Genomic DNA, 72,089 nt, shown 5'->3' with positions numbered 1-72,089 from the left:
ATGAAAAACCTATAGACAGCATTCAGAAAAAATGTATTCATTATAGACAATTTTTACAAGAAAACACAATTAGAACAAAAAAGGCTGTTTTAGTGCTAAATTCTCCAAATGGTAATAGTGTTGCTAAACTACAGTGATTGAGGTTTAGCCATTTGGTTCAAGAACTGAGTGTTGAAAGAAAATAGTTAGTCTTGAACCTGGTAGTGTGGGACTTCAGGCTTCTGCACTTCCCCCTGCCCCTCACCCCAGCTTGGTGGTAGCTGTGAAGTATAAATGGATTTTTAAAGAATTATAGAAGCTAGAAATGGGAAATGGAATGAAATAATCACAGAATGCTGGTAACATCCAGCAGGTCTGTGGGAAAAGAGACAGTGAACATCTTGTGTCAGAATTGAGAAAGGGAGAAAAACAAGTTAAAGCTGCAGAGAAGCTGAGAAGTGTGTAGAAAGGACAAAGAGAATAACTGTGAGCTGGTGGTTGCGTACTGCTAAGTGGTGATTAGTGGGTTAATAACAGCAGTTGGTGTTAATATTGACAAAGGAGTGAGAGTATTGGGAAATGCAGGGCTATTGGGCATGCACTAAAGGAAAGGGCAAATTTGAAAGAGTATCACAGGTGAATGACTTGCAGTTGCAGTTCAAGCTACCTGAGATTGTAGAATTCAGTATTGATTTTGGAAGCCTGTAAACATCCTCAGACAAAAGATGAGGTACCATTCCTTAAGCTTGCTTAAGGCCTTTCTGTAACAGTACAGGAGGCTGCATTCAGGACTGCAAAGGAATAGGATAGAGAATTCAAATGTAGATAGGAAGCTCAGGGTCATTTTTGTGGACTGAATGTAACTATTCACTCAGGCTTTGGTTTCTCTGTTGTGGAGGAGAGCACATTATGAACACTAAATACAGAACACTAGATTGGAAGAAGTGCAAGTGAATCACCGCCCTACCTGGGGCTGTTTGGGTCAAAAAATCAAACTTGATGGAGGAGCTCTGGACCAACATACACAAAATGCTGAAGGAACTCAACAGGTCAGTCAGCATCTATGGAGGGAAATGGACAGTTAACATTTCGGGTCTTCATCAGGACAGGAAAGAAAGAGGGCTGAGGCCAGTATAAAAGGGTGTAAACTGGTGCGTGATAGGTGAATCCAGTTAAGGGGAGGGAAGGTAGGTAGGTAGGTGGGAAAGAGTTGGAGAGTTGCGGGAAGAGAATGATGTGAGAAGCTAAGAGGTGCAAGATGGAAGAGGCAAGGGGATGAAGAAGATGGAATATGATAGGAGATGACAGTGGATTATGGAGTAAAGAGAAGAAGATGGGGAACCAGAGGGATGAAGGTGTGGGCGATGGGCAGGTCATGTGGGGGGGTGGGAGGATGAAGATATAGGTTAAGGGCCAGAGGGATAAGGGAAAACAAAAGGGGAGGTGTGACAGCAGAATGGTGACCAGAAGTTAGAAAAAATTATGTTGATGTCTTCAGGTTGGAAATTACCAGGATGAAATATGAGGTGTTTTCCTAATCTGTGTGTAGCTTCAGTTTGATAGTAGAGGAGGCCTTTGACAAATATGTCATTGTGGGAATGGAAAGTGGAATTGGAATGGTTGGCCACCAGGAAAGCAGAGAGGGGAGGGGAAGATGTGCCTGGTGCTAGGATGATGTGGAGATGGTAGAAATTGCAAAGAATAGTATGTTAGATGAAGAGCTTGTCAACATCATCAACTTTGCAAACAACATCCACCCCGCCCTCAAATTCATTGGTCCATCTGCAACAGCTTGCTCCATTTTCTTTATCTCTCTGTCTCCCTCTCCAGTGTTTAATCTAAGCCTCCTCACACTTGTCAGAATATCCTGCAAGACTAAAGGAAAACTGAATATTAGTGTATTGTCAGAAGGTAGCAATCAGAGCTGAAGAACATAAGAAGTAGGTGTAAGTTTAGGCTTTGTCATTCAATGTGTTAATGGCTGACCTTGTCCTTGGCTGTACTCCAATTTCCTGCCCGTAAGCATTTATATTTTGTACATGTATTTAAGCATATTAGGTGAACTTTTCTGAGAAGAAGTCAGAATCAGGTTTAATATTACCAGCATATGTCATGAAATTTCAAGACTCAAGATTTAAAGTACAGTTATTATTGAAGTATGTATGTAGTACGTAGCTATGAAACGAAGAAAACCATGGAAGCCACTCAACACCCCCCATGCGCAAAAAAAAACAAATCGTGCAAACAGCAACAAGAACATCAAACCCCTTCCCCCCGCCCACGCACACACAAAAAACAAATTGTGGAAATGACAACAAGAATATCAAACCACGTACCTTAACCACTCGCACAAAAAAACAAATCATGCAAACGGCAACAAGAACATCAAAGCCCCACCCACGCACAAAAGAACAAATTGTGGAAATGGCAACAAGAATATCAAACCATGTACCTCAACCACTCACACAAAAGAACAAATCGCACAAACAGCAAGAAAGAAATTTGTTAAAATTCCTGCTAATCTCAGTATTAATTTGTTTACTGCTGTTCCTAAGATCCTGCCCCTTAATTCTAGACTTCCATAGTAGGGGAAAATACCAAGAGTATGATCTTCAAGAGGCATTTACTTTCTGCTCAAGGTGACTTCCTGGCATTCTTGACAATAATCAAATGAGGATATTGTGGTCAGCATCTGAACATCTGGTGACCCGCTCTCTCCTTACCTGAAAATTACTAACAGTCACAAGACTGCAAAACTCCAGAAGAACTTCCAGCTATAATGTGTTTTAATAGATGGTTCTTTTAAGAACTTGATCTTTTGCATAGTTTCATATTGGGTCAGTCCCATAGATACAAAGTATTGTTTTACTAGTAAGTGCTTACATTGCAGTCATTGAAAAACAATATATTGAAATCATAATCTCTACTGCAGAGAGTGTGATTGAGATCTCAGAGTATAAACAGGCATGTGTTATATGAACAACACACACAAAATGCTGGAGGAATTCAGCAGGCCAGGCAGCATCTATCAAAAAAAGAAAAAGTTCTCTTTCCCCTCCCCCCACCTTTTAAATCTATTCCTCAGCTTTTTTTCTTCAGTCCTACCGAAGGGTTTCGGACCAAAACATCAACTGTACTTTTTTCCATAGATGCTGTCTGGCCTGCTCAGTTCCTCCAGCATTTTGTGTGTATTGCTCGGATTTCCAGCATCTGCAGATTTTCTCTTGTTTGTGATTATATGAGCAATGCAGTATACCACAAATGAAGGACAAATAAAATTATAGCCCTGTATCTTTTAACCTGCATTATGACAATCGGATAGCATCAGCATTTTCATGACTGGCAAAGCAGCTGTCTTTTCCAGTTTGGGAGGCAGTTTTCTACCAGTGATGCTGTCAAATGTGAGCTGTCCCAACACTTTGAGGAAACAACAGCATAGACAAAGGAGAGTCAGTGTATGTTGTTTACTTGGATTTTTAGAAGGCCTTTGACAATGGGCCACACATGAAGCTACTAAACAAGGTAAGAGCTCATAGTATTACAGGAAAGCATTGATAGAAAATTGGCTGACTGACAAGAGGCAAAAAGTGGGAATATGGGGGGTGGTGTCTTTTCTGGTTGGCTGCCAGTGACTAGTGGTAGTGTTCCACAGGGGTCGGCATTGATACTGCTTCTTTTCAGATTATATGTCAATGATTTGGATGATGGAATTGATGGCTTTGTGGCCAAGTTTGCAGACAATACAAATGTAGGTGGAGGGGCAGGTGAACTTAAAGAAGTAGGGAGTCTGCAGAACATTGACAGATTGGGAGAATGGGCAGAGAAATGACAGATGGAATACACTGTCGAGAAGTATATAGTCATGTATTTTGGTAGAAGAAATAAAGGTGTAGATGGTCTTCTAAATGGGGGAGAAAATTCAAAAATTGGAAGTGCAAAGGACTTGAGAGTCCTGGTGCAAGGTTCCCTAAAGGTTAACTTGCAGATTGAGTCGGTAGTAAGGAAGTCAAATGCAATGTTAGGATTCATTTCCAGAGGGCTAGGATATAAAAACAAGGATATGATGCTGAAGATTTATAAGGCATTGGTCAGGCCACACTTGGAGTATTGTGAGCAGTTTTGTGCCCGTTAGCTAAGAAGGATGTGCTGGCATTGGACAAAATCCAAAAGAGGTTCACAAGAATGATCCTGGATATGAGGAGCATTTGATGGCTTTGGGCAGATAGTCCCTGGAATTTAGAGGGTTGGGAGGGGTGGGTGCTCATTGAAACTTACTGAATATTGAAAGGACTAGATAGAGTGGACTTTGAGGGGACGCTTCCAGTAGCGGTGGAGTCTAGAACAAGAGGGCACAGTATCAGAATAAAGGGCGTCCCTAAAGAATGGACTTGAGTTGGGATTTCTTTAGCCAGAGGATGGTGAATCTCTGGAATTGATTATCACAGATAAATGTGGCTAAGTCATTGGGTATATTTAGCAGAGGTTAATCGGTTATTAATTGGTGAGGAGTCAAAGATTACAGGGAGAAGGAGGAGAATGGGGTTGAGAGGGATAATAAAGATTTCATAATTGAATGGCAAAGCAGACTCAATGAACCAAATAGTGTAATTTGCTCCTGTGTCTTATTGTGTTAAACAGGACATAAATATACTATAGGGTACATCTTCTCTTATTATATAGCATGTTTTAAAATTGTTAGAAGTCACTGCAGGGTCTTTCCGTAGGATTTGCTGATAGAATTGTCAAATCCTGGATGTTTGGCCCTTTCACTTAAAATTATTTTCCAAACCTTAGACATTCACTAAACTCTCTTTCTTCTAGGAAAACTAATGGAGTGATGATGTATTGGGGTGGAGTGTACCTCTTCCTGTTCCTCATTGGAGGATCTTTTATCCTTGCAAACATAATGGTTGCTGCAGTAACTTCAAATCTGGAGCAAGCCATGTTGAAGGAAGAGGAGAAGAGATACACACTGATTGGTGCGTCCCATCTGACGACCAAGGTATGATGTGAGCAAAATAACAACTTAAGTAACTGTGAAGTAGAATATTCCTTACACCTCCTCCCTCAGTACCATTCAGCACCCCGAACAGCCCTTCCAAGTGAGGTGACACTTCACCTGTGAGTCTGTTGGGGTCATCTGTTGTATCTGGTACTCTCGCTGTGGCCTCCTGTATATCAGTGAGACCCGACATAGACTGAAAGACTGGTCACCGAGCATCTTTGCTCCATCCAACACTAAAAGCAGGATCTTCCTATGGCCGCCTATTTTAATTCTACTTCCCATTCCCATTCCGACATGTCAGTCTATGGCCTCCTCTACTGTCAGGATGTGGTCACACCCAAGATGGAGGCGCAACACCTTATATTCCATCTAAGTAGCCTCCAACCTGATGGCATGAACATCGATTTCTTGAGCTTCCAGCAATGGCCCACTCTCTCCTCCTCTCCTTCACTATTTCCCATTCTTGTTTCCCTCTCTCACCTATCTCCTTACCTGTCCCTCCCCTCCCTCTGGTGTTCCTCCCCTTTCCATGGTTTGCTGTCCTCTGCTATCAGATTCCCCCTTCATCAGCCCTTTATCTCTTTCACTGATCAACTTCCCAGCTCTTTACTTCACCCCTCCCCCTCCCAGTTTCATCTATCACCTGCCACTTTGAACTTCTTACTCCCCTCCATTCACCTTCTTTCTCTGGCTTCCCCGCTTCCTTTCCAGTCCTGAAGAAGGTTCTCGGCTTGACACGTCAACTGTTACTCTTTTCCACAGATGCTGCCTAACCTCCTGAGTTCCTCCAGCATTTTGTGTGTGTTGCTGTGGAATTCCAGCATCTGCAGATTTTCTCATGTTTGTGATCCTTTTAGAGTGCATCACTGGCCCATGTTTAGAGGATAGAAATCTTGTTCCATGAAATTTCTGTGTTAAATGAATCTATTTTAAAGGAACAAGTGAGTAAAAAATGCTCCCCTAATTTGGCACTAGGCTGACCAAATTGCTGATGTAAGCAATAGGTTGGCAAGTTTAGAAAGTGCAGAAATGTCTCATTTGCAGTGTACAAGATACTTCGAGACACTTATATATTTGGGAGCCAATAAGTGTTCTTTGCTTTGGTGATCTTAAGGGTTTATTGCAGACATTAAATATATTACAATTCCCCAATGGAATAAGCTGATTTGTTGATACATTGTATTGATAGATACAGATTTATACCACATAATAATAAGGAAGTATTACTTATGAATCCTCTCTTGACCTGGCTACTGGGAGGGAAGTTGGTCTTGACAAAGGCAATACACACAAAATGCTGGAGGAACTCCACAAGTCAGGCAGCATCTGTGGAAAAGAGTTACAGTTGCCATTTCAGGCCGAGAAAAGAAAGGAGGATTGCAGGTAATAGGTGAAACCGAGAGAGGGGAAGGGTTGAAGTAAAGAGCTGGGAGGTTGATTGGTGAAAGGAATAAAGGGCTGGAGAAGGGGGAATCTGATAGGAGAGGACAGAAGACCATGGAAGAAAGGGAAGGGGAAGGAGCACCAGAGGGAGGACATGGGCAGCTAAGGAGATCAGGTGAAAGAGGGAAACAGGAATGGGGAATGGTGAAGGAGAGAAGGGGAGGCATTATCAGAAGTTCAAGAAATTGATGCTCATGCCATCAGGGTGGAGGCTACTCAGACAGAAGATAGGCATTGCTCCTCTAACCTGAGCGTTATCTCATCCTGGCAGTAGAGGAGTCTATGAACTAACATATAGAAATGGGAAGTAGAATTAAACTGGGCGACCAGGAGATCCTGCTTGTGTCGGATGGAACGAATATGCTCGGCAAAGTGACTTACCAATCAATGTTGGGTCTCACCGATGTACAGGAGGCCACAGTAGGAGCATCAGATACAGTAGATGATCCCAACAGGAATCATTGCCTCACCTGGAAGGACTGTTTGGGGCCCTAAATGGTAATGAGGGAGGGGTGTAGGGGCAGGTGTGATGTGTTTTACTCTGGAAAAGATTGTATTGATTGTAATCCCAAAATTTTAGTTCTAGGTCTCCAGTTTGAAACTTTACAAGCATTATCTTGCTGATGAACACTTCCCAAACAAATAATTTTGGGGGCGGGGTGGTGAAATAAGTGCCAAAATAGAATTGAGGTAGGTGTATTTTATAAACAATCACAAGACCATAATTATCATATTAGTGTAAAATGCATCTGAAATCATGCTCCCCTGAATCTTTCTGGCATCCAGTTATGTGATCTTCTCAGGCATGTCCTTATAAAGATGACATATGTCTTTTTTTGCAACAGCTTTCTAAAACCACCATGATGTGATTTAAGCAGGTTTGTTTTTTGTGTGTTGGAAGAGAGGCTGTGATCATTAGCTTGGCTGCATTCAGAGTTGATTAACTGGTTCCAATGACCTAATTACTCTAAGTCTTCTGAAAGATCGGGTGTTAACTGCAAAACAGGAAACTGTAACACTGTCAGCAACATGCTGCCTCTGATTGGGAACCTGTTATAGAAACTGAAAACATTAGTTAGCAACAAACAGAAAGAAAAAAACTAACTATGAAGGTAAGCTAGCCCATAATATCAAAAAAGATATCAATAGCTTTTTCAGATATATAAAGAGTAAATGAGAAATGGGAGTAAATATTATTACTATTACTACTACGTCGACTCAGGCCTAGGGGGCCGGCATCGAGCACGATGACGGACTCTCCATTTCTCCCTCTCCCTCATCAGTGTGTTCAGTCCATCTACATTAGCCACGCCTCTCCATTTCTTCCTCTCCCTCATCAGTGTGTTCAGTCCATCTACATTAGCCACGCCTCTCCATTTCTTCCTCTCCCTCATCAGTGTGTTCAGTTCATCTACATTAGTCTTCTAGGAGCATGTCGACCATAGTCTTGGGAGGGCACCCAGGGTTCATCCTCCCATACTTGGGCTGCCATATAATGACTAGGCTGGCAGGTAGCTTGGAGTGGCGTAGACAGTGCCCCGCTACTTGCAGTCTTCTTGCTTCGATTTTAGTGGTGAGCATCGGTAGGTTGTCATAGAGTAAATATTGGCCACTGGAAAATGCCTTTGGATAGGTAGTAACAGAGGACAAAGAAAATAGCGGACTAACATAACAAGCATTTTGCATCAGTCTTCATGGTGGAAGACACAAGCAGTATGCTAGAAATTTGAGTGACAAAGGGCAGAAGTGAGTGTAGTTGCTATTACTAAGAAGAAGGGTCTGGGAAGCTGAAAGGTCCAAAGGTAGATAAGTCACCTGGACCAGATGATCTACAGCCCAGGGTTCTGAAGGAGGTGGCTGAGGAAATTGCTGAGACATCAGTAATGATCTTTCAAGAATCACTAGATTCTAAAATAGTTCCAGAGGACTGAAAAATTGCAAATGTCACTCCACTCTTTAAGAAGGGAGGAAGGCAGTAAAAAGGAAATTATAGACCAGTTAGCCTAACTTCAGTGGTTGGGAAGATGTTGGAGTCGTATAATAAATTGGGCCAAAGTTAACATGGTTTCCTTCAGGGGAAATCTTGCCTGACAAAACTATTGGAATTTTTTTGAGGAAATAACAGGTTGGATAGACGAAGGAACATCAGTGGATGTTCTGTACCTTGACAAGGTGCCACCCATTAGGCTGCTTAACAAGGTAATAGCCCTTGCTATTCCAGGATAGATTCTAGCATGGATAGACAATTGGCTGACTGGCAGCAGGCAGAGAGTGGGAATAAAAGGCGCCTTTCCTGGTTGGCTGCCATGTTCCGCAGGGGTCAGTATTGGGACTGTTTCTTTTCAAATTATATGTCATTGATTTGGATGATGGAGTTCATGGATTTGTGACCAGGTTTGCAGATGATATGAAGATAGGTGGAAGGGCGGGTAGTATTGAGGAAGCAGAATCGGAGATGCAAGGGAACTGGGGGCCCTTGTGCAGGATTCCCTAAAGGTTAATTTGTAGGTTGAGTCGGTGGTAAAGAAGGCAAATCCAATGTAAACATTCATTTCAAGAGAACTAGAATTTAAGAACAAGGATGTGATGCTGAGGCTTTATAAGACATTGGTCAGACCACATGGAGTATTGTGAGCAGTTTTAGGCTCCTTATCAAAGAAAGCTGTGCTGGCATTGAGCAGGGTCCAGAGGAGGTTTACAAGAATGATCCCAGGAATGAAAAGGTTAACAAATAAGGAGTATTTGATGTCTCTAGACCTGTATTCACTTGAATTTAGAAGAACAAAGGGGAATCTCACTGAAACCTATCGAATATTGAAAGGCCTAGATAGAGTGTATATGGAGAAAATGTTTCCTACAGTGGATAAGTCTAGGACCAGAGGGCACAGCCTCAGTATAGAGGGACATACATTTAGAACAGAGGTGAGGAGGAATATCTTTGGTCAGAGAGTAGGAAATCGGTAAAATTCATTGACATAGATGGCTTTGGAGGCCAAGTCATTGGGTATGTATAAAGCTGTTTGATTAGTCAGGGTGTTGAAGGTTTCAGGTAGAAGGCACGGGAATGGGGGAGAGGGTTAAAAAATCAGCCATAAAGGAATGGCAAAGCAGAATAGATGGACCAAATGGGAGCAGAATTAGGCCATATCTTATGGTCTTGAAGTTTTCTATTTTCTATTTCTCAGCTATCAAATGTGCTTGTATCATTTTCTTGACTACCAATTATATACAGACACTGAGGGAGAAATACTATGTATCTGTTGCTTAGTAAAGAGGTTCCCAGCTGATCTCAACTTGCTAGTGTATCTGGTGGAAGTAGTGATCAAGATACCGTTGATAGAGAGAATCAGGAAAGTGTTACTTTTATTGGTTTGTAGCAAGAACTTTTGAGTTTAATGAACCAATATTTTTTCTACTACTTTATTTGTCATTGATGATCTATATTAATGTGATATGAAGATATCTCTATTCTCCAATAATTAAAGTCTCGACTGGTGTCATTTCCAGTGAGTACGTTTCATTACAAGATCTTTAAGGGCCGACTCTGGTTCACAGGGAACAATGGGTCAGTAAAGGGAATATTTATTTGATGTATACAACAAGAAGTCTACCATCAGGGTTGAAGTAGCTCCCCACCAAAGCCACGTGTTCCTCAGAACACTCCAAACCACTGATCTGCTCCCTGCAAACCTCCACATCTTCCACACCATTCTGCTGCTTCCATGCCTTCACCACATATGCACTCTGCAGGACCACCCTCCTAGAGCATGTCTCCCTGATCTCACCTTTACCTTCCCCAACCCAAATATTATTTCTCTCCACTACACCTTACTATATCCAGGCTGATCTTCCACTCCAGCTCTTCGTAAGATTTTCTGATCATACTGGCGAGCCCCCTGTCATTAGAAGAAATCTATACTGCAGTGCTCCCAATGTTAATTACCCTAAATCTGTGGTCTCCAGTTACTGATCTGCCTTCTGCTATTATCCTGGTAATATCCAGCATACCTCCCTCTGGGGAAACAGCCATGCACCAGAACTCTCTGCTTTTTATCACTTACTATATTCACACCAAAACTGCCCCTTTCAACCTGCACGTTGGTAATATAGAATTATATAATTGTATATTGCCAATGGGCACCACAGTAGCTTAGCAGTTAGCATGACACTATTACCGCTCGGGGTGTCGGCGTTCAGATTTCAGTCCCAGCGTCCTCTCTAAAGAGTTTGTACATTCTCCCTGTGGAATGTGTGGGTTTTCTCCAGGTGCTCTTGTTTCCTTACACAGTCCAAATATGTACCAATTAGAAGTTTAATTAGTCATCGTAAAGTGTCCAGTGATTAAGTTAGGGTTAAATCAGGGGATACTATCTCTAGATAAATAATTATCGGCTGTTGTTATTGTCTATTACTGGTGCAGCAGTGAACGGTTCAGTTGTCAATGTTTAGTGTAAATTTTGTTTCTTAGTTTACTGTTTTATGTCTCTTGATCTATTCCTCTAATTAACCTTCCCCTTAATTCCTTTTTGTCAGTTAAAAGATGACACCATGACTAGCCCAGAGATGGACCTGGTACATATGAAAGATTGTATCAAGCAAATAATCCTAGCTCAAAAACAGCAACCGTTGAAATATAGCTCCCTGGAGAATCTCAGCATCTCCACTTACGAGGAATTTTGCCTGGTGCTGGAAGCCATCCAGAGGAACATTGAGGAATATAAGCAGATTCGTGCCGAACTCAATAGGTGGGGGTCATTGCTGATATTCCCTAATATGCAATAGGAGATATTGTCATTTTGATATTGTTACTCACATCCACACTGTGAATTTTGTCTTTCCTATACCTATTAGCACTCCCCATATCCAAATATGAGTTACTGTTACTCTAAACCATTTACAGTATCACCCCAACCCCTTTACAGAAACTGTTAGTTCTCACCACCATCACCTCTTCTTCTCAAACATTCCTTTAAGGTTGAGATAATTAACATCCACTCCAGTTGTAAGATTCTGATGCAGATAAAGAATCCTAGATGTGATCTGCAGACTCTGCCACAGGTGGGACAGGTTGTTGGTTGGGTCAACATGTGCTGTTCCAATGGTTGTGGCCTCTGCATGTCCACACCATAGCGATTTGGGATATTTTATGCCTGTCCAAATGTTCCCCTTCCAGCTTGAGCAGCCACAGGTAAGGGATTCCCATGAGCTAGCAGGAATAGTTGCACTCTTTCGACGAGACTTTAGAAACAGTCATGAAATTGGTTTTCTATCATCCTGGAAATGCTTTGCTGGTGGAACATGGAGTAGAGTGCTTGTTTAGGGCACATAGTTGCAGGTATTCAGGTAATGCTTCTTGCCTTCTGGAGCTGGTTTGATTATGATTAGAGCTAGATGCTGGATTGGGATCGTTTATGTGTAATAGTTTGCCATCGTGCCAGTGGTTTGAATGATTTTGCTGAGTACTTTGATGCTTTGAGGTGTCTGCTGTAGGTTGTCCATATCTCAGGAGCATAAAGGAGGGCAGGTTTCCCTACTGTTTTGGTTCTAGGAATAGTGGATTTGTGGTCTTGATAATTCCGCATTATTTTCCTCGCTTAACTGGCAAACTGGAGTTGGTGCAAAGTTCGCCACTAATGCTGGCCTTTACTAAGAGGTGACATCTGTGAATATGGTTATGGATCCACCATAGGTCCTGATTGTTGGGACTGCTTTTGTGTGATGGAGACAGATTGGTGGAGGATTTTTGTCTTTTGAACATCTAATATAAGGCCCTTATGCTTATGTTTCTACAGTAACTTGAATTTAATTTCAAAATTTGTAAAAATTGACTGCATTCAATGATTTATCCACTGAGGTTAAAGTGATCTTGGTTCTGGAATGTAGGTGAAGCAGGCTGAACAGGTTCCCCTCCATACGAGTCATATAGAGCAGAAATGGGCCTTTTGCCCCATCAGGTCCAACAACCACTTTTTTACACTAATCTTGTATTCATTCCATTTTTTATTATCCCCACAATCTCTTCAGCATCTCCCAGATTCTATCACACACCCACACACTAGGAACAATTTATGATGACCATTTAAAACGTCAAATGCACATATCTTTGGGATGTGGGAGGAAACCAGAGCACCTAGAGTAGGGGTTCCCAACTTGAGGTCCACAGACCCCTCAGTCCATGGCATTAAATAAAGGTTGGAACCACCTTGACTTAGAGGATCAGGCAACACACATCAAAGTTGCTGGTGAACGCAGCAGGCCAGGCAGCATCTCTAGGAAGAGGTACAGTCGACGTTTCGGGCCGAGACCCTTCGTCAGGACTAACTGAAGGAAGAGCTAGTAAGAGATTTGAAAGTGGGAAGGGGAGGGGGAGATCCAAAATGATAGGAGAAGACAGGAGGGGGAGGGATAGAGCCAAGAGCTGGACAGATTATTGACAAAGGGGATATGAGAGGATCATGGGACAGGAGGCCCAAGGAGAAGGAAAAAGGGGAGGGGGTAGGGGGGGGATACTTAGTGGTGACTTAGAGGATACCGACATAGTCAGAAGAAAAATGTGGAAACTCCATGTAGAAAGCACCCTGAAGTTTGAAGTTGTCGATTTTGGAAAAGTATTTCCTAAATTATAAAAGCCTAGAGGCAGTAGGTGTCTATGTTGACTTGGAAGTTCATGTAGAGCGGGGGTTCCCAACCTGGGGTCCACAAACCCTTTGATTAATGGTAGAGTTCCAAAGAATAAAATAGGTTGGGAACCCCTGACATGTAGGGACTGTTAACATGGTACAGACACGTAGAGCAGGGGCTGATGTCTTTATGTAGAGATCTGGGGTTTCAGTACGTGAATGTAGAGACTTGTTAAGCCACATTTGGGATGCTATGTTTAGTTCTGGGTACCACTTCTGAGAAGGAATGTGATGGTCTTGCATGGTGAGCCTTGTGGATGTGTAACACTAATATCATTAAACAAAATATAGTTATTTTCCCAGGAATAAATTAAGTTGTGATTTAACCAAAAGATATAGGAGCAGAATGAGGCCATTTAGCCCGTCGAGTCTGCTCTGCCATTTCATCATGGTTGATGCAGTTTTGTTCTCAGCCCCAGTCTCCTGCCTTCTACCCGTATCCCTTCAAGACCTGACCAATCAAGAACCTACCAACCCCTGGCCTCCTGAGCTGCCTGTGGCAAAGAATTCCACAGATTCACCACTCTCTGACTAAAGGATTCATACACATCTCCATTCTAAAAGGACACCCATCTATTCTGAGGCTGTGTCTTCTTGTCTTAGACTCTCCCACCATAGGAAATATTCTCTCCACATCCATTTTATCAAGGCCTTTCACCATCCAATAGGTTTCAATGAGTTCACCACCATTCTTCTGAATTCTTGTGAATACAGACCCAAAGCCATCAAATGCACTTCAATATGACAAGCCATTCAATCCTGAAATCATTTTTGTGAACCTCCTTTGAATCCTTGTCAATTTCAGCACATCCTTTCTAAGTTGTCTTAGGAAGTGAATTTGAGTGAAGTTGTCTTGATATTAAGCGGGGGGGGGGGAATGATAGTTTAATGATGATTATAATGTTAGTGTAAATTATTTACCCCTGCATGTGAGTTAATGTCACTTTCTCCCATCCGTAATATGAGCTGCCATTGTTGCCACTCCCCCTTCCAGATTGTGATTGACCTGCTAAACCGGTCAAGCGCTGCATTACTTCTGCTGTATTTAATGGGCTATTTTGCTTTGCCTTCTCAGCATTGTGAAAGAGATGCAAGGTATGTTTTCTAATCGTGAGCAGTCGAAGCAATTTTTGCATAACGAGAAGAAGATAATGGAGTTCGTCCAGTTTCTGCTCACCAGTGATATCCCAACATTAAGAAAGAAAGAAATGCTCAGCAACATTCTGGTATTGGGAAAGGTGAAAATCTCAGTCATTATATATCCCCTTTCGGTAGCCTGGCTGACCCAAGTGCCTCAGAATCATTCTGCTGGAATTGGTATTTAAATATTGGTTCAAGTTCATTTTAGTTATCATTCAGCCATGCATGAATAAAGCCCAATGAAACAATGTTCCTCTAGTTGGTTACTAGAGTAGACCATAAACTAAGTATTCTCTGTTTAATAACCCAAACCCAACACTGCCAAACCTTGCTGTCACCTGCAAGTTCAAGTCAGGAAATTAACAAAATCATCCGCCTCTTGCCAAGATTAATATGGATGTTGTCAAAGTTTTGCGATTTATGGATTAGACTGTGGAACAGGTCACCTTTGGTCTATGATTTTTTTGGATTGTTTTGTTTTCACGCATGCTTTCTTGGGAGCACTCTGTTAGGTTTTTTTGTGCAAGGGAGGGAGATTGGGATTTGGGGTTTGATGTTCTTGTTGCCGTTCTTTGTGTGGAGCGATCTGTTAGTTTTTTTGTGAAAGGGAGGGCTTAGGGTTTGGAATTTCTTTTTTTTGGTTTGGAAAGGGGTTGTTTATCTTTGAATGACTTCCATGTTTTCTGTTTCGTGGTCATCTGGAGAAGATGAATCTCAGAGTTGTATACTGCATACATACTTTGAACATAAATTAACCATTTTGTAAAACAGAGCAGTCTTCTTGATTAGCCTAAACTTCACAGGAGTTCTGAAGCTCTAACGTGTAGGATCTTAAGCAATTCACTGCAGCAACTCATTAAGATTTCTTTGGCAGTACCTCTTTCCACCCCTCAAATTCACGTCCAAGCAACTTATCACTCCTGATCTGGATTCATATTGCCATTGCTTCATTATAGTGTGAGAAAATCCTGAAATTCCATACCTAACAGAACCCTGATTGCCCTCCGCTCTCCCATCCCCCCACTCATCTGTGGAGGTCGCTGAGTTCTGAAGTCACAATCTTTTGAGGGAGCTGGGGATAGGAAATAAATTAAGATTTTGCTAGTGTGGAAAAAAATTAAATAGTGCAATTAAACACTAACAGGCACACCGAGAAGAAAGTTTCTAAGATACTTCCGTTAGATTTTTTTTTGCTGGTTATGGCTATTTATATGGCTAAATACAAAGCTATTCAATTGCAGGAGTCTAATAGATTGTTTCTATCACAGACAGAAATTCAGAGTAAATTTTGTTCTGACGTTATTAAGGATCCTGAGGCTATTTATGAGTGTCACAAGTTTCCTAATATCCTGGCCATTATCTTTTTGCTGATCAGTCCCAGCGAAATGTGCATCACTGACCATTTAGCTCACTTGTTTGTGAGATCATATTGTGTACTAAATCACTACCCTATTATGCTGCAGATAGGTGAACACAAGTGATTGATTTGGGATGGGATATGAGCTTCAAAGTTTTGGATGAGCTCAGATTTGTAGAAGGTGGCAATAGGGGTGTGAGGCTTTCAGCAATAGATGAACTGAACTCATGTCTGATCTGTAGTGATGTTACTGAAAATGTGTTTACCATCCAAGGACTTGCATAACTTGACCTTCTCCTACCTAGAGTGTTCTCATTTGTACTGTGTGAATTTCAACCTATTACCATAGGGTGTCCAGAATTAATATTCTCCACTCTTCTGATAATCTTCATTAGCCATTAAGCCTCTTCTGTCCTAGATATGTAAAATAAGGAGAATCCTTGCTATGAGGTTTGGGATAAGATTCCTCTGGTACTAAATGTTATTAAATGGCTTCATGGTTTTCTCTCCTTTGGATGTTCTCCTGGGAGCTAATCAATAGCAACTTCTTCTTAAGTATATCCTTATTCGTTTTTCAAAGGCATTTAGAAATAGAGGAGTAAATTGTATTTATATGGAACCATTCCCAGTCTCAGAAATTCTCTGATTGTTTTCAGTAAAAATTAACTATCTTTGGAAGTGGTCCCATCCATACACAGCATGGCCTCATAAAACATAAACTGAGATTTACTGTTTGACTATCTTTAGTTCTGGTCCCTGCAGCAGTTTGAACCCAAGATAATCTAACCACTCAGACAGAAGGCTACCATTGTGCTCAGACTGATATCCTAAAATTATGTGTGAACAGCGGGATTGAAAATAGTATAATCTCATTAGTAAATGTGTTTCTAATTTAGGTAATCATTATTTCTTTCCTTGTAATCAGACATTCAGAAGGAACCAAAGCCCCTCGCAAAGCAATTTATACCAAAAAACACAGGAGCTATCTTCCTCAAGGTTGATGAGACATGTACCTGATAACTAGTTGCTTAAGGTCAGACTCATCACACCATCTGCTTCGCAGACACTGCAGTCCTCTGGAAGACTTGTCCCTTCAGCGCTGAGGAACTGTTCAATGTCATTCTGAAGTGGTTGCTTCCTGGACAGCCATGAATGTGATCAGTGAAATTGGAGCTGTTCATTAAACTGGTACTTAGGGGGGCCCTACTTTACCAGAAAGTAGCCATGGACAGTGAGATGGATCGGAATGCTGCAGCAAGAGTTTTGGAGCCATTTTGTTTCTGACATCTAATTTTAACTCATCGTTATTCCATGCTCCTCTATCAGATTCACCATAAAGATGGCTTCTGACATCAGATTGAAATGCATCCTTGCCAGGAAGCACTGTAATCAGTAGAAAGGGAACTTTCAGGTTAAATGCCACTGATACCGGCATTCAGGCACCTTGACCCATGGTGTGTTTAGTAACCCTCCACTATCATCGCTGTACTATGGCATGACAGCACCAAGCAGCTAATTGTGCCTCTGCTATCAACTGCTGTGAACCTGGTGTAAAGAAATGCACACAATTCATATAGTAGCAGATGAAAGACAATTTTCAGCTCTGATCCTGTGATTGTGCAATTGTACTGCAAGGTAAATCAATTAGATGTGAAAGATAAAAGGAGTTTAGAGAAAATACTTATTTTCAGTTAAAGGATATATAAAATGTTCATTTTACTACAATGATGGTACACTTAATATGAATAAAATGTTATTAAATATTTGCATATTGCATTGTTTTTAGTGTAGCCCCATTGCCAAATTCAGTTTAACTTGTCCATTAAAAAAACACAATGATATTTGAAAGCAACAATTGCTTATGCTTTGCCGGTCATTGTAAAGCAAACTGTTTAACAATGGATTCTGCTTACTTGGTATAGATCAGGGGTTCCTAGCCTGTGGTCCACAGACCCCTTGCTTAATGGTATTGGTCCATGGCATAAAAAAAGTTGGGAATAAGGAGCCTGCTTTGTGGGGACTGTCACTGTTATGTGTTCCATTGCAGTGTGGAGAATTCACAGCACTTTGCCCTTTTACTTACTGCCCTGTTCTACCAGGGAATAAGATTCACACCTGCAGAGTTTCTCCTGTCATGTCACTGATCAGTTCTAACATATTGTCTCTCCAGCCCCAACACTGAGATTCCTGTCCCATCACTCATGTATGCTGTTTCCTAACTATCACTGAGCACCCTTTAGTCCTGTCATTGATTCACAGAGTCCTATATCTAGCAAATACTGACAATCATTGAATTACCATTACCTAACTGAATAAAAATATTTATTTGATTGTTAGTCCTAAACTGAGGTGTTATAAGGTGTCCAGGGAGGGGAAGCACCTCTGGCGAAGGGGCTTGTCATGTCCATTCTGGAGCAGTTCATGCACCTTTGGTGCCGACTGGACACGGCTCTCACCTGTGGCTCCAAGTAGCTATTTACATGTGACAGTGGCCAAACCACTTTGACAGCCGGGCTAAACCAGGTGAGGGTAGCCCATGGCCTCATACCGCAGTGAGATAGGGTCATACCTGTCCTAGCATAGAAACATAGAAACATAAAAAATAGGTGCAGGAGTAGGCCATTCGGCCCTTAGAGCCTGCACCGCCATTTATTATGATCATGGCTGATCATCCAACTCAGAACCCAGCCTTCCCTCCATACCCCCTGACCCCTGTAGCCACAAGGGCCATATCTAACTCCCTCTTAAACATAGCCAATGAACTGGCCTCAACAGTTTGCTGTGGCAGAGAATTCCACAGATTCACCACTCTCTGTGTGCATGTGGCAGACTGGGTGGATGTGGTCAACAGTGAGATCCAATTGCTAGGAAGGCCATACTGCACTCCTCCTTGGAAAGCAAAGGGCATGACAAGGCATAGAAGGTGTCATGGTCATCCACAGCAACCAAGGAAGACCCCAGTTTGTGACACTTGCCACTGAACCTGAGTTTCCAAGATTGAGAGAGTGGAACTGCCCCAGTGCAGCAGCTTTAACACTTTAAAAACTCTCCCGCACAGGTTTCCTGACATCGTAGAACATAGAAACATAGAAACATAGAAAATAGGTGCAGGAGTAGGCCATTCGGCCCTTCGAGCCTGCACCGCCATTTATTATGATCATGGCTGATCATCCAACTCAGAACCCAGCCTTCCCTCCATACCCCCTGACCCCTGTAGCCACAAGGGCCATATCTAACTTCCTTTTAAACATAGCTAATGAACTGGCCTCAACAGTTTGCTGTGACATGATGGACAACCACCAGTTGTGGTTATTTGCTGTACTTCCCTTTTAACATATAGTTTCAATGCAGGACTTTCAGTATCTGAAGATACCCAGAGTTGGAACTTTTTCCTCTGTAATGCAGGCTAACAGGTTAGTTGTATATGTATTGCACTTGAGTAATTTGGGGAGGTATTAGTACTAGTTATGATTTTTAAAGTTCATTATTTTGTTGATTTTTTTAGTAACCAGTACCTTTTAAATTTTAGCTTTCAGTTAATTTTTAAATCAAAAATTTGCAGTTGGTGGAAATCTGAAATTAAAAGAAAATGTGTGGTCTGAACACTAAGCAGGTCATGTGGCATTAATGGAAAGAGAAGCTTGATGTTTCAGGTCCAAGGAATGGGAAGGTATATAAGCTAGTTCATTTTCAGTGGAAAAGAAGATTGAGGAGGAATGAGTAAAACAAGAGGAATATCTCTGATACAGTGAGACCAAATGACCTTCAGTGAGAAGCAGAAGCACCTCCAGCTTATTTATGTTATAAGTTGCTAATAGCCAGGTTGTGGGATATACCTAGAAAAACAGATCTGAAATAATGACAAGAATAAATATCAGCTTCTGACACAGACAGAAAGAAAGAGCAAGTTACCTAAACTTGCAAAATTTAAGCCAGGACACTGGAAAAAGAGGTATTATTCCTCAAGTTTGCCCTGAGTGTTGTAGCAATTCAGGAAGCCACAGACAAAAAGGACAGGTTAGAGACTGGGACGGGAATTTAGCAACAGACAACCAGAAGCTCAGGGGCACTCCTGTCAACCAGACACGGTGCTAAACAAAGTGATCTTTAGTATTTGGTTTCTATAATGTAAAGGAGGCCATATCGTGAACATCAAGCGAAGTATACTAGATAGGAAGGACTCCAATTAAATTTCTGCTTCACCTGGGAAATATGGTTTGGTCCTTATCTCCATTGTGTTTCTTCGCCCCCCCTCCCTTGGGCCTCCCATTTTTGGCCCCTTTCCGGTACACCCTCAATGACCCTTCACCCATTTTTATTCCTCTTCCCATTCTGGATCTGTCCACATACAACTCAACACATTTCACCCTCTGGCTCCCCAATTATCTCATCTGGGTCAAGATCCATCGGCCTGTCTCCTCTCCTTAGTGGTTCCCATTATCACCTTTCTGACATCAGATTCCAGCACTAATAGCTTTTGTGTACATACTTATCACCATCCTGGGTGACTTCACCTTCCTCTCACTCAACCTGCCTTTTTATTGACAACCTCCATCTGTCATCCAGCTGTCTCTCTCGCCCCGACTCCGTGCTTCTCCTCCACCTGGCTCTGTCTGCCCATCATCCTTCCCTCTTCTGAGTCCGCCAGTCTTCTACTAGCCACTGTCTCAACACTCATACTTTATATTGATTGTTTGCCCTCTTTATACAGGCTGTCTCCATTCTCTATTCTTCATCCCAATGCAGGGTTTTGATCCAAAATATGAATAATCCTCCCATCCCCTTAGAGGCTTGACCAACTGGGTTCCTGCAACATTTTGTTTTATTGCTCCAGATTCCAACATAAGGCATAGAAGCAGAATTTACATCATTTGGCCCTCATGTCTGCCCTGCCATTTCATCATGGCTGATCCATTTTCTCTCTCAACTATATTCTCCTGCTTTCTCCTCATAAATTTTCACACCCTGAGTAATCAAGAACCTATCAACCTCTGCCTTAAGTACACCCAATGACCTGGCCTCCACAGCCACCTATGGCAACAAATTCCACCAAATCACCACACTCGGCTAAAGAAATTACTCCTCATCTCCATTCTAAATGGTCGTCCCTCTGAGGCTGTGCCTTCTGGTCCTAGACCTCCCCACCATAGGAAACATCTTCACATCCACCGTATCTAGGCGTTTCAAATATTACTCACCAGTGCCTTATAAAGCCTCAGCATTACATCCTTGCTTTTATATTCTAGTCCTCTTGAAATGAATGCTAGCATTGCATTTGCCTTCCTCATCACCAACTCAACCTGCAAGTTAACCGCTTAGGGAATCCTGCACAAGGACCTCCAGGTCCCTTTGCACCTCCAATTTTTGAATTCTCTCCCCACTTAGAAAATAGTCTATCCTTTTATTCCTTCTACCAAAGTGCATGACCATACACTTCCCAACACTGTATTCCATCTGCCACTTATTTACCCATTTTCACAATCTGTCTATGCCCTTCTGCAAACTACCTGCCCATCCACCTGTCTTCATATTGTCCACAAATGTGGCCACAAAGCTATCAACTCTATCATCCAAATCATTGATGCATGATGTAAAAAGAGCAGTCCCAACACTAACCCCTGCGGATCACCTTGAGTTACCAGCAGCCAACCAGAAAAGGCTCCCTTTATTCCCACTCTGCTTCCTGCCAATCAGCCAATCTTCTATCCATGCTAATATCTTTCCTGTAATACTATGGGCTCTTGTTAAACAGCCTCTTGTGCAGCACCTTTACAAAGGACTTCTGAAAATCCAGGTAAACAACATCCACCAATTCTCCCTTGACATAATTGGCTTGTTAATTCCCTCAAAGAATTCCAACAGATTTGTCAGGCTAGACTTTCCCTTAAGAAAACCATGCTCAATGGGGCCTATTTTATCATGTGCCTCCAAGCATCATCAGCAGACTCTTGTCTCATGAGCACACAGGTGTCTCAAAAGAGAAGCTGTTCCTGTTACCACGGGACACAAATTTAAAGTGAAAACTAGATATAGGATGAAGTTTAAAATGAAACTTTTTTTTCTGCAAAGGATGATGATGATCTCAAACTTTGCCTGTCGGAATGGTGAAAACAGTGGTCGGTCACGTCTTCAGGTGCAAAGTACTTGAGTGAAGGTATAATTTCCTTGGCTATGGAAAAGATCTGGGCGGAAATGGGTTGGAATAGACTGCTCTGCAGGGAGGAAGTTTTCAACTGATGGTCCATTATTCTAGTGTAATGCCCTGGTTCATATCTTTACTGCTATGCTGTATGTATTTCATTTTGGCAGTTCTGTACGAGCAGTCTGTTCTGCTTTCATGCTTGTTTAGGTTACTGTTGAAGATAAGAGGTGAGAAGGATTGTGTGCCATCCAACTACGATGGACTGATTAAGGGGAGGTTTCTCTGGTGAGGGACACTAAGGTTGGCCTTGGGAGCTTTTGTTCGAGAGGAGATGAAGAGAGAAGACACTGGGGAGAACCGGTCATAGCATACAATCTGGTGGGAGACCCGTTTGTTGGAGGTGGACTGCGAGCGACGTTTGGAAGGTGGTGTGTGCTTTCACATTGACCGAGGGCCCAGCGCGTGAGTGACAGAGAAGTTCAAGATGAGCTCCAACTTGTGCATATTTGACTGTTTAATTAGAATGGGCCCTTTTCTTGCTGTTATTCTTTACTAACCCTTTTAGTTAAGATTCATAAATATAATTCTTTTAATCGTTATGCAGTGTACTGTCTGTTATTCTGTGGCATTAATTTGTAAGAGGGTAGCAAATGACACAGCATTGGCACAAACCAGGGTTTGGGGTGGGATTGAGTGCACCTCAATCTCACGAGTTTGATGGGGCCAAAAGTTGTCTTCCCTAGACTTATGCAGCCAAGGAAACTGAGGTTTTTCGCTAGCATTCCAACGAACTCAATATTAGACTGAAAAAGACAATTGTGTCTTTGTTGTCAAGAAGCATAATCACAGTACGTACCTCTTTGATTGAAATTCTACATGTCCTCAAGAAATATATCCTGGAGGGTAAATGAATTTGAGCAGAGTATCTGTAATAATTCGTGGACACAATTGGCAGCAGAGCCATTTAATATCTCCTTAATTTTTATGATTCCATGATGCATCAAATAGCAGAACTGGGCATCAGTTGATGTACAGTGATGAGATAAGAAAGGATAAGAACAGCATAATTGTCCCTTAATTTCCAAGGGGGCCACAACCTTATCATGGTTTGGAGGGTTGTGTCTTAATGACCCAGAGAGCTATGTTGGCTGGAGTCAGGGCTTTATGTTTTGACTCTTGGCAGTGTCAAACAGGTCAACAGGGAGAGGCTAGACTTGGAGTGGTCCACGGTTTCTCCAGATTTAGGAATTCAGGTCAGGGCTAACAACCCTGACTGGTAAAACAAAATTGTTATGGAAACATCAATGAAGAATCCTACATCTGTGTGTAACTGTATTCCTGAGTCTCCACCTGGGCCTTGCATGACTGACGGTGGTGAAAGCTGGGAGGAAGCCACTGACATGAAGGAAGTTCTGAACACTGCTAGAGGTGACGGATCTTCATTGCTTCCCTAAACGCCAACGGCACAACAGACAATAAGTAGGTGGAAAGATACCTATAAGCAAAGCTCTTTCTGAAAGATGAGGTATCAGCTGTCTTCCACAGAAGCAAGGAAGGAAAACAGCAACTCATTCTCCTGTGGGTAACTCACTAATCAGTAAATGCAGATGTGGAAAAAGAAATCATCTTCTATCATGATGGACTTCTGCTTGTTACTGTGTGTTTTAATTCACACTCACATTTTTCCATATGTACACTATATGCAGAGTTTTTCAATCACAAACGAGAGAAAATCTGCAGATGCTGGAAATTTGACAGGACTGCCAAAGGGTTTTGGCCTGCAATGTCGACTGTACTCTTCCTAGATGCCTGGCCTGCTGGGTTCCTCCAGCATGTTGTGTGTGGTGCAAAGTTTTTGTTTCTTTTTAATTCAAATAGATTGTTTTTGGAATTATTTTTTTTTCTGGAATGAAAACTGGTTAATGACCATTTCTGGGTAGCTTCATGTTATTGAGGTAACTCAGTCAGATGCTATTTGGTGTCAATCCTTTTCTGACCTGAAATGAGATTTCTGCATAAAGCAATGTATTGATGCCATTGCTTGTTTCACACGCTTTTTGGAGCATTGTAGTGGCACCTGGACTATGTTATCCCGATGGAGGGTATCATTGGGCATTCTTGGGAAAACATGGTCTTGTCAGCATATTGGTGGACTGAGCAAGCGGCAAAGTTGAGTCCAGGTAAAGCATCTCAACTTGAAACAGTGACTGTCCACTTTCCTCCATAGATGTTGCCTGATCTATTGAGCTCCTCCAAAGCTTGTGTGTTGTTTCAGATTCCTGCATCTGCTGTCCGTTCTGTCTCAGTAATATTGACTCAAGTATTTTCAATTTTTTCTTCAACCTGCCTTGCTGTGTACTTCCTGCGGCTCAATATTTTACAGTATTTGCATATTTATTTGTTCTCTTTCTGTAACTCCCCCATTAACCTATCAACTAGGTTGTTAAAAAATGAGAGTTGATCACCACAGTGATCTATCAGAGATAGACCACCTTTGATCCCCACCTGGCACTCAGCTCTCACCTGTGGCTCCCCGTAGCTGTTTGCATGCAACAGCGGCCACACCCTGGGCAACGGCTTCGACAAGCCGGCTAAACCAGGTGAGGGTAGCCGACGGGTCTCAAACTCTCGGTGAGATAGGGAGTTGTCTATCCCAGCATGTGAAGACAGACTCCATCAGATTGAACGGACGAGACCAATGGGAGGTCCAACGGTCAAGAAGGCGGTCTCTGCAAGCGTTGTGGAACATGTAGAGCAGGACAAGACACAGAAGACGTCCTGGTCATCCACTGCGCCTAGTCCCATCTCCAGTCATCTCAACTCTTGCCACTGGATCCAGATGGGAATTGGGAAGAGAGAGTGAGGCTGATGCTGCGCAACTCTCCCTCACTTAAATCCAAATCATGCGCTAGTCTCAACACCATCATCATCATAATGGTGTTGAGGTCTTCATCAACGATGACAATGGACAAACAACAAAAAAAAACAATCAGAGATAAATCATTTGTTTAATCGATTCCTTCCCCACTTCCTCTCTAACTTAAAACTAACTTGTTTTCTCTCTTTCCCCATTCTGATAAAGGGTCTTTGACCTGAAATATTAACCCCCTTTTTTACTTTCCATTGAAACAGCCTGACCAGCCAAGTGTTTTGGATTTTTATTGTGCCCGATTATGTTTTTTTGCTCGCTATTTTGATTCACGTGCTGCATATATTTTGCACCATGGCCCAGAGGAATGCTGTTTCATTCAGCTGTATTTATATTTGGTTGAATTGTAATTAAACTTGAATTTGATTTGATTTGTTTCCCTTTTTCTATTTCCACTCTCCAGGCAGACTGGGTATAATTTATTAGCATTAATTTCCTCTCAGAAATTATCAACAAAAACAATTCCATTACCTGAACAACCCTAGTCTCCAAACCATCATACACTATTGCTCTGTTGGCTATGAAGAATTAAAACTAACTGGAATGAATCAAGGACAGTGGAAATAGACAAATCCAAAGTCTTTGTTGTTGTCATGTGGTGGAAGGAACAGAGGTTCACCATTTTGTGAGATTCTTCTTGCGGCCGCCATTTTGTGAGACTGTTCTTGCGGCCGCTATTTTGTGAACGTTTTAGTGAACTGGTTCTTGCTCAGAGATTGGCTGGATCAGGGTTAATTGGAAGTGGACACTACGAGGCCCTTATCGATTATCTGCTAATCCAAAGATCATGTCCACATAAAGATTTGTTTTTAAACATAGAAACATAGAAAATAGGTGCAGGAGTAGGCCATTCAGCCCTTCAAGCCTGCACCGCCATTTATTATGATCATGGCTGATCATCCAACTCAGAACCCTGCACCAGCCTTCCCTCCATACCCCCTGATCCCCATAGCCACAAAGGCCATATCTAACTCCCTCTTAAATATAGCCAATGAACTGGCCTCAACTGTTTCCTGTGGCAGAGAATTCCACAGATTCACCACTCTCTGTGTGAAGAAGTTTTTCCTAATCTCGGTCCTAAAAGGCTTCCCCTCTATCCTCAAACTGTGACCCCTCGTTCTGGACTTCCCCAACATCGGGAACAATCTTCCTGCATCTAGCCTGTCCAATCCCTTTAGGATCTTATACGTTTCAATCAGATCCCCCCCTCAATCTTCTAAATTCCAACGAGTACAAGCCTAGTTCATCCAGTCTTTCTTCATATGAAAGTCCTGCCATCCCAATTTTTGAACTGTTCTTTCAGATACTAACTGGTGTGTATTTAATATTTGTGTAACCTTGTAAATGTGTTGTTAATTAAGCATTTTTTGTTTATTAAAATAATTCAATATGGGTTATATGTAAGAATAAGTTAATTGTATACGTCATGACGCTACCACGTGATATGTGCATGGCTCGCTTAAAGTAAAACACAAAGTTAGACTCACATCTCTCGGCTCTGTTATTTTCCTTTGAATTAATTTAATGCCTTGAAGTTACAAAACACAACAGTAACAACTGTAGACACATGGGAGGGCAGTTTGTATCTGAACTAAAGTATCCTGAACCCAGTGATTGACTGTAATTGGTTTCAATTGGACTGAATCAGGGAGAAGCAAGGGAGTGATGTAAAAGACAAGTGTTAATTTGGGAGAAGAGCAATGGGGTAATGCTACCTATAGCCTTGGGCCAAAGCCAGTGAAAGGTTGGCACAGACTAGCCAGATAAATCAAAACCAATGGAGTTGAACAGTTCCAAGCCAATTAGAAATTAAGGATGAAGGATGTAAAAGTCCAGAGACATATTATCACAGGAAGGACCACCATGCCCAGGGTAGGAAGAAGAGGGATCAACTGCCTGGGCAATGGGAGAACCATTTTTTCAGTGTTATACAGTAAGTTTAATTGGTAGTTTGGATCAATACTGGTAGCATTCAGCAATCTATTTACATGGATATAGTACAGTGAGGATTTTGAATGAATTAAAATTCATGTGCTTTACCTAAATTGTTGGCCAGAGATCAACAGCTCTTTTCAGTCTTCCCACTCTCTGCAAATTAAAATGTGCTTGTTTATACATGCTACCTCATTAAACACATGGATTATTCTCAGTCGCATGTCAGTCTAATTTTTATTTTGTTAAGCCAAGATGTTTATAATTAATTAAAGGATTGAAAGATGTTTTTCTTTTATGCTCCAGTGAACTTTTTATTCTTAGTGTTGGTTGAAAATTGACCTGGTGCATAATTTTCAATTCATGGTGAATGCAGTGTGGTCATGGAAGGGTGACAGTCCTATTGGTCATTAATGAATTATTACTGGGCTTCAGTAGCTAAATGAGGACAACACACACACAATCACACTGCTTTTGATATTAACACTTCCTTAGTGTGAAGTAGCCTGTTAGAAACCAATTAACACGGGGTAGTCCTAACTAAATCATCTAGTAATCAACATCATAGGTTCTTTTGGCATTCTGTCCTGATTCTCTGCACCGCTTGCATTTTGGACAAGTGAAACTCAGCGCAAGGGCCAATCCTCCAACGATCTCAAAGCAACTTCCAGCCCAGCCAAAATACAGGGAGCTTCCACTCTGGTACTGGGTATCAGTATCGGGGTTGATTCTGTGCATCAAGGTCATATAGAGAGTGAGTGGGGTGATGCACAGAGATCCGGCCAGGATAATAACAACCCCACTGGCCCCGGCCACATTCCGCAGTGGAAAGTCCATCCAGCAGCGTATCCCTACACTAGCCACAATGATTCCCATCCCACACACCAGGAGAGAACTCAACATGAGAGCCCTGGACCACTGCACAACTTCATCCCTCTGGTACACAGTAGTCACCGGCCAACACTGTTTGGTGTCCTGCAGTTCCAGACACGATTCCCACAGTCCATCAGACTTCACAGCTATGTTCTTCCCCAGGTTAATGGGTCCTTGTCGCCATTGTGGAGTCAAAACTGCCACAAACACCAAGACTAGCCCTACAGGAGCACTGACAATGCCAATGATCATAGGTGGTGGTGTTCGCATGGTGCAGAAGCTCAGGGTCCAATGGGAACCTGCAAGGTGAAAAGACAAGACAATGAGATAAGAATGAGTGAAGAGCATTTGATAACACAAAGCCTGATTCTACATTGGAAAGAACGAGAGTCAATCTGAAGTGACACACCGAGTATCATTCAGAGGAACTCTGAGCAAGTAGTCAGGTGTGTGAGCGCAGTAAGAAAAACCGGTTTCAGCTTGATCTAACTGATTAAAACCAGTTTCAGCCAGTTCAAACCAGAGCTTAAGGTAAAGAAACCCTTTGCAGACAGTGATCATAATCTGATAGAATTCACCCTGAGTCTGAGACGGAAGCTAACATCAGATATTTCAATATTACAGTGGAATAAAGGGAACTACAGAGGCATGAGAAAGGAGCTGGCCAAAGTTGATCAGAAGGTAACACTAACAGCGGTGATGGCAAAAGAGCAATAGCTGGATAGAAGATTGTCTGACTGGGAGGAGACAAATAATCAGAATAAATGGGACCTTTTCTGGTTGGCTGCCAGTGACTGGTGGTGTTCTGTGGGGGTCTATTTTGGGACCACTTCTTCACACTCTATATGTCAATGATTTGGATGACTAGATTGATGGCTTTGTGGCCAAGTTTGCAGATGATACAAAGATAGATGGAGGGACAAGAGTTGTTGAGGAAGCAGGGAGTCTGAGGAAGGACTTAGACAGATTAGGCAAAGAAGTAGCTGATGGAATATAGTGTAGGGAAGAGTAAGATCATGCACTTTGGTAGAAGTAATAAAGGTGTAGACTATTTTCTAAATGGGGAGCAAATGCAGAAATCAGTGGTGCAAAAGTATTGGGGAGGGTCTTCTTGCAGGATTCCTTAAAGGTTAACTGACACTTTGAGCTGGTGATAAGGAAGGCAAATGCAATGTTAGCATTCATTTCAAGAGGGCCAGAATATAAAAGCAAGGATTTAAAGGCATTGGTCAGTATTGTTGGAGTCTTTACGCACACAGTGAACCTTTCTACTTCTTCAACACAAAGCTATCAATAAATGATTAAAGCAACACACATCAAAGTTGCTGGTGAACGCAGCAGGCCAGGCAGCATCTATAGGAAGAGGCGCAGTCGACGTTTCAGGCCGAGACCCTTCGTCAGGTCTCGGCCTGAAACGTCGACTGCGCCTCTTCCTATAGATGCTGCCTGGCCTGCTGCGTTCACCAGCAACTTTGATGTGTGTTGCTTCAATTTCCAGCATCTGCAGAATTCCTGTTGTTTGCGTTCAAATAAATGATTAACTACAGTTTCAGTTGTAGTAATGACCTACTTTAACATTGTGAATACAATGAGGTAAATTTACAGAATTACATATTTACAGTGGTAACACGTGCGGTACTTGAGTCTCTACCCAAAATGTACTCCTTTAGTTCTGGTGTTGGGGGACGACTCCATGAAGCAGTGGAGGCTATCTCAGTAAATATATTTAAGGCGAGGTTGGATAGATTTTTGCATAGTAGAGGAATTAAGGGTGATGTGGAAAAGGCAGGTAGGTGAGGAGTCCATGGCCAGGTCACTGATGATCTTATTGAATGGTGGAGCAAGTTCACCAGGCCAGGTGGCCTACTCCTGCTCCTGTTTCTTATATATAATGTCACAAAAAAAGGTGGAGAACTAGAATATTGTGGTGCACACCTGTGAAAGCATTATTGTTGAGAGAAAACTTAGCGGTAGGAAAACATCAATACTTATAACATGATGTTCAATGGAAACTGAAAAGTGTTTCTATTACAGAAGCTTGCAATACTAGGAACACAACTCCTCCCTAGCACAGAGTATTCAAAACTGAGACTGATCAGTTGCTGAATTTTAGAGAAGTTATAGGTTATGGAGATGGGACACCTGGAGTATTGTGTGCAGTTTTGGTCCCCTAATCTGAGGAAAGACATCTTTGCCATAGAGGGAGTACAAAGAAGGTTCACCAGATTGATTCCTGGGATGGCAGGACTTTCATATGAAGAAAGACTGGATGAACTAGGCTTGTACTCGTTGGAATTTAGAAGATTGAGGGGGGATCTGATTGAAACGTATAAGATCCTAAAGGGATTGGACAGGCTAGATGCAGGAAGATTGTTCCCGATGTTGGGGAAGTCCAGAACGAGGGGTCACAGTTTGAGGATAGAGGGGAAGCCTTTTAGGACCGAGATTAGGAAAAACTTCTTCACACAGAGAGTGGTGAATCTGTGGAATTCTCTGCCACAGGAAACTGTTGAGGCCAGTTCATTGGCTATATTCAAGAGGGAGTTAGATATGGCCCTTGTGGCTACGGGGGTCAGGGGGTATGGAGGGAAGGCTGGGGCGGGGTTCTGAGTTGGATGATTAGCCATGATCATAATAAATGGCGGTGCAGGCTTGAAGGGCTGAATGGCCTACTCCTGCACCTATTTTCTATGTTTCTATGTTAAAATCTGCCATGGTCTCTTCAAGCGGCAGAGCTTGTTGAGATTATATGGTCTTCTCCTTCTCTAGCTCATTCTCCAAAGTTCCTTCAAGGTGAAGGCCTGAAACAATTAACTCTGTTGCTCTCTCTGCAGATGCAGCCTAACTTGCAGAGTATTTGCAAAAATGTTCTGTCTTATTTCATAACTTCAGGAACTGCAACATCTTGCTTTGTAGTTAGGTCTTTGGAAATAATTCTAATTAGATGAAACCAAGTAGGGCATAAAATAATTACGGACTTCCCATGTACTTCTGTGGTATGTCCTTTCTCCTGTTTCTCAGATCGATTTCCCAAGACTCTGCACCCATTTCTGTCAGTCTCTGGTCTGCATCCTACAGATGTGTTTCAGCTCTGGACCTTCAACTAGAGCAACACACATCAAAGTTGCTGGTGAACGCAGCAGGCCAAGCAGCATCTATAGGAAGAGGCGCAGTCGACGTTTCAGGCCGAGACCCTTCGTCAGGACTAACTGAAGGAAGAGTGAGTAAGGGATTTGAAAGCTGGAGGGGGAGGGGGAGATGCAAAATGATAGGAGAAGACAGGAGGGGGAGGGATAGAGCCGAGAGCTGGACAGGTGATAGGCAAAAGGGGATACGAGAGGATCATGGGACAGGAGGTCCGGGAAGAAAGACGGGGGGGGATGACCCAGAGGATGGGCAAGAGGTATATTCAGAGGGACAGAGGGAGAAAAAGGAGAGTGAGAGAAAGAATGTGTGCATAAAAATGAGTAACAGATGGGGTACGAGGGGGAGGTGGGGCCTAGCGGAAGTTAGAGAAGTTAATGTTCATGCCATCAGGTTGGAGGCTACCCAGACGGAATATAAGGTGTTGTTCCTCCAACCTGAGTGTGGCTTCATCTTTACAGTAGAGGAGGCCGTGGATAGACATGTCAGAATGGGAATGGGATGTGGAATTAAAATGTGTGGCCACTGGGAGATCCTGCTTTCTCTGGCGGACAGAGCGTAGATGTTCAGCAAAGCGGTCTCCCAGTCTGCGTCAGGTCTCACCAATATATAAAAGGCCACATCGGGAGCACCGGACGCAGTATATCACCCCAGTCGACTCACAGGTGAAGTGATGCCTTACCTGGAAGGACTGTTTGGGGCCCTGAATGGTGGTAAGGGAGGAAGTGTAAGGGCATGTGTAGCACTTGTTCCGCTTACACGGATAAGTGCCAGGAGGGAGATCAGTGGGGAGGGATGGGGGGGACGAATGGACAAGGGAGTTGTGTAGGTAGCGATCCCTGCGGAATGCAGAGAGAGGGGGGGAGGGAAAGATGTGCTTAGTGGTGGGATCCCGTTGGAGGTGGCGGAAGTTACGGAGAATAATATGTTGGACCCGGAGGCTGGTGGGGTGGTAGGTGAGGACCAGGGGAACCCTATTCCTAGTGGGGTGGTGGGAGGATGGAGTGAGAGCAGATGTACGTGAAATGGGGGAGATGCGTTTAAGAGCAGAGTTGATAGTGGAGGAAGGGAAGCCCCTTTCTTTAAAAGATGAAGACATCTCCCTCGTCCTAGAATGAAAAGCCTCATCCTGAGAGCAGATGCGGCGGAGACGGAGGAATTGCAAGAAGGGGATGGCGTTTTTGCAAGAGACAGGGTGAGAAGAGGAATAGTCCAGATAGCTGTGAGAGTCAGTAGGCTTATAGTAGATATCAGTGGATAAGCTGTCTCCAGAGACAGAGACAGAAAGATCTAGAAAGGGGAGGGAGGTGTCGGAAATGGACCAGGTAAACTTGAGGGCAGGGTGAAAGTTGGAGGCAAAGTTAATAAAGTCAACGAGTTCTGCATGCGTGCAGGAAGCAGCGCCAATGCAGTCGTCGATGTAGCGAAGGAAAAGTGGGGGACAGATACCAGAATAGGCACGGAACATAGATTGTTCCACAAACCCAACAAAAAGGCAGGCATAGCTAGGACCCATACGGGTGCCCATAGCTACACCTTTAGTTTGGAGGAAATGGGAGGAGCAAAAGGAGAAATTATTAAGAGTAAGGACTAATTCCGCTAGACGGAGCAGAGTGGTGGTAGAGGGGAACTGATTAGGTCTGGAATCCAAAAAGAAGCGTAGAGCTTTGAGACCTTCCTGATGGGGGATGGAAGTATATAAGGACTGGACATCCATGGTGAAAATAAAGCGGTGGGGGCCAGGGAACTTAAAATCATCGAAAAGTTTAAGAGCGTGAGGAGTGTCACGAACATAGGTCGGAAGGGATTGAACAAGGGGTGATAAAACAGTGTCGAGGTATGCAGAAACGAGTTCGGTGGGGCAGGAGCAAGCTGAGACAATAGGTCGGCCAGGACAGGCAGGTTTGTGGATCTTGGGTAGGAGGTAGAAACGGGAAGTGCGGGGTGTGGGAACTATAAGGTTGGTAGCAGTGGATGGGAGATCCCCTGAGTGGATAAAGTCGTTGATAGTGTGGGAGACAATGGCCTGGTGCTTCTTAGTGGGGTCACGATCGAGGGGTAAATAAGAGGAGGTATCCGCGAGTTGTCGCTGTGCCTCGGCAAGGTAGAGGTCAGTACGCCAGACTACAACAGCACCCCCTTTATCAGCGGGTTTAATAATAAGGTTAGGATTAGTGCGGAGGGAGTGGAGAGCAGAGCGTTCCGAAGGAGTGAGGTTGGAATGGGGACAAGGTGCGGTGAAGTCGAGACGGTTGATGTCCCGTCGGCAGTTGGCAATAAAGAGATCCAGAGCAGGCAGAAGACCAGAGCGGGGTGTCCATAAAGAAGAGGAGGGTTGAAGACGAGAGAAGGGGTCATCGGTGGGGGTGGAAGAGTCCTTGCCGAAGAAGTAGGCTCGGAGACGGAGACGGCGGAAGAAAAGTTCCGCATCGTGGCGAACACGGAACTCGCTGAGGTGTGGGCGAAGGGGGACTAGAACCGGGTTGTCCTTTACACACACTGAGCTGAAGAATGGGAACTCAGAACCCGCCTCGGCCTTACAATCCTGCCTCAACTGTAGTGCAGTGATCAATCCCATCTGGGAAAGCGGGAGTGTTTACCTGTGAGACTGTGCCACCAGAAGGATAAGGAATAATAAAAGAGTTTATGCAAGTATTAAAGGAACAGCTGTGAGCAGAGAAATCTCTGGGAAGTATAATGCATGCTGCTTCTTTAATGTGGTCCCAAATGTAAAAGTAAAAGCTTCATTTAAAATAATAAACTTCCTGTATGATTATGTAAGTAATAATCATGTTTACTCTGTTCTGCAGCTCATGCAGATTTTACAATGGATTCTAGTTGATTGGGCCATCGGATAATCGGGGCAGCAGTTTATTTGGGCCAACTCCTAAAGAACAAAGCTAATTGAGAAAATAGCCGGGATTCCCTTTGTTTCTTTGGAGACACTATGCCACTTAATTGGGGCAAGAGACTTGCCGAAGTTTCTAACTAGCATCAGTCGCATGCACTTGTGTGGGCGTCAGACACTGCACTGTACCTAGAGCAAACAGTTTTTAAATAACTTCAGTTGCGTGTGGTTGAGTTCAAAAAGCAATGATTTTATTACTGATAGTTGCCGAGAATTAAGCGGTGAGACAATTCAGAACTGTTTTGCTCACTGCGTTTTCAAGCAGTCAGTCTTGGAGATGCCAGAAACAGCCGGGGGTGAAAATAAAGCTCTTTCACTACTTCAACAAGTTAGGAACTATGAAGATTGTGAGGGTCTCGACAATCATCTTGAATGTTACAACAAAAATGAAGATTTGGAGGATGCAATTGTCAAAAGAATTATATGAAGGCAGTCCATTATCTACACCAGGTGTCTGTGCTGATTTTGTTCATTTACAGTCAATCAAAAGAACACAGCAGCGTACACTGGATGAATTCCTCTGTCAGTAACTATTAGGAACTACTACAGTCTTAAAATACTGTAATAGCATTGATAATGTTGTAATTTGTTCTGCATTTCATTTAAATACATAATTTGTTACTCAGTTAAATGGTAGTTTGTCTTTTTTATACCTTTTTAACTATTTCCATGAAGCTTCAGCTAACTGGAGCAGTCGCTTAATTGGGCTAAATGTTCTGGCCCTGATTGTGTCCCAATTAACCAGAATCCACTGTATAGCCTTTAAAGGCAGTCATGCCTTCCTCTCACATCAGTTCCGTGCATTCTCAGGTGACTGATGAGAACAATGACCAGAACTGATGGAATGAATGGGTGTATAGTTTTGTGACCTGGTGCAGTCCTACCACCAACCACACCACACCGAGCTTGTGTATTCCTGCTTGTCAGACCGACTCACAAGTGCCTCTTCTTTTTGGACCTGATTCCCAAGGAAGCAATGGGGTGCTGCATTTTGCTTTTCAAAGGGGTTTGGGGCACTTTCTGCCCATCTGTTAAGTTCTTCACAGGACCGAATTCAGAACAGACTGTATCTGTGATATGGAAGTTTTAGCCACAGGCAACTCTGCAGCTACCCAGGAGCAGGTTGGTACTTTTTCATGTCACCAAAGTGTCCCTGGCAGAAAATAGGAGGAATTAGCATAATTATTTGAGCATGGAGGTCCACTGAATAACCTGCACAAATATCTATTAAACAAAATTCCGAAGTATTCATATTCAGGGAAACCACATGGAAGTCTATGGGATTGCACCAATGCTTCAGGTAGGTGAAGGCCAGGAGCTGGACTTGGTTGTCAGAGGCTATTTGAGATGTACACCATTGGAAGCATTTAGTAGATAGTGGGAGCTTGTCCCCACCACCCCCATCCCAGCTATGACCACCTTAAGGAACCGTGAGATCTTTAAGAACAATTAATTCCATTCTAATTCTATCATGCATCCCAATGTAGGGCCCATGAAGCAGGGAAAAGGATACCAGTAATGCCCCAGTGCACAGGATAATAATTTCCATTTGCTTCCCTGGCCTGTGACTATTTGTATCACAGAATGATATTCCTTCTGCAATTCTTTCTCATTCTCTGCTTGAATTCCTGCTTTGCAATTTCCTTCTCCCTGTCAGCTTGGTGTCCCTTCCATTATTGGTGTTTTCTGTCCCTTTCATTTCAAATTAATAACGGCGACAGTAATTTCAGAAAATGAATTAATTTGCCGTGCATAATTCTGATTTGATGGAGACAGATGTGAGAAGCACAGAGGAACATCTGGAGAAATTTCTGAAATGCCCGGTTCACTGCCACTGCTACTGTGCGATCGAGAATCTCCGGAGGGAAGGCCCCAAATTCCCCGGCTTTGCCTGCTGCTGGAGACCGAGGCTGGGGTCGAAGCGTTCGGCAGAGATGGTGCTCGGTACTCGGTGTCGGAAGGCTGATCGGAGCTCGAAGTTTTCGATGACTCAGAGTCGGACTGTGGTCGGGCATGGCAGGGAGAGTTTTCTTCCTTCTCCCGTCTGCGTGAGATGTGGGACTTTTGAGAGACTTTGAACTTTTTTACTGTGCCCATGGCCTGTTCTTCATCAAGTTATGGTATTGTTGCACAGTTGTAACTATATGTTATAATTATGTGGTTTTTGTTAGTTTTTCAGTCTTGGTCTGTCCTGTGTTTTGTGATATCACACCAGAGGAATAATGTATCATTTCTTAATGTATGCATTACTAAATGACAATAAAAGAGGACTGCATGTCCTCATAATCTAATCTAATCTAATTTCAAAAATCAGTTTCATTCTTTATCTCCCACATGATTTTTCGTACCCTGGTTTGCTTTTCAGGTTAGTCTCCATTTAGGATATACACAGAAAAATTTCCTGAAGAGGGCTGACAACTCTGGAAGCACATGCCCACTGACCCATGGTCAGCAGTCCACCATTGTGTGCTCTCCCCAGGGAACACAACACCGAATTATAGGAACTGTATTCCTAATATTATAAAATGTCAGTACAATCATAACCGGAGCTCCCTCGGTGCCCCTCAGTATTTATCAGTTATTTCTAGGATGTATTTAAGAAACAAAGATTAAAGTTTAATAGATTAGAGTCAATTTTTTAAAAAACTATGTCACCCCCACAAGCCTTTGATGAAAACAGCTATTCACAAGTTCAGCAGCATCTGTGGAGAAAGAAATGAAAATATTGTTTCAGTGTTTTTTTTTACAGCATATTGCACAGCATGTCCCTGATATGTCTCATTCTGTTAGGAGGAATTTACAGTAAGCAAGAGGAGAATTAGATGCAGGCATTGCCTTGTCCCAGCAGTGACAATATGTCAACTTGTCATGTTTCAGGGGACCGGATAATGCCTTTAACAAGAAGGTGAGAAAGAAGGATCAGAAAACACTTTTACGCTCCATCTAAATCTGTCCCTAAAATGAGTTGTCCCTCTTCTTCCACATTTTATTTGTTTATGTGGTTGTTTGATTGTTATTTATTGACTGATTGATACAGCATAGAACCACCAATCAGCAACCCACCTAATTACAGGACAATTTACAATGATCAATGAACTTACTAACTGACATGTCTTTGGATCATGGGTGGGAACTGGAGCACCACATGGTCACAGGTAGAACATACAAATCCCTTACGTACGGTGCCCGAATTGAAATCTAAACTCCAGTGCCCCGAGCTGTAATAGCATCGCACTAACCGTTAATCTACTGTCTATCCCTTTTTATGAGGTCACTTTGAGGCTATGTTGAACCTTTAAATATTTGCCTAAATCTGGCTTCTGTTTTCTCACACACCTGGTCTGGTTGTCTCTCTGTGTACAGAAATGAAAGGAGTCAGTTAATGGAGTTGAAAGCACCATTGTTGCACCAACGTTTCATAAGGTTGCAAGGCCAGACACTGAAAGCGCAGCAAGGAGCAATGTGAGAATTTCCAAACTGAGATGGTGATGCTGGAAGTAGTGACTGTTTGATCCTCAGCTCTGCTTTATAACCATATAACCATATAACAATTACAGCACAGAAACAAGCCATCTCGGTCCTTCTAGTCCATGCCAAACGCTTACTCTCACCTAGTCCCACCAACCTGCACTCAACCCGTAAACCTCCATTCCTTTCCTGTCCATATATCTATCCAATTTAACTTTAAATGACAATATCAAACCTGCCTCAACCACTTCTGCTGGAAGCTCGTTCCACACAGCTGCCACTCTCTGAGTAAAGAAGTTCCCCTTCATGTTACCCCTAAACTTTTGCCCTTTAACTCTCAACTCATGTCCTCTTGTTTGAATCTCCCCCACTCTCAATGGAAAAAGCCTATCCATGTCAACTCTATCTATCCCCCTCATAATTTTAAATACCTCTCTCAAGTTCCCCCTCAACCTTCTACGCTCCAAAGAATAAAGACCCAACTTGTTCAACCTTTCTCTGTAACTTAGGTGCTGAAATCCAGGTAACATTCTAGTAAATCTTCTCTGTACTCTCTCTATTTTGTTGACATCTTTCCTATAACTCGGTGACCAGAACTGTACACAATACTCCAAATTTGGCCTTACCAATGCCCTATACAATTTCAACATTATATCCCAACTCCTATACTCAATGCTCTGATTAATAAAGGCCAGCATACCAAAAGCTTTCTTCACCACCCTATCCACAGGAGATTCCACTTTCAGGGAACTATGCACCATTATTCCTAGATCCCTCTGTTCTACTGCATTCTTCAATGCCCTACCATTTACCATGTATGTCCTATTTTGATTAGTCCTACCAAAATGTAGCACCTCACATTTATCAGCATTAAACTCCATCTGCCATCTTTCAGCCCACTCTTCTAACTGGCCTAAATCTCTCTGCAAGTTAGAAAACTTACTTCATTATCCACAACGCCACCTATCTTAGTATAATCTGCATACTTACTAATCTAATTAACAACCTCATCATCCAGATCATTAATGTATATGACAAACAACATTGGACCCAGTACAGATCCCTGAGGCACACCACTAGTCACCGGCCTCCAATCTGACAAACAGTTATCCACCACCACTCTCTGGTGTCTCCCATCCAGCCACTGCTGAATCCATTTTACTACCTCAATATTAATACCTAATGATTGAATCTTCCTAACTAACCTTCTGTGTGGAACCTTGTTAAAGGCCTTACTGAAGTCCATATAGACAACATCCACCGCTTTACCCTCGTCAACTTTCCCAGTAACCCCTTCAAAAAATTCAATAAGATTTGTCAAACATGACTTCCACGCACAAATCCATGTTGACTGTTCCTAATCAGACCCTGTCTATCCAGATGATTATATATACTATCTCTAAGAATACTTTCTATCAATTTACCCACCACTGACGTCAAACTCACAGGCCGATAATTGCTAGGTTTACTCTTAGAACCCTTTTTAAACAATGGAACAACATGAGCAATACACCAATCCTCTGGCACCATCCCCGTTTCTAATGACATTTGAAATATTTCTGTCAGAGCCCCTGCTATTTCTACACTAATTTCCCTTAAGGTCCTAGGGAATATCCTGTCAGGACCCGGAGACTTATCCACTTTTATATTCCTTAAAAGCACCAGTACTTCCTCTTCTTTAATCATCATAGTTTCCATAACTTCCCTATATGTTTCCCTTACCTCACACAATTCAATATCCTTCTCCTTAGTGAATACCGAAGAAAATAAATTGTTCAAAATCTCCCCCATCTCTTTTGGTTCCACGCATAGCTGTCCACTCTGATCCTCTAAGGGACCAATTTTATCCCTCACCATCCTTTTGCTATTAATATAACTGTAGAAACCCTTTGGATTTATTTTCACCTTACTTGCCAAAGCAACCTCGTATCTTTTAGCTTTTCTAATTTCTTTCTTAAGATTCTTTTTACCTTCTTTATATTCCTCGAGCACCTCATTTACTCCATGCTGCCTATATTTATTGTAGATATCTCTCTTTTTCCAAACCAAGTTTCCAATATCCCTTGAAAACCATGGCTCTCTCAAACTTTTAACCTTTCCTTCCAACCTAACAGGAACATAAAGACTCTGTACCCTCAAAATTTCACCTTTAAATCACCTCCATTTCTCTATTACATCCTTCCCATAAAACAATTTATCCCAATCCACTCCTTCTAAATCCTTTCGCATCTCCTCAAAGTTAGCCTTTCTCCAATCAAAAATCTCAACCATGGGTCCAGACCTATCCTTCTCCATAATTATATTGAAACTAATGGTATTGTGATCACTGGACCCTAAGTGCTCCCCAACACATACCTCCGTCACCTGCCCTATCTCATTCCCTAACAGGAGATCCAACACTGCCCCTTCTCTAGTTGGTACCTCTATGTATTGCTGCAAAAAACTATCTTGCACACATTTTACAAACTCCAAACCATCCAGCCCTTTTACAGAATGGGCTTCCCAGTCTATGTGTGGAAAATTAAAATCTCCCACAATCACAACCTTGTGCTTACTACAAATATCTGCTATCTCCTTTCAAATTTGCTCCTCCACTTCTTGCTCCCCATTAGGTGGTCTATAATACACCCCTATGAGCGTTACTACACCTTTCCTATTCCTCAATTCCACCCAAATAGCCTCCCTGGACGAGTCCACTAATCTATCCTGCCAGAGCACCACTGTAATATTTTCTCTGAAAAACAATGCAACACCTCCCCCTCTTGTCCCTCTGATTCTATCACAACTGAAACAACAAAATCCAGGAATATTTAGTTGCCAATCACACCCCTCCTGCAACCATGTTTCTCTAATAACTACAACATCATACTTCCAGGTATCAATCCATGCTCTAAGCTCATCCATCTTTCTTACAATGCTCCTCGCATTAAAATAAATGCATTTAAGAAATTTTCCACCTCTTACTCTCTGTTTATCACTAACGGTGCAAATAACTTTACTATTTTCTTTTTCTTCCTTCTCCCCTACATCTGTTCCTACACTCTGGTTCCCCTCCCCCCTTGTATCTAATTTAAATCCACTGGATCCTCTCTAGCAAACCTACCTGCAACAATATTTGTCCCCCTGCCCCTCCTTTCTGCAGGGACTTCGTGTGTTCTCACCATAACTTGTCAGATGTGGAATGGGATGTCTCCTACAGTGGGGGAGACTATGACTAGAAGGCACAGCCTCGGAATATAGGGACGTCCGTTTAGGATGGGGACGAGGAGGAATTTTTTTAGCCAGAGGGTGATGAATCTGTGGAATTCGTTGCCACAGGCAGCTGTGGAGGCCAGTTCATTGGATATATTTAAAGCAGAAGTTGATAGGTTCTTGATTAGTCAGGACGTGAAAGGTTACATGGAGAAGGCAGGAGAATGGGGTTGAGAAGGAAATGGTCAGCCATGATGAATGGTGGAGCAGACTCGATTGGCTAAATGGCCGAATTCTGCTCCTCTGTCTTATGGTCTTATGGATTCCTCTGGGAGCTCTAGTTTCCTTCTACAGTGAATTACCATCTTTGACTTTCCATCGTCAGCAGGAACACTCAGATACATAAAAACAAGAACTGTCAGGATGGGGAACAGCTTCTTCCCTCAGGCCATTAGGCTTCTGAACTCCCTGCCACATCACATTCAAAGTGTCACTGGTAATCATACCATAGTTAATTTATGCACTTCAGTTTATTTAGGTGTGGATTGCATGTAGGTCATTATGTATTACACAGTGTTTTACACCCTAGTTCGAATAAAAACCTCGTCCTGTTTGACGGTATACATGGAAATAGTTAAATGACAATAAACTTGACTTGTTCACATTAATAGGAAAGTAATCGAGCGGGGAAATGGTGGGCATATGTGTAAGGGATACATGGAAAGTAAGGGGTAGTGGGCCTCACGGGAGCTGGCGTGCATCTCGTGGGGTAAGGTATGTCATTATAAAACCGTATCACTGTCTCGCTGCGCCCAAGCTCTGTATCCCGCTTGAGTACCTGGACTGTGATGTACCTGACAAGCATACATCTTGTTGTAATACTCTCCTTGTGAAACATCGCACATTATTTATTCACAAACCGCGGCTGCAGCAAAAACCAGCAGAAATCATTGACAGAAGAAGAATGTAATAATCCGCTGCCGTTTTTTTATGTCTATTCAGCATTTCCCTTTTGCCTGTGAAGTTGTTGCAGTCGAGCATGAAACAACAAGAGACTTCTCGGGCTTGATCGGAACTGACAAAAGCTAATTAAAAAGCAGAAGGCGGGAAATGGGACACAGTGTGTACTTTACACCAGTCAAAGCTTTGTTTTATCTTCACACGTTTTAGAATAGAGTTAGAAGATGCAAATAAAACATGCCTTTGATAAGCAGCCACTGCAGGTTTTGACCTAATTTCGCGGAGGAAGCAGTACTACCTGTTTTGTTACTGAGAAGTTTCCGATCCCGCAGGGATAACCATTAGAGACTGAGAAGCAAATCTGAAGCGAACCATTAAATCAGAATAATTTTGAGATCTTCATTAGAATTTCAAAGTTCAGTTCAATTCAACTCAAGATTAAATACCATTCAACCATACATGAACACTTACGAATACAGCCAAATGAGAGAGCATTCCTCTGGGGGCCAAGGTGCAAAGCATAGTGCCAACAGTCTCACACAGCGCTCATAGTGCGAATACAAGATAGAAAGCATGTGTAAGATATCAGTAAAATACAGCCACGCAAAAAAAAATAGTTCAGACCGACTCCATGAATGCAGCGGGAATCTGCAGTTGACCACAATACAGCTTCTCTTCTGCCGAGCGATTACAAGTGGGAGGGGGACAGAATCCAGACTGGCCCGGTGGTGTGCATTTTCATTTCATTTTGATTCTTGTTACTTTAAACTGGGGCCACGAACCCCTCGGTTAATGGTAGGAGGCTATGGCGTAAAAGTCGTTGGGAAGCCCAGGCTTTAAAACCTTTTCTAGGAAACACGGGCTGTACTATGCCAACCTTCACCTCAGCCTAACCCTCATACGTAGGGGCACTGCTAGCCAGCCACATTTACTGCCCAGTCTTAATTTCCTTTGAGAAGATGTCAGTAGATTGGTTTACTTGGCCATATAGACCATAAGACCTTAATACATAGGAGCAAAATTAGGCCATTTGGCCCATCAAGTCTGTTCTGTGACTCCATCATGGCTGATTTATTGGAAGAGGTGCAGTCGACATTTCAGGCCGAGACCCTTCGTCAGGACTAACTAAAGGAAGAGCTAGTAAGAGATTTGAAAGTGGGAGGGGGAGGGGGAGATCCAAAATGATAGGAGAAGACAGGAGGGGGAGGGATGGAGCCAAGAGCTGGACAGGTGATTGGCAAAACGGATATGAGAAGATCATGGGACAGGAGGCCCAGGGAGAAGGAAAAGGGGGAGGGGGAAACCAAAGGATGGGCAAGGGGTATAGTCAGAGGGACAGAGGGAGAAAAAGGAGAGAGAGAGAAAGAATGTGTGTATATAAATAAATAACGGATGGGGTACGAGGGGGAGGTGGGGCATTAGCAGAAGTTAGAGAAGTCAATGTTCATGCCATCAGGTTGGGGGCTACCCAGACGGAATATAAGGTGTTGTTCCTCCAACCTGAGTGTGGCTTCATCTTTACAGTAGAGGAGACCGTAGATAGACATATCAAAATGGGAATGGGATGTGGAATTAAAATGTGTGGCCACTGGGAGATCTTGCTTTCTCTGGCGGACAGAGCGTATGTGTTCAGCAAAATGATCTCCCAGTCTGTGTCGGGTCTCGCCAATATATAGAAGGCCACATCAGGAGCACCGGACGCAGTATATCACCCCAGCCGACTCACAGGTGAAGTGTCACCTCACCTGGAAGGACTGTCTGGGGCCCTGAATGGTGGTAAGGGAGGAAGTGTAAGGGCATGTGTAGCACTTGTTCCGCTTACAAGGATAAGTGCCAGGAGGGAGATCGGTGGGGAGGGATGGGTCAGGAGGGAGATCAGTGGGGAGGGATGGGGTCAGGAGGGAGATCAGTGGGGAGGGATGGGGTCAGGAGGGAGATCAGTGGGGAGGGATGGGTCAGGAGGGAGATCAGTGAGGAGGGATGGGTCAGGAGGGAGATCAGTGGGGAGGGTTGGGTCAGGAGGGAGATCAGTGGGGAGGGATGGGTCAGGAGGGAGATCAGTGGGGAGGGATGGGGTCAGGAGGGAGATCAGTGGGGAGGGTTGGGTCAGGAGGGAGATCAGTGGGGAGGGTTGGGTCAGGAGGGAGATCAGTGGGGAGGGATGGGGTCAGAAGGGAGATCAGTGGGGAGGGTTGGGTCAGGAGGGAGATCAGTGGGGAGGGTTGGGTCAGGAGGGAGATCAGTGGGGAGGGATGGGGTCAGAAGGGAGATCAGTGGAGAGGGTTGGGTCAGGAGGGAGATCAGTGGGGAGGGTTGGGTCAGGAGGGAGATCAGTGGGGAGGGATGGGTCAGGAGGGAGATCAGTGGAGAGGGTTGGGTCAGGAGGGAGATCAGTGGGGAGGGATGGGTCAGGAGGGAGATCAGTGGGGAAGGTTGGGTCAGGAGGGAGATCAGTGGGGAGGGATGGGTCCAGGAGGGAGATCAGTGGGCTCCATCCCTCCCCCTCCTGTCTTCTCCTATCATTTCGGATCTCCCCCTCCCCCTCCCACTTTCAAATCTCTTACTAGCTCTTCCTTCAGTTAGTTCTGACAAAGGGTCTCGGCCCGAAACGTCGACTGCACCTCTTCCTAGAGATGCTGCCTGGCCTGCTGCGTTCACCAGCAACTTTGATGTGTGTTGCTTGAATTTCCGGCATCTGCAGAATTCCTCGTGATGGCTGATTTATTATCCATTCTCCTGCTTTCTCCATGTAACCCTTGACATCCTGACTAATCAAGAACTTATCAACCTCAGCTTGAAATACACCCAAGGTCTTGACAACCACAGCTTCAAGGCACTGAGGAGTGCGAGGGAACAAAGAGATCTGGGAATACAGGTCCAGAATACATTGTGGCATCTCAGGTATAAAGAAAGCTTTTGGCATATTGGTCTTCATAAATCAACATACTGAGTACAGGAGATGGGATGTTATGGTGAAGTTGTATAAGACGTTGGTGAGGCCTAATTTGGAGTATTGTGTACAGTTTTGGTCACCTACCTACAGGAAAGATGTAAATAAGGTTAAAAGAGTACAGAGAAGATTTACAGTGACGTTTGCTGGGTCTGGAGGACCTGAGTTACAAGCAAAGATTGAATAGGTTAGGACTTTAATCTCTGGAACATAGAAGACTGAAGGGAAATTTGATGTAGGTATACAAAATTAGGAGGGGAATAGAAAGGGTAAAAGCAAGCAGGCTTTTCCCACTGAGATTGTTGGGACTACAACTAGAGGTTGATAGACTTAGGCAGTTTAAATGGTTTGCAACAGACTAGATGGGCCAAATGGCCTGTTTCTATCCTGCACTTTTCTACGACTCTTTGACACTGTCTGTCTAAATGAAGGACGCTGACTCAAAACATCAAACGTCCATTTTCCTCCACAGGTACTGCCCGACTTCCACCAGTGTTTCACTTGTTGCTGCAGACTCCAGCATCTGCAAGCTCCGTGTCCCCTTTCACTGACTGTGCTGCTGCACGGGGACCAGGCGGGCTGAGGCTGGTAGATTTCCTTCAATACATGGTGAACCAGAGAGGGTTTTATGATAATCCAGTGAGTTCACAGTCACCATTCCCGACACCAGTATTTCAAAATCCCGATCACTAAATGAATCTAAATTTCCTATCGTTGGCAAGTCCAGCCCCTACATTAATATTTCAAACGACTTTACTACTCATCTCTCTTGACGGTCAATTCTGACCCTCCACTAATTTGGATTTCAGGATTTTACAGGTTGCTTTAAGAATGCACAGTTTGATGGAATAGTCTAATTAAGCACCTTCTGCACACCTTCCATAATTTTTGTTGGTATGTCTATTGCTCTATTAGAGTCTCATGCTCTATTCTTGGTTGGTGCGGCTGTAACGAAACCCAATTTCCCTCGGGATCAATAAAGTATATCTATCTATTTATCTATCTATGTCTGAGGAGAGAGAAAATGCATTGCCCATCACTGCATATTCTAGCTGTCCTTTGACCAGTCGACATCATTAATGCTGTATGACATCATCATTATGCGCCATTTCATGTGACATCATCATTAAGTGCCACGTTGTATGATGTGGGCGATCATGGACTTTCCATGACCATGATTGTTTTGCAGACTTTTCTTCGGAAGTATTTTGCCATTGCCTTCTTTCTGGGCAGTGTCTTTACAAGATGGGCGACCCCTGCCATTATCAATTCTCTTCAGAGATTGTCCGCCTGGCGTCAGTGATCTCATAACCAGGACTGGTAACATGCAGCAACTGCTCATACGACCATCCACCACCTGCTCCCATGGCTTCCCGTGACCCCAATCGGGGGCTAAGCAGGTGCTACACCTTGCCCAAGGGTGACCCGCAGGCTAGCAGAGGGAAGGAGCTCCAAACACCTCCTTTGGTAGAGACATATCTCAACCCCACCACCTTGTTGACATCATAGCATTGTGAGAACATTCTCATCTGTAAAAACAATTTGTTAATTTAAGTTTACTTAAATTGTAACTTGAGAAATATGTTTATTCGTCACTCTCTGGCTAAAGAAATTCCTCCTCATCTCAGGTCTAAATGGATGTCCCTCTAACCTGAGGCTGTGCCCTCTGGCCGTAGACTCCCCCATCGTAGGAAACATCCTCAAGGCAATCGAGGCAAATGGCATAGATTCATAAACCTGGACAAGGAGCTGAGAGAATGGTGAGAAGAGGATATGAACACTGATGGGGTTAAGTAAAAGAATGCAAAGAGCAAGCATCAATGTTGCCTTGTTGGTTGCATTATTCCTGTAAATACTAGCCCGTCGTTGCACAGAACTGGAATTGGCTCAATTGATCGAGTGGCCTTCCGTGCTGTAAGAGTTTAACGATTATTTTGTAATGGGCCAGCAGAGATCACTCAGTTATCCAGCTGGCCAGGACCCAACGGCGACCAGTGGACAGCCAACCGATCAGAACAGCGGGTAGGACCAAAATATACGTGAGCACTCTGCAGAAGCGACACTCCATTGCGTTCTGATGGTGTCACCTCGACTGGTGATGAAACGTTTGCGACCTAACCTCCAGGCCCAGTGAACAACCCTGCAAACAAGTATCTTTCCTTTCTGTTCCGTCCCAGATATCTGCTTAGCTGCAGTGATTCAGGAAACAAATCAGTAGGTTTCCCTTTCTTGCAGCTCTCATCACCCAAATACCTTGTTTACTTCTGCAGTTCATTTTTTAATTTAACCATTGCTGTATTTCTTGGCCTGTTACCAACATAAGATCCTTTAACTAGTCTCTCAGATGTAGACACTGGAGGCAGGGGCTTCCCTTCAGTTCCCATTATCACCACTGATATGTTTGTTCTTTATAAAAGGCAGACTTAGCGTGGGCAAAACTAACACATACTTATTTACAGTTAATTGCTTCCAGCTCGACACGAGCACACACAACCCGTTCACTAATGTCATTTCCTGTTCCGGGTGAACCGCCTGCATTGCACGCTGGGAACTGAAGTTCTTTATTATGTGCACACATAGTAACACAACCACCACCAAATGGATGTTCTCTCCTCTAACATCTCTGTTTTACCAAAGCAAAACACACAAAGAAATTGCTGGAGGAACTCAGTAGGTCGGGGAGTATCTATGGAAATGAATAGACAGTCGACGTTTCGGGCCAATACCCTTCTTCAAGACTGGAAAGGAAGAAACCGCGGTAGTGTAGTGGGTAGCACGACGCTCTTCAGCACCAGCGAGAAAGCCAGAAGGAGAAGAAGAGGAGAATAAGCTAGAAAGTGATGGGTGAAGCCAGCTGGGCAGGCGAGAGGATGAAGTCAGAAGCTGGGCGCTGATAAGTGGAAAAGACAAAGGGCTGGAGAAGCTCCTTCCTCCTTCCTTTCCAGCCCTGACGAAAGGTCTCGGCCCAAAGCTTTATCTCTATTCGTGCTGCCTCACCTGCTGAGTTCTGCCTGCGTTTTGTGTACGTTGCTCTGGATTTCCAGCACCAGCAGGATCTTTTACGATAATGATTCTGTTTTACCAGACAAGTTCAACATAGCCTCAATGTGACCTCACAAAAAGGGTTGCCCTGGGCTTTGCATGGGACCGAAGTCCGCTTGACCAGGTGGATGTTACAAGTCCTGCTGCTCTGTTCAAAACTCAGGGAGTGCTCTGGCCATTTGAATGAGTTGGAAATCTGTGTGAAGTGAGTGACAGGAAGGCTGAGATAAAGAACAACCAGAAAAATAGTGGTAGAGCCCACGGGTCCCTTTAGCTGAGGGACAGTCATTCTGAAACACAGAAAGGCAGCTAACTCCCTAAACACAAATCTAATTTTGCAATTGAAAAGAAGTTTTGAAAATGAAATCAATACCACAGACACCAAATAAAAGCATTAAAAAAGCAACAAGAAGAAAGGTGACTGTCCGGGAAGACATACATTAATTCTGAGAGCTGGGCCTTCCCATCATTAATTGGTTCATGTTGGGTACTTACAGCCTCGGGCCGTAATGAAGCAGGGACCCAAATAAAGCATTGTGCTGATCGGCTGTGTGGGTATTGGGCTATACCCCAGAGAAACATGGAAACTGCCTGGCTTCTGTGGAAAAGAGTGAACAGTTGACGTTTCGGGCCAAGACCCTTCGTCAGGACAGATCATTGGAGGTGCTGCATTTAGGATCAAAAAGCCAGACGGCTGGGAGAGATCAGCAAACAGCATCAGTGGAGAAAAAAAGGTGTAAGTGACAAACACAGGAGATTCTGCAGATGCTGGAAATCCAAGGCAACACCCAGAAAATGCTGGAGGAACTCAGCAGGTCAGGCAGCATGTATGGAAATGGATAAACAGTGGCCATTTCAGGCTGAGACACTCTTTCAGGACTGGAAAAGAAGATCATAAGATATAGAAGCAGAATTAGCCCCCTCCACCATCCTATCATGGCTGATTTATTATCCTTCTCAAACCCATTCTCCAGGGAGGGGGAGCAGGCCAGAATAAAAAGGTGGTGGGAGGGGAAGGAGAATAGGTTGGAACGTGATAGGTGAAGCCAGGTGGGTGGAAAGGGACAGGATCTGGAGAAGAAGGAACCTGATAGGAGAGGAGAGTGGACCAAAGGAGAAGGGGAAGGAAGAGGGGCACTGGCAAGAGGTGACAGGGAGGTGAGAAGAGGACCTCCACCAAGTAGCAGTTCTTCATCAGAGACCCCCACCACCCAGGACATGCTCTCTTCTCTCTGGTCCCATCAGGAAGGGGGTACAGGAGCCCCAGGACCCACACTGCCAGGTTCAGAAACAGTTATTACCCCTCAATCATCCGATTCTTGAACTAAATGGGATAATCTCACTCAACTTCACTCGCCCCAACACTGAACTTTTCCCATAACTACGGATTTACTTTCAAGGACTCTTCATCTCATGTTGTCAATATTTATCGCTTCTTTATTTACAATTATTGTTTCCTTTTTTATTGTTTCTATTTGCACAGTTTGTTGCCCTGTGCACACTGAGTATTTGCCTCTCCTGTTGCGTGCAGTCTTTCATGGACTCTATTGCATCTCTAGTATTTGCTGAGTATGCCCGCAAGAAAACAAATCTCAGGGCCGTGTATGTATGTTGATAATAAATCTACTTTGAACGTCTGAACTTTGAAGTAAGAGGTGTAAAAGGTGTACGTGAAGATTTCCTGCGAGAGAGGAGGAAAGGTTGCCTACATGTAGTGAGATGAAGGAAGTGGGACGGTAAGGGGAGCCACATGGGGGTGGGTGGGGGGATGATGAGCAGACAGATTCAGGTGGAGGGAGGGGGGTTGGGAGAAGTGTACAAGGGGAGATGGAAAGGAATGGAAAGGTGAATGTGTTTGGAAGGACCACAGGCCCAAAGAGCTAAATATCTTACTCTCACCAGGGCTCTGTAGCCATCTCTGCATATACTAATGGCTTGTTCTAGATCCAGTGATTTGCAACCATTTTCGTTGCTCCCAAACCTTTCTCTGGCTGAATCTGCAGGTTGCTTGGTTGTTTGTGACTCCTGATCTGTAAGGGGTCACTGACACGATGAGTCAGAACATTTTTAATAAGACCCTGAGATATAGGAGTCGAATTGGGCCATTCAGCCCATCAAGTCTGCTCTGCTATTCCATCATGGTTGATTTAATATCCCTCTCAACCCCATTCTCCTGCCTTGTCCCTGTGACCTTTGACACTCTTACTAATCAGGAACCTATCAACTTCCACCTTAAATATACCCAGAGACTCGGCCTGCACAACCATTTCTGGCAATGAATTCCACAGATTCACCATCTTCTGGCAAAAGAAATTTTTCAATATCTCTATTGTAAATGGGCATCCCTCTACTCTGAGGCTGTGCCTTCTGGTCCTAGACTTCCCCACTATAGGAAGCATCCTCTCCTCACCCACTCTACCTGGGCCTTTCAGTTTTCAATAGGTTTTAATTAGATCCCCCCTCATTCTTCTGACCTCCATTGAGTACAGGCCCAGAGCCATCAAACACTCCCCATATGTTAACCCTTTCATTCTTGGCATCATTCTCGTGAACCTCCTCTAGACTCTCTCCAATGCTAGCACATCTTTTCTTAGATAGGAGGCCCAAAACTGCTCACAATATCCTGCGTGGTGTCTCACCAATGCTTTATAAAGCCTCAGCATTACATTCTTTCTTTTATATTCTAGTCCTCTGAAAATGATTTCTAAGTCCCTTAGCACCTCTGATTTTTGTATTTACTCCCCATTTAGAAAAAAATCCATGCCTTTATTCCTTCTACCAAATTGCATGACCATGCACTTCTCTACACTATATTCCACCTGCCACTTCATTGCCCGTTTTCCTAATCTGTCTCAGTCCTTCTGCAAGCCCCCTGCTTCCTCAATACTACCTGCCCCTCCAGTATCTTTCCTGTAACACCATGGACTCTTATCTTGTTAAGCAACCCCATGTGTGCCACCTTGACAAAGGCCTTCTGAAAATCCAAATAAACAACATCCACTGGCTCTCCTTCGTCTATCCTGCCTGTTATTTCCTCAACGATTTCCAACAGATTTGTCAGGCAAGATTTCCCCTGAAAGAAACCATGTTGTCTTTGGTCTATTTTATCATGTGCCTCCAAGTAGCCCGAAATCTCATCCTTAGTAACAGACTCCAACAACATTCTAACCACTGAAGTCAAGCTAAATGTTGTATAATTTCCTTTCTTCTGCCACCCTCCCTTCCTGAAGAGTGGAGTGATATTTGCAATTTTCCAGTCCTCTAGTGATTCTTGAAAGATCATTACTAATGCCTTCACAATCTCTTCAGTCACCTCTTTCAGAATCCTGGGGTGTTGTCCATCTGGTCCAGGTGACATATCTACCTTCATACTTTTCAGTTTCCCCAAGCACCTTCTCAGTAATAGCAATGACAATCACTTCTGCCCCCTGACACTCTCGCATTTCTAGCATTCTGCTGGTGTCTTCCACCATGAAGACTGATGAAAAATACTTATTCAGTTCATCCGCCATTTCTTTGTCCCCAATTACTATCTCTCCAGCATCATTTTCCAATATCCAATATCTACGCTGGTCTTTCTTTTACTCTTTATACTGTATATCTGAAAAAAACTTTTTGTATCCTCTTTTATATTATTAGCTAGCTTAGCTTCATATTTCATCTTTTCTCTCCTTATGGCCTCTTTAGTTAGTTTTTAAAAGCTTCCCAATCATCTACCTTCCCACTAATTTTTGTTCTATTATATGCTCTCTCCTTTGCTTTTTGCTGTGTTTGACTTCCCCTGTCACCCCAATTTAGAATACTACTTCATCTTCGGGATGTGTCCTTACTGCGCCTTCCGAATTTTTCCCAGTTACTCTAGCCACTGCTGCTCTGCCGTCTTCCCGGCTAGCATCCCCTTCCAATCAACTTTGACCAGCTCCTCTCTCAGCCTCTGTAATTCTCTTTACTCCACTGTAATACTGATACATCCAATATTGGTGTCTCCTTCTCAAACTGCAGGGTGAATTCTATCATATTTTGACCACAACCTCCTAAGGGTTCCTTTGCCTTAAGCTCTCTAATCAAATCTAGATCATTATATAACATTTAATCCAGAATTATTGTTCCCCTAGTTGGCTCAGTCACAGGCTACTCTAAAAAAACAATCTCATTTGGCATTCTACAAATTCTCTCTCTTGGGATCCAGCACCAAGCTGATTTTCCCAGTCTACCTGCATATTGAAATCCCCCATGACTAACACAATATTTCCCTTTTTACAAGCCTTTTCTATCTCCCATTGTAATTTGTAGCCTACAGTCAGACAATATGGATGTTGCCGGCAAAATCAGCTTCGATCGCCCATCCTTAATTACCCCCTAAGCTGTGGCTGGCTCAGATTTTTAAGAGGGCATTTAAGAGCTCAGCACAGTGGAGGGTCTGGAACCACATGATGGCTAAGCATGGTGCTTATTTTGATTTTCCAATAATCTGCTAGTTACATGCTTACTGTCACTAATTCTTGCTTTTTGTTCCAGAGCACTGAAAATCGTGATTGCACTGAGTTAAGTGTCCACTAATCAATGTTTATAATAATCATCATATTTCATATATTGAATTACAAGCAGGCACCGGTCCCCATGGCAACCAGTAGCGAGTTCTCAAAGGAAACCGTAGCTCCAATCCGACATTCAGCTCTATAAATTGTTCCTTAGTTACACCTTGCCTGGGAGAACATCCTATTGTATTGGAATAAAATACAGTTATTTATTCCCTTTCATATGCTCTCTGATTTTCTGCTTTCAATGCTAAAGTACTCAATGCAATTTACTGTGTTAAAATAAGTTTGGATTGGAATATGATATTGCTAGGAGATAACCCTTCACCTCTGGTCAATGTCACAACCAGACTGATTGATGCAGGTCTCCAGCTCCTTGGTGCCAGAAGTTTACATGCAGCAAGCTTTTGCATGTCCGTATTTTCTGTGTGGCTGCAAAGGCGGCTCTGAAATAACGAGAGTGGAAATTTCATGAAGAGAGCCCCTGAGATGACCGAAGCGAATACAGCAAACGCCGGATATATTCAGCGGGTCAGGCCACGTCTATGGGAAGAGAAACATAGTTTGCTTTTCGGATCCTCCAACCTGAATTGTTAACCCTGCTCAGAATCAGAATCAGGTTTATTATCACTGGCATGGAATGTGAAATTTGTTAACTTAGCAGCAGCAGTTCAACGCAATACATAATCTAGCAGGAAAAAAATAATTAATAAAATTTTAAAAAATAATAATCCATAAATAAATAAATAAACAAGTAAATTAATTACAGTACACATTTATTGAATAGTTTTTAAAAAACGTGCAAAAACAGCAATACTGTATATTAAAAAAAAAGTGGGGTAGTGTCCAAAGATTCAATGTCCATTTAGAAATCAGATGGCGGAGGGGAAGAAGCTGTTCTTAAATCGCTGAGTGTGTGCCTTTAGGCTCCTGTACCTCCTACCTGATGGTAACAGTGAGGAAAAGACATGCTCTGGGTGCTGCAGGTCTTTAATAATGGACGCTGCCTTTCTGAGACACCGCTCCATAAAGATGTCCTGGGTACTTTGTAGGTTAGTGCCAAAGATGGAGCTGACTAGATTTACGACCTTCTGCAGCTTCTTTCAGTCCTGTGCAGTAGCCCCTCCATACCAGACAGTGATGCAGCCTGTCAGAATGCTCTCCACAGTACAACTATAGAAGATTTTGAGCGTATCTGTTGACATGCCAAATCTCTGTTTCGAGCATCTGTGGCTTTTTCTTCGATTTTTCGCTTATTTGAGCTGACTGGCGTGGCAGTGGAACATCTTGCGAGGCAGCGTTCAGAATTCGAGCTGAGCCACATTGTGTTAGTGGGCTGCTGGCAGGAGGAGCTTTGCACACCATCTGATCTCTCTGGGTATGACTCCACCTGAACCCGGTCTTGATGGCATGACATTTTGGCACAGACCTGAGAAGCTAATTGGTAATCTTCTGTGCCACAACACTCTGTGATTCTAGTTGAACTCCCACAGAATAGCTACATGGTGCAGGTTCCACAATTTACATGTATTTTGTGGTCTTTGTATAAATATGTGTATTATCTGTGTATCGATGTTCAAAGTTCAAAGTAATTTTATTATCAAAGTACATATAGGCATCCGTTAGTCTCGTGAGACCATGGATTTGTGCCTTGGAAGGATTCCAGGGCGCAGGCCTGGGTAAGGTTGTATGGAAGACCAGCAGTTGCCCATGCTGCAAGACTCCCCTCTCCATGACACCGATGTTGTCCAAGGGAAGGGCATTAGGACCCATACAGCTTGGCACCGGTGTCGTCGCAGAGCGGTGTGTGGTTAAGTGCCTTGCTCAAGGACACAACACGCTGCCTCAGCCAAGGCTCGAACTAGTGACCTTCAAATCACTAGTCGAACACCTTAATCAAAGTACATATACAACCCTGAGACTCAGTTTTTTGTTAGGGTACTCAGTAGATCTATAGAGTAACAACCAGAACAGAATCAATGAAAGACCACCCGACTAGGGGTCCAACCAGAGTTCAGAAGACAACAAAAAGAGCAAATACAATAATAATGATAAATAAATAAGCAATTAATATTGAGAACATGAGATAAAGAGTCCTTAAAAGTGAGTCCATTGGTTGTGGAAACATTTCAATGATGGGGCAAGTGAAGTTGAGTGAAGTTATCCCCTTTGGTTCAAGAGCCTGGTGGTTGAGGGGTAGTAACTGTTCCTGAATCTGGTGGTATGAGTCCTGAGGCTCCTGTACCTTCACCCCAGTGGCAGCAGTGAGAAGAGAACATGGCTTGTACATTTGAGAGCCTGTGGATTTATGTTAAATGTGTGTTCCTGTGTACACATGTCAATGCCATACATTGATCCAACCAGAAACTAGGACAGGATCTTACACAACCCTACCAAAACATTGCCCCCTTCACCAGCACACTTCTCCTATCCCTCTCCCTTCCCCTTTTCCCAACCATGATTACCCTCTCGTTGTCCTCTTCCCATTCTCAGTCCACAATAGAGACCCATATCAGAATCAGGTTTATCATCACTCACATATGTCATGAAATCTGTTTTCTTTTTGCAACAGCAGTGCAATACATAAAATTACTACAGTAATGTGCAATTCTGATTCAGAATTCTGATTCTCATTCTAAAAAATCTGTACCTGACGCTTCTGCACAGTTTTGTATGCAAGCTGTCAGACCATTCCATCAAAGCAACACCACAAAATGCTGCAGGATCTCAGCAGGTCATGTAACACCTATGGAAATGAATAGACATGGATGGGGAAGGGTCTCAGTTTGAAACGTCGACTGTTTATTCTTTTCCGTAGATGCTGCCTGACCTGCTGATTTCCTCCAGCATTTTGTGTGTGTGTGTTGCTTTGGATTTCCAACATCTGCAGACTTTCTTGTGTTTAGAGCATACCTCCACTTATTTTCCTGAAATCTTAATCTCTCTCACCTGCCCGTCAAAACCTCCCAGTTCTCCTGCCAACCACTTAGCTATTAGCCTACCAGTGAGCACATCTCTGGTGTTTGGGACGGTTACTGTATACCTTACCCTGTAACTTTGCCAACACATCAGTAAGCTGCAAATACACAAACTCTCATCCAGGCACAGAGGCTACAAGTGTCATGGTTTCATTCTTTCAAAATGGTAGACGTGCCTATTCTCAAAGTTCAGAGTACATTTATTATTAAAGGATATGCTGTATGTGTCACCAGATTTTACCCTGAGATTTGTTTACTTGTAAACATTCACAGTAAATACACGAAACATGATAGAATCACACCCTACAGGATGGGCAAACAACCAAAGTACAAAAGGTCACTGTGCAAATACAAAAGAAAATAATAATTATTATGATAATAACCACTAGAATAGTCCTGAAGTTCCTAGCAATTAAGAAATGAGCGTGATTGGCTATGCCCGTCCTTCAGGTTTTACAAGCTTGAGCTGAGAAAAATGAAATAACAATAATAGTAATATTAATAGTAAATAAGCAATAACGTGAGATGAAGAGTCCTTGAAAGTGAGTCCATAGGTGGTGGGAACAGTTCAGTGATGTTGAGTGAAGTTATCCCGTGACTTTCACAGTAATGCTGAAATGCGGTTGTTCATTAGGCAGGTGAATGACCCTTGAGCAAATCTGGACCCAGTAACTCGCACTGTGAGCCACTGAATGAATTTACATGGATTATCATGTAAACCTGTCTGATCGTGATCTGGCCCTTGATCTAGCGAATTACCCTCTGTGATCCATAGGGTGACTTTCATTGAATGACTGTGTGTGATTTGCGTTCTATCTGAGCTTCATCTAGCAGGTAACTGGACTTAAAAATTACCAAGCATCTAACATGCCAGCTCAAGCATGAACTCCCTCCCACCCCACCAGCCCACCGCCCCCAACTACAGTTAAAAGCTCCTTTCGCTCTTAAGACTGATAGCATCTTTTAAACACAGATTGTACATTCTGCACATAAAGAACCAAATACATCAATTGCGCAGCCCGAGTCAAGCGTGTCGACATTACAGAGCAGAATAAAAACTGTTTTCATGCAAAAATGTAATTGGCAGGTGCACCGGTACAACGGGTGGCTGACTAACCCAGATCGAAGCCTTGACACGCTCGTTATGTCTTCTTCTTCGCCAAACAAAGGGAGAGAGAAAATGTACACTTACAGTGTGAGCGTTTGTACAGAGCTCCCTGCAGTCAGAGCCTTGCTCAGTAACTACCCCTCGGAAGGCAGCTTGCATTCATACAAACAGCAATGTGTGGCTGCGATGACCCACTAATCGTCTTCCTCTACCCGACGCAGTGTGTCTTACCTCCCCTTGTGGCTGGGGGGATTATCAGCTTCACTGACCACAGCCAACCACGAACGGGGAGCTGGTTCCCCTTCTATGAATACATACATTGGAGTGAAGGTTAAAGAGAATTTCAACCAGGTTGTATTTTCAATAGGATGGCAACTTCATCTCTTATGATTGTAGTTTAAACAAGTATGATACTGCATGAATGCCTTGGTACTGATCATATTGCATTATAGACGTATGAACATTAATTGTTGGCTGAGAGTTGCCAGAGCATTAATCCTGCTGGAGAAAGGAGTGGGCATTAATTCAGTTGAGTGACTGATGCCAAAGATTTAACCTCTCTGATGAAGTGACTGAGCATTGCCTCTGTCCGAGCATTAATTGTGCACGGTGAATCATGACCGAACTCTAACCCGTCTGAGTGGGACATGCCTATTTATTAATTCTGCTTCCCAGGGGAGAATCGTGAAACTAAAAGTGCCACTGAATGCCATTGTCCCTTAAATGCAAGAAAACGCTTGTTCTTTAAGGGGTTGACAAGCTCCCTCATTTTCTGAAAGGACCATAACCTACCTCACGCCAAAGCCACAAAGAACAGTGTTATGGACTCCGTTTCAAGGATTCTTCATCTCGTGTTCTCAATATTTATTGTTTATTTATTTATTTATTATTATTACTTCTTCTTTTGTACTTGCACAGTTTGCTGTCTGCACTCCAGCTGAACACCCAACACACAATACCCTGCAGTTGCTGGGGTCAAAACAGCACGCACAACACGCTGGAGGAACTCAGCAGGTCGGGCAGCATCCGTGGAAAAGATCGGTCGATGTTTCGGGCCGGAACCCTTCGTCAGGACTGTAGTGGGAAGGGGCAGAGGCCCTATAAAGAAGGTGGGGGGAGGGTGGGAAGGAGAAGGCTGGTAGATTCCAGGTGAAAAACCAGTAAGGGGAAAAATAAAGGGGTGAGGGGAGGGAGGCAGGGAGGTGATAGGCAGGAAACGTGAGGAAGGAATAGGGGAAAACACAATGGGTAGTAGAAGGAGGCGGAACCATGAGGGAGGTGATAGGCAGCTGGAGGAGGGGGCAGAGTGAAACTGGGATGGGGGAGGGAATTACCCAAGTTGGTGCGATCTTCCATTGATTCTGTTATGATTGTTATTCTATAAATTTATTGTGTATGCCCACAAGAAAATGAATCTCAGGGTTGTATATGATGACACACATGTACTTTGATAAGTTTACTTTGGACTTCGAACATAAAATTAGCTATATAAATGAAACAATGAAATTATTCTCTGCACAGAACTCTAGGCACACAGCATCAACATTCTGAGCATCAGATCAGTCACTCTGCTCATTATTTTCTGTCAGCTGGTTACCTCTTCCTTTTGATTCTATTCCCTTCAACTCCTTGTGTCCTGGTTTTCACCTTCAGACTCTGGAATAGCACGTTCCGTCATGTGAGAGAACTTCTCTTCTGTGGTTATTCCAGCAGGTCTACCTGAAACGCCATCGTAGGAAAACAGCGACCGTCATCACCTTCCAGGACAAGCTCTCTTCTCGCTGCTGCCATCGGGTAGGAGTTGTAAGCGTTACGTAATTCCTATTGTGATGGATTGATGGATGCCTACAACAGCGCGAAGAAGAAAAACCAGTTGCCCTTTTACTGTGTGTTGCCATGGAGAGAGTAGCTGCTGTTACTTGCATTTAAGTGCAAATTCTCCATCTTCTGTTGGTTCCCACGGCAATGCTGTTGCCATAAGATACTCAATGGCCTCTCAGTTGCTCGCTGCTGAAACCCAAGGCTGAGTTGCGGTTGTGTCACACTTCCGTTCAGTTGACTCCTGTATCGGTTGATTCTCGTCCTGTCTTGCTGGTGCCAATGACCAACAGCAACGTCCCGCAGACAGCTCACGAAACGACTAGGTACTCTTCTTCCAAATACAGGGGGCCGCAGTGACCGACTCTCTAGCTCTGTGGTTCAGAGTGGAGGGGGCAGAGGAGGAACGCAGTGGTGATGGGAGATTCCATAGTTAGGGGAGTAGATAGGAGCGTCTGTGGACACGAATAGAGGTGATGTGTTACCTACCAGGTGTCAGGGTCAGGGACATCTCCAATCATGTCGATGACATTCAATAGACAATAGACAATAGGTGCAGGAGTAGGCCATTCGGCCCTTCGAGCCAGCACTGCCATTCACTGTGATCATGGCTGATCATCCACAATCAGTATCCAGTTCCTGCCTTATCCCCATAACCTTTGATTCCGCTATCTTTAAGAGCTCTATCCATCTCTTTTTGAAAGCATCCAGAGACTTGGCCTCCACAGCCTTCTGGGGCAGAGCATTCCATATATCCACCACTCTCTGGGTGAAAAAGTTTTTCCTAAAGGGACAGGATAAACGGCTAGTCATCTCGAGGGGTGGGGAGGCCGTTGCTTTGCTGCTGCTTATGAGTGGGAGGGGGAGCTGGGGGGTGCTTTGGGGTTCTAACTTTTAACTGTCATTCATTCTTTGGGGCACTCCTCTGTTTTTGTGGACGTTTGCGAAGAAAAAGAATTTCCAGATGTTCAGTGTGTACATTTCCCTGACATGAAATGTACCTTTGAAACCTATTGAAACATATTCGTACCAATGACACAGGAAGGAAAAGAGAGGAGATCTTAAAGAGAGAATTTAGAGACCTAAGTAAAAAGCTGAAAAACGGAGCCTCCAAAGTAACAGCCTCTGGATTGCTGCCTGTGCCACGCACCAGTGAGGGCGAGAAAAGGATGATTTGGCAGGTGAATTCATGGCTGAGGAACTGGTGCAGGGGGCTGAGTTTCAGATTTCTGGATCATTGGGATCTCTCCTGGGGATGAGCTACCCCTGAATCCAAGGGAGCAGACCAATAACCTTGCAGGCAGGTTTGCTAGAGCTGCTGGGGAGGGTTTAAATTAATTTGGCGGGATCCAGAGTGATTGGGCTGAGGACGGGGACGTCGGTTTACAAGCAGAGGTAGTGTACAATGAGACTGTCAAGAAAGGACAGGCCGACGATGGGGCAAAATTGGAGACAGTGAGATGGGTTGCAGTGTAACAGGAGGACAACATTACAAATACAGGACCGAAGGTGTTATATTTGAATGCAGGCAGTATACAAAATAAGGTAGATGATCTTGTAGTGCAGTTAGAGTTTGGCAGGTATGATGTTGTAGGTATCACGGAGTCATGGATGAAAGATGACTGTAGCTGAGAGCTGAATATCCCAGGACACACAATCTATCAAAAGAACACGCTGGTAGGCAGAGGAGGAGGAGTAGCTTTGCTCGTAACAAATGAAATCAAATCTTTAGAAAGAAGTGACATAGGATTGGAAAATATAGAATCCTTGTGGGTAGAGTTAAGAGTTAACTGCAAGGGTAAAAAAAGACCCTGATGAGAGTTATTTACAGTCCTCTAAACAGTAGCCAGGATGTGGTCTACAAATACAGTGGGAGAGACATAGAAAAAAGCATGCCAAAAAATGCAGATTGATTTGGAAAATCAAGTTGATGCTGGGAAGAACTTGTGGAATGCCTCCAAATGGCTTTTTGGAGCAGCTTGTAGTTGAGCCTGCCTGAGGATCAGCAATTTTTGATTGGGTGTTCTGTAATGAACTGGATATTATTAGGGAGCCTAAGGTAATAGAACCCTTAGGTAACAATAATCATAATATGATAGAATTCACCCTGCAATTTGAAAGGGAAAAGCTGAAGTCAGATGTATCAATATTACAGAGAAGTAAAGAGAATTAGAGAGCCACAAGTGAGGCGCTGGGACAAAGTTGATTGGAAGGGGACACTAGCAGAGCAGTGATGACGGAAGCTTCTGGAAGCAATTCGGAAGGTGCAGGATAGATACATTCCAAAGAAGAGGAAGTATTCTAAAGGCAGGATGACACAACTGTGGCTGACAAGGGAAGTCAAAACTAACGTAAAATCAAAAGAGAAAGCATATAATAGAGCAAAAAATTAGTAGGAAGTTAGAAGATTGGGAATTTTTTTTTAAAAACCAACAGAAGCCAACTGAAAAAATAAAGGGGGTGGAAAATGAAATAAGAATAGTATCAAAAATGATACCTAAAGTTTTATTCAGATATATAAAGACTTAAAAAGTGGTGAGAGTAGATATCAGACCACTAGAAACTGATGCTGGAGAGGTAGTAATGGGGGACAAGGAAATTGTAGATGAACTAAATACGTATTTTACATCAGTCTTCACTGTGGAAGACACTAGCAGTATGCTGGAAGTTCAAGAGTGTCATGGGGGAGAAGTCAGTGCAGTTGTTACTACTAGGGAGATGGTCCTTGGGAAACTGTAAGCTCTGAAGGTAGTTAAGTCACCTGGACCTGATGGACTACACCACAGGGTTATAAAGGAGGTTCCTGTTCTGACATGTCGGTCCATAGCCTCCTCTTGTGCCCCGATGAGGCCACGCTCAGGGTGGAGGAGCAACACCTTATATTCCATCTGGGTAGCCTCCAACCTGATGACATAAACATCAATTTCTCCTTCTGGTAAAAAACTATTTTTTCCTCTCCCTCCCCTCTTCTTCTATTCTGCACTCTGGCCCCTTACCCCTTCTCACCTGCCTATCACCTCCTCCTGGGTCCCCTCTTCTGTCCCTTTCTCCTATAGTCCACTCTCCTCTCCTATCAGATTGCTTTCTCTCCATCCCTTTTCCTTTCCTGCCCACCTGGCTTCTCCTACCATCTTCCAGACAGGCTCCGTCCCCTCCTTTTTATTCTAGCATCTTCTCTTTTCCTTTTCAGTCCTGAAGAAGGGTATCGGCATGAAACATCAACTGTTTAGTCATTTCCAGAGATGCTGCCTGACCTGCTGAGTTCCTCCAGCATTTTGTACGTGTTGCTCTAAAAGAGTTAGCAGAAAAGATTGTGGAGACATTCGTAATGATCTTTCAAGAATCAATAGATTCTGGCATGATTCTAGGAGACTGGAAAATTGAAAATGTCACTCCGTTCTTCAAGAAGGGAGGGAGGTAGAAGAAAGGAAATTACAGGCTAGTTAGCCTGGCCTCAGTGGTTAGGAAGGTGTTGGAGTTGATTGTTAAGGATGTGGTTCCAGGGTAGCTGGAGGCACATGACAAAATAGGCCACGGAAAAGTGATCAGCATGGTTTCCTTAAGGGAAAATCTTGCCTGAAAAATCTGCTAGAATTCTTTGAAGAAATAGCAAGCAGGATAGACAAAGGAGAATCGGTAGTTGTTGTGTACTTGGAGTTTCAGAAGGCCTTTGACAAGCTGCCGCACATGAGGCTGCTAAACAACATAACAGCCCAGGCTGTTACAGGAAAGATACTAGCATGGATAGAGCATTGGCTGACTTTCAGGAGGAAAAGAGTGAGAATAAAGGGATTGGCTGCCGGTGACTAGTGGTGCTCCACAGGAGTTTATGTTGGGATCGATTCTTTTTATGTTGTACTGTATGTCAATGATTTGGATGTTAAAGTTGATGGCTTTGTGGCTACGTTTGCAGATGATATGAAGGTAGGTGGAGGGCAGGTAGTGTTGAGATAGCACAGAGGCTGCAGAAGGACTTAGACAGATTAGGAGAATGGGCAAAGAGGTGGCAGATGGAATGCACTGTTGGGAAGTGTGTGGTCATGCACTTTGGTAGAAGGAATAAAAGCAGAGACTATTTTCTATACGGGAGAAAATTCAAAACTCTGAGTTGCAAAGGGATTTGGGAGTCCTCGTGCAGGATTTCCTAAAGGTTAATTTGCAGGTTGAGGCAGTGGTGAGGAAGGTGAGTGTAATGTTAGCATTCATTTTGAGCGGACTAGAATATAAAAGCAAAGATGTAATATTGAGACTTTATAAAGCACTGGTGAGGCCTCACTTGAAGTATTGTGAGCAGTTTTGGGCCCCTTATCTAAGAAAGGATGTGCTGACACTGGAGAGTGGTCAGAGCAGGTTCATGAAAATGATTCCAGGAATGAACGGGTTATCATATGAGCAGCATTGAAGGCTCTGGGCCTGTACTCACTGGAATTTAAAAGAATTAAGAATCTCATTAAAACCTATCGGCCTAGATAGAGTGGGTGTGAAGAAACGTACCCTTTGGTGAGAGAATCTTGGACACGTGAGCACCACCTCAATAGAAGGAGGATGTCCTTTTAGAACGGAGATGAGGAGGAATTTCTTTAGCCAGAGGGTGGTGAATCTGTAGAATTCATTGCCACAGGCAGCTGTGGAGACCAGGTCACTGTGTGTGTGTTTAAGGTGGGGGTTGATAGGTTCTTGATTAGTCAGGGTGTGTAAGATTAAGGGGAGGAGGCAGGAGAATGGGGTTTAGAGGGAAATGGATCAGCCATGATGAAACAGTGAAATGGCCTGATCCTGCTCTTATGTTTTATGGTCTTATATACTTCTGAAGTGCAATTGATTGCAGCCAGTAATTTCTCTTTCAGGATGTATCTTTGAGCTGACTAAACGATCTGGTGCTTCTGCAATCTCCTGGGTGATTCAGCGTGGATGGAAGCAGAGAGTGCAGCCACGGCCATCGCCGGTGGGGGGTGTGGGTTAACGCTATGACGATTCCTAATGGCAAAACAGAAAGCCACGGTCGGCTCCACTCCCCTGCGCTGAGCAAGATTAAACTCACCGCGGACAAGAGCGCAAATCGAGCGGGTTGTTCAGCGCCATCCGCCTGCGTTTGACCGGTCGCTCTCTCACGGCTGCCAGAGCGTGGAAGGTGCAGGCATCACGGGTCCCATGCGGCTGGGATCAGGAACAACTGCTTCCTGCAGACATCGGGCTACTGGAGGGGCTTCACTCACCTCAGCGCCGAACACAGCCTGCAGCTGTGGACTCTGAGGTTCATGTTCCTTGTATTTTTGTCTTTTTTCTTAACCACGTACACAATTTGATCAAGCTGACTCTGCAGCAGAATTCTGAACTTATTCTGCAGCTGTGGCCTGCAGCCATCGAGCTCCTGCACTTCCGGGGACTCTGTGGTTAACGTTATTTGTATAGTTTTTATTGTTTGCACTTTGCTTTTGTTCCTTTTCCACACATTGGGTGTTTGATGGTCTTCGTTGTGGGGGGGCGGGTTTAAACGAGTTCCATTGTGTTTCTTTGTCTTGTGGCTGCCTGCAAGAAGGCAATCCTCAAGGTATAAACCGTGTGCATACTTTGATTATAAATGCACTTTGAACTTTGAACCTCTGGCTTTTTCCATTTCTTCTCTTAGTGATGAGTGAGGGGGTGAGGGGGCTTGTCGTGTCCATTCCGGGACAGCTCACTCACCGTTGGTCCCCGCCGGACACTCAGCTCTCATCTATGGCTCCAAGTAGCCGATCGCATGCGAACGTCCACACCCCAGTACACTGCTCCAGCAGGTGGGCTAAACCAGGTGAGGGTAGTCGGTGGCCTCAAACCCCAGTGAGATAGGGACATGCCTGTCCTAGCTTGCGGAGCTAGCTCCGGCAGACTGGGAGGATGAGATTGACAGTGAGGTCCAGTGGTCAGGAAGATGGTTGTGCAGCAGTCCATGGAGACCAAAGACCATGACAATCCACAGAAGTCACTGCAGCCAAGACAGACTATTCATACTGCCGGACCAGGATATCCAAAACAGACTATTCATACTGCCGGACCAGGATACCCAAGACAGACTATTCATACTGCCGGACCAGGATACCCAAGACAGACTATTCACACTGCCGGACCAGGATATCCAAGACAGACTATTCACACTGCCGGACCAGGATATCCAAGACAGACTATTCACACTGCTGGACCAGGATATCCAAGACAGACTATTCACACTGCCGGACCAGGATATCCAAGACAGACTATTCACACTGCCGGACCAGGATATCCAAGACAGACTATTCACACTGCCGGACCAGGATACCCAAGACAGACTATTCACACTGCCGGACCAGGATACCCAAGACAGACTATTCATACTGCCGGACCAGGATATCCAAGACAGACTATTCACACTGCCGGACCAGGATATCCAAGACAGACTATTCACACTGCCGGACCAGGATATCCAAGACAGACTATTCATACTGCCGGACCAGGATATCCAAGACAGACTATTCACACTGCCGGACCAGGATATCCAAGACAGACTATTCACACTGCTGGACCAGGATATCCAAGACAGACTATTCATACTGCCAGACCAGGATATCCAAGACAGACTATTCACACTGCCGGACCAGGATATCCAAGACAGACTATTCACACTGCCGGACCAGGATATCCAAGACAGACTATTCACACTGCTGGACCAGGATATCCAAGACAGACTATTCATACTGCCGGACCAGGATATCCAAGACAGACTATTCACACTGCCGGACCAGGATATCCAAGACAGACTACTCACACTGCCGGACCAGGATATCCAAGACAGACTATTCACACTGCTGGACCAGGATATCCAAGACAGACTATTCATACTGCCGGACCAGGATATCCAAGACAGACTATTCACACTGCCGGACCAGGATATCCAAGACAGACTATTCACACTGCCGGACCAGGATATCCAAGACAGACTACTCACACTGCCGGACCAGGATATCCAAGACAGACTACTCACACTGCCGGACCAGGATATCCAAGACAGACTACTCACACTGCTGGACCAGGATATCCAAAACAGACTATTCATACTGCCAGACCAGGATATCCAAAACAGACTATTCACACTGCTGGACCAGGATATCCAAGGTCAAGAGAGTGAACTGTCCCAGTGCAACAGCCTTTCCACCTTAAAATTCTTCAACACAGGTTTCCTGTCATCATCAGATATGATGGCCCATAAGACCAAAGCACATAGAAGCAGAATTAGGCCATTCAGCCCATCGAGTCTGGTCTGCCATTCCATCAGGTCTGATCCTGGATCCCATTCAACCCCGTACACCTGCCTTCTCGCCATATCCTTTGATGCCCTGACCGATCAGGAAACCATCAACTTTCAACTTAAATATACCCACGGACTTGGCCTCCACAGCTGTCTGTGGCGGAGCATTCCACATATTCACTACTCTCTGGCTAAAACTATTCTGCCTTACCTGTTCTAGAGGGCCGCCCCTCAATTTTGAGGCTATGCCCTTTAGTTCTGGATATCCCCACCATAGGAAACATCCTCTCCACATCCACCCTATCCAGTCCTTTCAACATTTGGTACGTTTCAATGAGATCCTCCCCGCATTCTTCTAAATTCCAATGAGTACAGGCCCAAAGCTGCCAAATGCTCCTCATGTGTTAACCCCTTCATTCCCTGAATCATCCTTGTGAACCTCCTCTAGACTCTCACCAATGACAACACATCCTTTCTGAGATATTGGACAACCAACAACACACTTTAATTATTTGGGAAGATCTGACAGATACTGACAATAGTAACTGATACTGAAAGGTATGAACAGTTTACAAAAATGAAGCAAAAAAACTGCTTTTTATAATTACTAACCCTTCACACCATAGCTATTGGTATTGGTTTATTATTGTCATATGTACCATGAAAATTTTGCCTTGTCTGGTGTTTATACACATCAACTCACCAATCAGATCTAAACACCATCTATAAATTTGCCAGTGACACAGCTATTGTTGGCGGAATTTCAGATGGTGATGAGAAGGCGTACAGGAGTGAGATAGATCAGCTGATTGAGTGATGTTGCAGCAATAACCTTGCTCTCAATGTCAGTATAACCAGGATTTCAGGTAGAGGGAGTCAAGGGGACACCCACCAGTCCTCATCGAGGGATCCGTAGTGGAAAAGGTGAGCAGTTTCAAGTTCCTAGATGTCAACATCTCTGAGGATCTATCCCGGGCCCAGCGTATTGTTGCAAGTGCAAAGAAGGCATGACAGTGGCTATATTTCATTTGGAGTTTGAGGAGATTTGGTATGCCACCAACGACATTCATAAATTTCTACAGAAGTACCATGGAGAGCATTCTAACTGGTTGCATCACTGTCTGGTACAAAGGGGCCACTGCACAGGATCAGAAAAAGTTGCAAGAAGTTGTAAACGCTGCCAGCTCCATCAAGGACTCTAGCCTCCCTAGCACTGAGACACCTTCTAAAGGCTGTTAACGTTTTGTGACTTCAAAACATTAAACTAATTCAAAGGAAAACAATGAGAGTCTTAGTTTGTGTAGTAAAAGCAAGGCACGCACATATCACATGGTTGTGTCACGACATATGGAATTCACTTATTTTGACATATAACCTGTAATGAATTATTTAAACAAACAATGCTTAATCAACAACATATTTACAAGGTTACTCAAATATTACCGAAATACACAACAAAGGCAATGCCTTAAAAAGATGGCATCCATTATTAAGAACCGCCATTGCCCAGGACATTGCTACCATCAGGAAGGAGGTACAGAAGCCTGAAGATACACACTCAACGATTCAGGAACAGCTTCTTCCCCTCTGCCATTCAATTTCTGAATGGACATTGAACCCATAAACACTACCTCACTCTCTTTTAGCACTACTTATTTAATTTATTTCTTACATTTACTTCTTGTTGTAATTTATAGTTTTTATCACGTATTGCACTGTACTGCTGCCGCAAAACAACAAATTTCATAACGTGCGTCGGTGATATTAAAGCCGATTCAGATTCTGCTCTCCCATCTATATTTTACACATTTCTATTCTCCCACTTTGTGCCTCTCTGTCTTGAGTATCTGAAACTGTGCAATCATAATCGCCTATCCTTGAAATCCAAATGAGCCCTTTAACAGTCATCAGCAACATCCTTCATGAGCGACCTCGGTAAACTATCCCTCCTGGTCTTTCTCAGCCTCTCTGCCACCTTTGAAACTTGTTCTTTTCCTTCATCGCCCCATTGCTGCAATCTGAACTGGATAACTCTCTCTGGTCTGTTCAGTCGGAGGCAGAAACACTTCTGCAAAAGCTTCTCTTCCCATTCCTGAGACACTACATCAAATCTACAAAGAGTACACCTTTTGCCCTCTCCCATTTCTCACCTGCATACTTCCCCTCAGAGATACCTTTGAAAAGCACAACATCAGGTCCGGTCTGAAAGGTCATCTCTATCTCACCACTGACTTTGGAGATCAATAGATTTTATTCATAAATATAATGAGAATCAGGAGATACGGCATATGTTATTGCAGAAAGGTATTGTTGGTGATGACCCTGCTGAGCATGCAGCAGACTTGAAGGGCCAAATGGCCTAATGCTACACACACTGTGCTGGAGGAGCTCAGCAGGTCAGGCAGCACCTACGGATGGGAATAGACAGTTGATGTTTTGGGCCGAGACCCTTCGTCAGGACTGGAAAGGAAGGGGGAAGATGTCAGAGTAAGAAGGTGGGGGGAGGGGAAGAAGAAGTACAAGGGGGCAGGTGCTAGGTGAAACCAGGAGAGGGCGAAGGGCCAAATAGCCGACTCCTGTTTCTATTCCTTAGGTATGTTCTCCACTAACTCCGGCACATCTTTCTGATTGCTAGCCTTTAAAATAGCCTGCAATTTTCTTCAATTATACTTTGCAAAGACTAAAGGTTTCATTTGTGGCGGCTATCATTAAATTAGCTCTAGTTCTATCCACTCTCTTACGTTAGACCTAGACGGTCTGCAGCTTCAGCAGCCCCTGAGACTCCGGCATCATCCCCTCCAAAATTAAAAATCCCTTACTTACTGCCCATGATGCTGCTGGTGTCTAGGGCATCAGTGAAGGTTCACCATCTCTGTCCATCCTTGCCCACTCACATGTGGAAAGATTCTTCATTGATCTTTCCGTAACAGTTTTGTTTCACCAGTCAGGGTTGCCAACCCTGAGTTGAATTCCCAGACCACTCCTAGTCTGACCTCTCCCCTTTGACCTGTTTGGCATGGGTGACCCTGACAAGAACCAAAGCCTGAAGCCCTGGCTCCAGCCAACCGTAGCTCTCCAGGTCACTGAGGTACGCAAACCTCCAAACCACGATAAGTTCGTGGTCCTCTTCGAGGGAAGACCCTTTAACCCACTCTGAAATTCCCTCTCCACTTCAGGATGGTTCTCATTGTTGAAAAGACCCATTTCTTTGACCAAGCCTCTCTAATAAACCTGAGGCAGGGTCCTCGGAAATGTATGCAGAGTTCTATTACATCACAGTGGCCTGGGCTGCCCTTGGGCTCAGTCACATACACCAACAAAGTTCAAGTTCAAAGTAAATTTATGACCAAAGTACATATATATCATCGTATGTAACCTTTAGACTCATCTTCCTGTGGGTATATTCAATAAATCTATAGAATAATAACCGTAATAGAATCAATGAAAGACCACGTCACTTAGGTGTTCAATCAGAGTGCAGAAGACAACGACCTGTGTAAATACTAAAAGAAAGAATAAATAATAATAAATAACAAGCAATATCGAGAACCTCAGATGAAGAGTCCTTGAAAGTCCATTGGTTGTGGGAACATTTTAATGATGGGACAAGTTAGGTTATCATCCTTTGGTTCAAGGGCCTGATGGTTGAAGGGTAATAACTGCTCCTGAACCCGGTGGCGTGAGTCCTGAGGCTCCTGTACCTCTTTCCTGATGTCTGCAGTGAGAAGAGAGCGTGGTCTGGGTGGTGGGGCGTCCCTGATGATGGGTACTGCTTCCCTACAACAGCGTTTCATGTAGATGAGCTCAACGGTGGGGAGGGCTCTACAATCACAACTAAACCTGCGTTCACATCACAATGAGGCATGGGCTCTCATTGCTTGGCTGTCGCATGAGCTCACTGCTCCTTGGTTTTGTGTCAGGCACTTTCCCCCCAGAGGTGCACAGATCCCCGGTGATCCAATGCCAAATGAAATCCCTGCCTCTCAAGACTATATGAACCCTTTGTCAGTGGGTTGGGTGAACTTCTGCACGGACACTTCTCCACCCTAATATCCAGCCTTCCAAGTCTTGGGCCTCTCCAGTACTTCAGACTGCTGAGGTGAGTTATTGCCAACAGAAACTTCTCAAACGAGTCACCAGCAATCCTAAGGCCTAAGAATCTGGCTCTTAGGAAATGTACATATACATAGGTAGGTTTACTGTCATTGTTAGATACAAGAAGTAATCTGGAGAACAGGTAACCTAAAATGGAATCCATACTTGCTACCTGTTATATCGCTGACGTTTAGGGTAGCAGTGAAGATCCTCCATCTCTGGCGGTGTTCAAGGCTTCCTTCATTGTGTCAGTAGCTCACTTCTCACCAGTTTTCATACAAGTCCCAGGTGGAGACTCAGGAATACCGTCACACTCAGATGGAGAAGGATCCTTCATTGCTGTTGCAGTAACGGTTTTGTTTGACCAGTCAGAGTTGTTAGCCCTGAGCTGAACCCCCGAGCCTGGACCACCCTTAGTCTGGCTTCTACCCTTTGACCTGATCGGCATGGGTGGCCTTACCAAGCGCAAAACCATAACACCCTGACTCCAAGCAATGGACACAAAATGCTGGAGGAACTCAGCAGGCCAGACAGGATCAATGGAAGAGAGTAAACAGTCAGTGCTTTGGGCCGGGACCCTTCACCGGGGCTCTTTTCCATAGATGCTGCCTGACCTGATGAGTTCCTCCAGCATGTTGTGTATGTTGCTTGGATTTCCACCATCCGCAGATCTTCTCTCGTTTGTGAAGCCCTGACTCCGGCCAACGTAGCTCTCCGGGTCATTGAGGCACGCAGACCTCCAAACCCTACAGCAAGGTGGTGGTCCTCTCGGAGAAGAAGTGGAATCCACCTGGGGTTTACTTAATTGAAGACTGCCAATATCTGCACCCCCCCCCCCCGTTATTGCGAATTGATGGTGGAAGGCATTGGCAAATTACCATTCAATTCGCCTCAGATAGCTGTTCAATATTTCAGCAGATGATTAGCCTGGAAATATGGGGCCACAGTTGCTAGGTGACAGCTGTGCATGACTGCACAGAGTATGGACGGCTACAAGATTAATTAGAAGCAGCCTGACCCTTTTGGATAGTTACATCTCTACTCTTCCACTCTGCTGACGGGATGTCAATGCCCTTCCCCAGGAAAACATTCTCTACTCGGGAACTTTTCAAAACAAAAAGTATTTGGTGTTTTTCCTCATTGGAGCAGAGTCGATTAAAGGAACATCTGATGGAGGTATTCATAATCTACAAGGTTATTGGCATAATAGGTAGGAGTAAAGTTTCCTGCTTTGAAAAGTCAGCGTTAGACTGATAGCTACAGTGTAACATGGACCATACCAAAGTGCTTTGAGAGACTGATAATGGTCTACATCAGTGACAGCCTCCTGGACAACCTGTCCTCTCTGTAATCTGTGCACATGGAGGACACCATCGTCCATTCAACTTTGGATCATCTCAACGATAAGAATTCTTAGATCATGATGCTGTTTGTCAATTACTACTTATCCTTCAATACTATAGTAGCTACTGTTAAAAGATCATCTTTCAATTTATTTATTTACTGATACGGCACCAAGTAGGCCCTTCCGGCCCTTTGAACCACGCCACCTCAGCAACCGCGCAACCCCGATTAACCCTCACCTAATCACGGGACAACTTACAATGACCAGTTAACCCACCTGCTACGTCTTTGGACTGTGGCTGGAAGCTGAAGCATTGAGCTAAACTTGGGGAGGACGTACAGAGACTCCTTACAGACGGCGTAGGAACTGAACTCGGATCTCTGGAACGCCCAGAGCTGTAATAACCGCTGTGCTACCGTGGTCCCCAAAAAAAACTCCTTTAAGCTCCTGAACCCTGGACTTGGGGCTCCCTTCTTTAACTGGCTGTACAATCCCCATCAGCGCAGGTGCATGGCGAGGTTGTGTGTTTAGCCCCCTGCACTTCCGCTTCTCACCTAAAACTCTGGCAGATGTTTGTAGATGTGTGGGGAGGACATTGACTGGCTGCATCACAGCCTGGTGCGAAAGCACCAATGCCCTTGAACAGAAAGTCTTACAAAAAGAAGTAGATATGGCCCAGACCATCGCAGGTATTATTTCTTTTTTTTCCTTCTTTCTTTTTGTATTTGCGCAGTTTGTTGTCTCACGCACACTGGCTGTCACCCCGTTGGTGCAGTCTTTCACCGATTCTGTTCTAGTTATTGGATTTATTGACTATGCCTGCAAGAAAATGGATCTCAGAGCTGTATATGGTGACATATACGTACCTCGATAATAAATTTACTTCGAACTTTGAATTTAAGTAGAAGACTGAATCAATGGCTTGCCTGTGCACATTTGTTATAAATAACACTTTGGGAAAATGAGTCGGCTATTTTCTGCAGGGTCCATTCACAGGTTCCATATTAAGTCTTTTATCTGCATTAGGCAGCTCTTCTTCAGCGTGGTTAACACTCATCAGAACAAGATGGCTGTAATCTGGGGATTGAGGCCGGCAGCCAACTGAGATGTGCACGAACAAAGTCACACGCAGCCTCTCGAGCACTATAAACACTCAAATAATAACTCACGAATTTCACATTGGCAGTGCCCAGCTGAGAGCATTGTTCAAAGAGAACTTGGGTTGGCCTCCAGTTTTCACAGCTTTCCCTGGGGAGCACTAGATTTGCATAGAGTACAAACAGGTCACACACAGGATGATCTCACAGTGGAAGGACAATGGATAAGTGAGGCACTTCGAAAGCTGAAGGGGGCGGATCTGGCTGATTAATACCAGTGGCCCCAATGCAATCACCTGCACTGAGCTAGGTATGAATAGTAAACATCTCTACAGATTCTGCCATGTGAAATAATTCTTTACCTACTGGTTATTTGGAAAGTTGAATCTCTTAGTCCACTCTTATGCTGGACCTCAAGAGGTCAAGTGGTTAAGGCGTTCGTCTAGTGATCTGAAGGTCGCTAGTTCAAGCCTCAGCTGTGGCAGCATGTTTGTGTTCTTGAGCAAGGCACTTAACCACACATTGCTCTAGTGTCTATGCGAGGAGTGGCGCCCCACACAGACTTCCAATCCGCGCCTTGTAAGGCATGAAAATGCCCGACGCAGGCCTCTCATGGTCTGAGTCGACGTTCCCTCCCTCAAAGGTGAAGTCGAGGGACTCACCTCCAGCAACCTGCACCAGGCTGGACAATGTGGGATTGGAGAC

The 72,089-nt window shown here is 43.8% G+C and overlaps 1 protein-coding gene across 3 annotated transcripts; it reads right to left on the bottom strand.

Annotated features, from left to right (window-relative positions):
* Positions 1-26,186: 26,186 nt before the first annotated feature.
* cldn23l (claudin 23-like) lies at positions 26,187-56,079 on the bottom strand. 3 transcript variants are annotated; one of them, XM_063033744.1, is made up of 2 exons: positions 56,000-56,079; positions 26,187-27,779 (listed from the first exon to the last, which is right to left on the bottom strand). In XM_063033744.1, the coding sequence occupies exon 2, from the start codon at positions 27,748-27,750 to the stop codon at positions 27,157-27,159; it is 594 nt and encodes a 197-aa protein (XP_062889814.1). In that variant the 5' UTR covers positions 27,751-27,779; positions 56,000-56,079; the 3' UTR covers positions 26,187-27,156. The 3 variants fall into 3 exon arrangements, with proteins under 3 accessions (XP_062889814.1, XP_062889812.1, XP_062889813.1); XM_063033742.1 differs by lacking the exon at positions 56,000-56,079 and adding an exon at positions 55,853-55,980; XM_063033743.1 differs by lacking the exon at positions 56,000-56,079 and adding an exon at positions 55,778-55,891.
* Positions 56,080-72,089: the final 16,010 nt, after the last annotated feature.

This window comes from Mobula hypostoma, chromosome 26 (assembly GCF_963921235.1).
Source record: "Mobula hypostoma chromosome 26, sMobHyp1.1, whole genome shotgun sequence".
Lineage (NCBI taxonomy): Eukaryota > Metazoa > Chordata > Chondrichthyes > Myliobatiformes > Myliobatidae > Mobula > Mobula hypostoma.
The sequence above is the reverse complement of the archived record's forward strand: the minus strand, read 5'-3'. Positions and strand labels throughout refer to the sequence as shown.

Coding starts and splice junctions, on each gene's coding strand:
- cldn23l (XM_063033744.1), bottom strand. CDS start 27,750: ATGCGAACACCACCACCTATGATCATTGGCATTGTCAGTGCTCCTGTA.